The sequence below is a fragment of the Phyllostomus hastatus genome, unplaced genomic scaffold (assembly GCF_019186645.2).
Source record: "Phyllostomus hastatus isolate PE091 unplaced genomic scaffold, TTU_PhHast_1.1 phas_scaffold_261, whole genome shotgun sequence".
Taxonomy (NCBI): domain Eukaryota; kingdom Metazoa; phylum Chordata; class Mammalia; order Chiroptera; family Phyllostomidae; genus Phyllostomus; species Phyllostomus hastatus.
The window spans coordinates 2,592-71,047 of record NW_025334021.1 but is presented as its reverse complement, the minus strand read 5'-3'; the positions used below and the strand labels follow the sequence as shown (position 1 = coordinate 71,047).

At 54.6% G+C, this 68,456-nt stretch overlaps 5 protein-coding genes across 11 annotated transcripts; 2 read left to right on the top strand and 3 right to left on the bottom strand.

Moving 5' to 3' along the window:
• Positions 1-12,753: 12,753 nt before the first annotated feature.
• On the top strand, positions 12,754-28,773 carry TTYH1 (tweety family member 1). Of its 3 annotated transcripts, XM_045817427.1 has the most exons (14): positions 12,754-12,945; positions 15,966-16,144; positions 17,977-18,088; positions 18,874-19,094; positions 21,309-21,404; positions 22,722-22,794; positions 23,006-23,081; positions 23,574-23,629; positions 23,792-23,884; positions 24,255-24,347; positions 27,170-27,312; positions 27,433-27,478; positions 27,651-27,731; positions 27,855-28,237. In XM_045817427.1, the coding sequence occupies exons 1-13, from the start codon at positions 12,820-12,822 to the stop codon at positions 27,687-27,689; spliced, it is 1,353 nt and encodes a 450-aa protein (XP_045673383.1). In that variant the 5' UTR covers positions 12,754-12,819; the 3' UTR covers positions 27,690-27,731; positions 27,855-28,237. The 3 variants fall into 3 exon arrangements, with proteins under 3 accessions (XP_045673383.1, XP_045673382.1, XP_045673384.1); XM_045817426.1 differs by lacking the exon at positions 27,433-27,478 and having other exon boundaries at positions 27,855-28,771; XM_045817428.1 differs by lacking the exons at positions 12,754-12,945; positions 15,966-16,144; positions 27,433-27,478 and adding an exon at positions 17,768-17,840 and having other exon boundaries at positions 27,855-28,773.
• A 2,682-nt stretch (positions 28,774-31,455) lies between these two features.
• Positions 31,456-43,558, top strand: LENG8 (leukocyte receptor cluster member 8). 5 transcript variants are annotated; one of them, XM_045817412.1, is made up of 16 exons: positions 31,459-32,468; positions 34,052-34,144; positions 34,811-34,985; positions 35,306-35,407; positions 36,138-36,248; positions 36,964-37,234; positions 37,415-37,556; positions 37,758-37,946; positions 38,221-38,499; positions 38,573-38,713; positions 38,828-39,113; positions 39,511-39,612; positions 39,701-39,769; positions 39,865-39,994; positions 40,072-40,279; positions 42,287-43,558. In XM_045817412.1, the coding sequence occupies exons 2-16, from the start codon at positions 34,107-34,109 to the stop codon at positions 42,447-42,449; spliced, it is 2,406 nt and encodes an 801-aa protein (XP_045673368.1). In that variant the 5' UTR covers positions 31,459-32,468; positions 34,052-34,106; the 3' UTR covers positions 42,450-43,558. The 5 variants fall into 5 exon arrangements, with proteins under 5 accessions (XP_045673367.1, XP_045673371.1, XP_045673369.1 ...); XM_045817414.1 differs by having other exon boundaries at positions 31,461-32,468; positions 36,982-37,234; XM_045817411.1 differs by having other exon boundaries at positions 31,456-32,468; positions 40,072-42,428.
• Positions 43,278-46,039, bottom strand: LENG9 (leukocyte receptor cluster member 9). Its single transcript, XM_045817416.1, has one exon. It carries the CDS (start codon positions 45,201-45,203, stop codon positions 43,644-43,646), a length of 1,560 nt encoding a protein of 519 aa, XP_045673372.1. The 5' UTR covers positions 45,204-46,039; the 3' UTR covers positions 43,278-43,643.
• A 21-nt stretch (positions 46,040-46,060) lies between these two features.
• CDC42EP5 (CDC42 effector protein 5) lies at positions 46,061-50,866 on the bottom strand. The gene is made up of 3 exons (XM_045817417.1): positions 50,606-50,866; positions 50,254-50,392; positions 46,061-46,596 (listed from the first exon to the last, which is right to left on the bottom strand). Exon 3 carries the CDS (start codon positions 46,594-46,596, stop codon positions 46,135-46,137), a length of 462 nt encoding a protein of 153 aa, XP_045673373.1. The 5' UTR covers positions 50,254-50,392; positions 50,606-50,866; the 3' UTR covers positions 46,061-46,134.
• A 4,355-nt stretch (positions 50,867-55,221) lies between these two features.
• LOC123804991 (40S ribosomal protein S26-like) lies at positions 55,222-55,521 on the bottom strand. The gene has a single exon (XM_045817441.1). It carries the CDS (start codon positions 55,519-55,521, stop codon positions 55,222-55,224), a length of 300 nt encoding a protein of 99 aa, XP_045673397.1.
• Between the last annotated feature and the right edge of the window lie 12,935 nt (positions 55,522-68,456).

Genomic DNA, 68,456 nt, shown 5'->3' with positions numbered 1-68,456 from the left:
GTGAACATGGACGTACAAATATCTCTTCGAGACTCTGCTTTCAGTTCTCAGGGGTCTATACCTAGTAGTGGGATTGCTGGATCACATGGTAGTTCCTCTTTTTGAGGAACCGACATACTGTTTTCCACAGTGGATACACATTTCATATTCACACCAACAGTGCATAAGGCTTCCAATCCCTCCACATCTTCACCAAGACTCATTATTTTCTGGGGGGAGTCATATTTTTAAAAAAGTTTTTATTTTAATCATTGTTCAAGTACATTTTTCTGTCCTTTACTCCCATTCCAGCCCACCCACCCATCCCTCCCCACCTCCCTCCCACTTCCACCCCCCCCAACATTGTTTTTTTTTTTTTTAATAGTGGCCATCTGCCCTGGTTGGTAAAGCTCAGTTGTGGGAGCATCATCCCATGGACCCAGGTTCACAAACCTGTGAAAAGTCACAGGTTCGATTCCCAGTCAGGGCATGTACAAGAAGGCAACCGATCAATGTGTATTTCTCTATTGCATCGATGTTTCTCCCTCCCTCCCTCTCTCACTCACTCCTCTCCTTCCTTTCTCTCTAAAAGCAATGAAAAGATGTCCTCAGGTAAGAATAATTTTTTTTTAATTTTTCAAAAAAAATAGTGGCCATCGTCATGGGTGTGAGATGGTTTTTATCCACTTTTTAAGCTTGTTTTAAAATATCGAAATGCTGGATGAGAGTTCTCTCCTGAGCTCACCCTGCAGCCTTTGGTGGCCTCCCTATGTTGTGATGGTTTTGAGGTGGGTGGGGGTGGATTTGCATGCCGCCTCCATCCAGACTTCTGCTGTAACTGGATCACCACCACTCTTGGGAGATGGGGACAATGACACTTTGTGTCTCTTGTGCTTCAAGGAGGGGCCAAAATCCAGGAGACAGGCCAGGTTTCTTTGGGAACAGCATCATCTCATGGCATTCAGACCCATGAATTTCAGTTCAAGAATTCTGTGAATGCTGTGCAGACTCGAGCAAGCTGGGCCTTTCACAGCCCAAGTGGATGAGGAATAAAGGAGCCTCAACACTTTGGGTTGGTGTGTGGGGGTGGGGGTGTTTGCAGGTGGGGTGCTGAAAAGCTGATAGAGCATGTCAGATAAAACATTAACAGCAACAATTACACTTAGCATTTATTCAGCATGTGTCAGGCCCTGGTCTGGTGCATTGCCCTGTATGCCAAAATGTTGCAGGTTCTGTCTGCAGTCAGGATGCATATGGGAGGCAACCAATCTCTCTCTCTCTCTCTCTCTCTCTCTCTCTCTCTCTCTCATCAATAAATATGTCTTTGAGTGAGGGTTTATTTTTTAAAAAAGCATTTTGCCCTGGCTGGTGTAGCTCATTGCATTGGCCTGCAAACCAAAGGGTCACCAGTTCGATTCCCAGTCAGGGCACATGCCTGGGTTGCAGGCCAGGTCCCCAGTTGGGGGTGCCTGAGAGGCAACCACACATTGATGTTTCTCTCCCTCTCTTTCTCTTTCCCTTCCCCCTCTCTAAAAATTAATAAATAAAATCTCTTTTAAAACATTTTAAAAGAATACTTTAAATAAAAATAATACTAATAAATAAACAAAGAAGCATTTTTCAGGTCTGTGCTAGATTTATGACAATTTTAATTTAATTTTTTTCAAAATCACCTTTTATGACCAAAATGATGATTATTCAGATTGGACAAGGAAACTGGGGCTCAGAGGGGAAATATCCCAGGGACAAGGTCACACATCAGCTTTCAGGGGATGGGACCTATTAGAGATTATGATAAGCAGAGACACAGGGTCCCCCAAAGATGTCCACTTCTTAAGTCCCAGGACTTGTAAATATGTCACGTAGCAGAGGGAGGAGTTATTAAAACTGCAGATGGAATTAAAGCTGATAACCAAGTGACCTTGAGACATGGAGATAGATGATTCTGGATTAACCAGGTAGGCTCAATGTCCTCACAAGGATCCTCACGAGTGAAAGAGGGAGGCAGGAGGGTCAGAGTGAGACCTGAAGGTGGACAATGAGGCCACCAGCCAAGGAATGTGGGTGACTCTGGAAGCCGGGACAGGCTGGGGACGGATTCTCCTCCAGAGCCTCCAGAAGGAATGAAGTCCTGCCAACACCTTTTTTGTTAAAGATTTTTAATTATTCATTTTTAGAGAGGGAAGGGAGGGAGAGAGAGAGAGAGAAACACCAATATGAGGTTGCTGGGGGCCATGGCCTGCAACCCAGGCATGTGCCCTGACTGGAAATCGAACCTGCGATGCTTTGGTTCACAGCCTGCGCTCAATCCACTGAGCTATGCCAGCCAGGGCCCTGCCGACACCTTGATCCTAGCCTGCTGAGACCCATGTCTGACTTCTTGCTTCTAGAACTGTAAGACAACATGTCTGTGCCAATGTAAGCCTCTAAGTCTGTGCAAATTTGTTACAGCAGCCACAGGAAATTAATACAGGTGTCTGCAGTGATGTAATGGAGGTCACTGAAATTGAACATGGCTGGGACCTTTTTCTCTGACAATCTGAATGCGGAAAGTGGCAACAAATTGATGATTGAACCATGGTTTTCATGCTGGAGGAGCTGAGAGAGGGCCCCTTAGAGGGAGGCTAATCAGAGAGGCGGGGACAATCAGATGCTCCCTGAGGCAGTATCTGTGTTGATGGATCTTTGATCTTTACAGGCTGTGTCAATCAACTAGGGCTGCCCTAACAAAGGACCACAGATGAGGTGGCTTCAATCACAGATGTGTATTGTCTCATGGCTGGATGTCCAAGGTCAAGGTGTCCCTGGAGGCTGGACGTCCAAGATCAAGGAGTCATCAGGGCAGGTTCCTCCTGACACCTCTCTCCTTAACTTGCACACGGTCTTTTTCTCCCTGTGTCCTCACATGGTTGTCCCCCTCTGCCCACACACAGAGAGGTGACTGCTGTCTCTCCCTCTTCCTCTAAGGACACCAGTCCTATCGGATCAGGGCCCCATCTTTGTAACCTCATGTAACCCTATCTCCTCCTCATTTCCAGCTCTTCTTAATGTTAAAAGAGCTCATTTTACTGTTTTCACATTTGTTGCTATTTGGAAACAGTGGCGTGACCACACACTGACCTTCATGAACCCAATTCCTTTTGTATAAACAAGGAAGTTTGGTGTTGGTAAGTTTATCTAAAGGACATGACTGCTACCCTGACTGGTGTGGCTCAGTGGATTGAGCATAGGCCTGCAAACCAAAGGGTCGCTGGTTCAATTCCCAGTCAGGGCACATGTAGGGGGTGTGGAAGAGGCAATCACACATTGATGTTTCTCTCCTTCTCTTTCTCCCTCCTTTCCCCTCCCTCTAAAAATAAATAAATAAAATATTTTTAAAAATAAGAGCCCTGGCTGCTGTGGCTCAGTGGATTGAGCATGGGCATGTGAACCAAAAGGTCACAGGTTCGATTCCCAGTCAGGGCACATGCCTGGGTTTTGGGCCAGGTCCCCAGTGGGGGGCACATGAAAGACAACCACACAGTGATGTTTCTCCCCCTTTCTTTCTCTTTCCCTTCCCCTCTCTCTAAAAATAAATAAATCGTTAAAAAATAATAAAATTAAAAAATAAATTGTCTTTAAAAAAAGGACATTACTGCTTTGCCGGAGCTTGCTTGCTTTCTTTCTTTCTTTCTTTCTTTCTTTTTGCAATACACTGATAATGTACCACAGAATTGTACACTTGAAACCTATGTAATTTTATTAACCAATGTCATTCCAATAAAAAAATTAAAAAGAAAAAAATTAAAATAAATATTTCTTATTTTGTGATTACATTGAGGTGTTCAAGTTTCTTGTGCTAGCCTAATGGCTTTCAGAAGTTCAATGTAATTTTTAATTTAACTTACTTTTAAAACAGATTTATTGAGGTATAATAAATATATGTATATTGTAAAGATTTTATTTATTTCTTTTTAGAGAGCGGGAAGGGAAGGAGAAAGAGAGGGAGAGAAACATCCATGTGTGGTTGCCTCTCATGCACCCCCCCACTGAGGACCTGGCCCACAACCCAGGCATGTGCCCTTACTGAGAATCGAACCCACGACCCTTTGGCTCGCAGGCCAGCACTGAATCCGCTGAGCCACACCAGCCAAGGCTAATAAATACATATTTTTAACCTAAACGTGCTAGTGTACCATTTAATGAGCTTGGACCCATGCAGTAACCTTTGTAAATCACCTGCGTGCATTGTCCCCTTTGTTCTTCGCGACCGCCTATTTCAGTCACTTTTGTCTTCATGCTACAGATGGGGAGGTGGAGGCTCCCTGAGGAGAAAGTTTGTGGTCACCCACGGTCATCTGGCCCTGTTCCGACGGCACCGGGGCAGAGACCACTCACCTGGGACTGCGGAGAATTAACTGTATCTTGCGCGCCCTCTAGTGGCCCCCATGGAGAAAGTCTCTTCTAAGTCGAAGGGAAAAAAATGCTTTTTCATCCGACAAATTGATTTCTGCATTCGGTAACTATTTACTGATTTTCTACTGTGTACCAGGCAGGGCTTGAGGCCCTTGAGACCCATCAGTGGGCAAAACAGACAAATATCTCTGCCCTCGAGGTGCTTCTATTTTTGCAGAGAGAAATAGTATGCCGTCAACATAATAGGTTCACCTTCACTAGAAAGATGAGTCCTCACAGTAGGGGAGGGGGGAGGCGCCATCCCGTCAGCTCAGACACCCTCAGCAATCCTCGCCTGAAGATATGCTCACTGATTTGAGAGAGAGAGAGAGAGAGAGAGAGAGAGAGAGAGAGAGAGAGATAGCCATCGGTTGTCTCTGTATGCACCTGACCAAGATCAAACCTGCAATCTAAGTCTGTGCTCTGACTGGGAATTGAACCCACAACCTCTTGGTGCAGAGGTTAATGCTCCAGCCAACTGAACCACCCAGCCAGGGCATCTCCCTTGTAAGAGTCTGGACTGCTCTAGATCTGACCCTGCCCAACCCCCAGATGCCTTTCCCAGAGGTCTCCCAAGGCTCCTCACACTCAGAATTCCCAGGGGGCTCTGTTGAAAGTGGTGTTTGTGGGGGACCCCCCTCCCCACCCCATGGTGCAGCATGCAACCTCCACAGCTGTGCAGGGACCCAACATTCTTCCTCTGTGCTCCCACCGAGATCCAAGTTGGCTGCATCCTCACTGTGGGTGATAAACATCTTAACTTCTCTTCTCCCAACAGCCTAGCAGCTCTCTGAGGACAAGATGCAGTCAGAATTCCATCTCTGTCCCTGGTACCCAGAAGAGGGACTGAGATACTGGAGGCCTCACTAACACTACTGAATAAATCAAACAAATTGGGTAATTAAGAGTGGGTTTCGGTAAAAGGCCAGCTAGTCATGTCAGGCGGCTAGGAATTGGCCCGTAATTATGCAGAGTCCCTGAAGGGTGTAACATCACTGGAACCCGCTAAGGGACCATGTAATAGCCTTAGGAGCCTGACAGAAAATTGCACCAAGAGCTGTCAGAACCAGCTGGGTGATTGTAGTAGAGTCCCTGATCCTGCAGGATAATTACTGTGGAATCAGGCAATCAGCGGGAATAATAGAAGGGTCCCAAATGCAGCTATCAGGAAATGTCTGGAGACATTCTTTTACACCACCACCCCCCACCTCTCTTTCTCTCTCTCCCATGTGTAGTCAACTGCAGGCCAGGAAGAGAGGGTGCACCCCCCGCCCCCGCATCTGTGAGTATAGCAAACCACTTCCTTCCTGATTTGTTGGCCTCGCTGTTCCTGGATAATGATAAAGCCTGTATTTTAAATCATCTTGGGCGCCTCTGTAGCACTGAGCTGGAGCTCTGTGAGAGAAAAGGGAGTGGGTCCCTAAAGTTTGAAAGTATGGGGGGTGGAGAGCTGGGCAGCTGTCACAGCACACACACACAGACACACACACACAGAGGACAGGAGCAGGTCTGACACTGTGGGAGCTTGTCTGGCAGCAAGAACCCTCCCCTCAGGGGAGTGCCTGGAGGAGAAGGCCCTGGGGTGCATCGTGGGGAGGGTCACGGCAGGACAGCAAGAGCAGGAGCAGGTGTGAGTCACAAGGCAGGGCCCTACAATTGAAAACTCCCGCTTCAGAGGCTTGGCACCAGGTATTTCTCCCTCCTCTCAGGCTTGCTGCAGGTATACCCGGACCTGCGGGCCATCCATGGCCATGCCAGACTGGAAGGCATGCCCATTGCCTCCGCAGATGTCAGCCAGGAGGCATGAGAGGGAGGGAGAAGAGAAGGTAAAAGCTGGACCTGGTGGCCAGGCTACTTCCAGTGGGAAAGGAAAAAAGAGACCACTATGTGAAGAACAGATGGGATGGTGTCTGGTGGAGAGACACCCACCATCTCCCAGAGCACCCACTCACATCCACGTCACCATGCAAGCCACAGATGCCGAACACCCCCTCTCGCACTGAATGATGCTTGCTGCACCCTTATCAGTAGAGTGCCCTGGTCTGCCTGCCCACAGAAAAGATCACTGCAGACACCCAACCGCAGAATTGCCCCTGCTTCCTGACAACACCCCAGCGCAGATGAGCCCTCTTCCTTCACTGAGTTCAAAAGGACCAAAAAAAATCCAGTTCCTACGCTAGCTTCTCACTCCCCTTGAACTCATCTGCTCGGGCTTTCATGAGCAGCTACCACAGACCAGGTGCCTTGAGCAACAGAAATGGACTGTCTCGTGGTTCTGGAGGGTGGGAGTCTGCCATGAAGGTGTCGGCAAGGTTGGCTCCTCCTGAGGTCTCTCTCCTTGGTTTTTTGGTGGCTATCTCCTCCCTGTGTCCTCACATGGTCATCCCTCTGTGTGTGTCTGTGTCCCAATCCCCTCTTCTTGTAAGTCCTATTGGACTAGAGCCCATGCTAATGATGTCCTTTAAACTTAATTATATCTTTAAATGCCCTACCTCCACATATACAGTCACTTCTAAGGGCCTGGGAGTTAGGAGTTCTACATATGAATTTGGGGAGACACAGTGCACCCCCTTCCTTGGTGTGTTACCTCCCATCCCGTGAGGTAAAGTCTCTCTCACTGCAATGAGCAATAACCCCAACTTGCGTGGACTGAAGGAGGAAAGCAGGAATTCTTGGTGGACTGGGAGAAAGGGGAGGGGGATCCCCAGGGATTTTCATGATATGAGATGTCAGTGGCACACCTGGCTGGGCAGTGGCCAGAACAACACAGCACCAGGGATATGAGTCTCTATCTCCATTCCCTTTGCCCTTGGAGAGTGGTGAGAGTGGACCCCACACCCACATGCCATGCCCTCTCCTCCTTGGGTCTGTGGGGTCTCAGCTCAAACACCCCTCCACCCACCCCATGCCCCAAGAAAGGAAGTGGCTTTGAACTGGACGCCAGATGGATGTTTGGATACTAACTTGGGCTGGACTCCTGACTCCCTTAAAATCCAGGCAGTTGGAAAAACCTCAACGTGGAAAGAAAATGTGGAAGATCTACTCCTGATATAGCCCAGGGGAAGGGAAAGGGGACTCAAGACAGATGGTATGAGACAGAATAAAACGGTTTCCTGTTCGCACCAGTCAGCTCACACTTTTTTTTTATTCTATCATTTTTTTATTTTGAATTTCTTTTTTTAGGTAATTTTTTTAAAATCTTAGAATAGTTTTAAATGGACAGAAAAGTCGTAAGGATAGTACAGAGTTTCCCCTGCTGCTAACATCTGACATTACCACGGTGCTTTGGTGGCAACTCCTGAGCCAGTGTGGGCAGGTCATTGCTAAGGAAAGTCCTCATTTCACTCGGGTCTCAGTGTTTCCCGATGTCCTTCTGTTTCAGGATCTCGACCCAGGAGACCACATTGTACACCAGTGGGTGTTGGGTGTTACTTATCCCTGTCGATGTCCACCTGGAACCCTCGACTGATGCTGTCGGTCAGGTTTCTCCCTGCTGCCCCCACCCCCCACAACTGTCAGGCCATTCTCTTTAACGATGTTAATTCTTCCCACCCGTGAACACATATGAGCTTCCACTTATTTGTATCTTCTCGTTTCTTTCTCCAGGGTCTTATGATTTTCCAAGTACAGGTCTTTTACATCCTTGGTCAAATTTATTCCTAGGTGGGGTTTTTGATTTTGTTGTTTTTTTTTGGGGGGGGGCTTTTTGATGCAATTGTAAATGGCATTTTCTTTTCTGAGAGTTCATTATTGGTATATAGAAATGCAATTGAATTTTGGATATTTATTTTGTATCCTGCTACTTTATGGATTTTATGGTCAGTTCTAGTAGTTGGGTTTGTGTGTGTGTGTGTGTGTGTGTGTGTGTGTGTGTATGTGGAATCCTTAGGGTTCTCTACATACAGTATCATGCCACCTGTAAATAATGAACATTTTACCTCTCCTTTCCAATTTGGGTGCCTTTAATTTCTTCTTCTTGTCTGATTGCTATGACTAGGACTTCCCCACTGTGGTGATCCACCAATATGTCGAATAAGAGTGGTGAAAGCAGACATCCCCATCTTGTTCCTGATCTTAAGGGAAAGGTTTTTAGTTTTTGCCCCTTGAGCATGCTGTTCTGTAGTCAGGAATTACTCTCCATGTCCTCAAGGGAAGAATATTCATGTGAATTATTTGGAATTCTTCTGCATCGGAGAGTTGTCTGTTCTCTCCCATTTATTACTTTATTCAGTCAATTATATGTATCATTTTGGAGCTGTGGATATATTTCTTTATATTTGGTTTACAATCCAATACTACTTGATCTATTTCATTTCTCTAAATATACTCTGCCCCTTCTCTCAACATTTTACTATGAAAAATTTTGAACATACAAAAACATTAAAAGAATATTACAGTGAAAAAGGACAAATAATCTAATTATAAAATCAGCAAAGGACCTGAATAGACACTTCTCCAAAGATGACACACTGATGGCCAGCAGACAAATGTAAAGATGCTCAATGTCAGTAATCCTCAGACAGATGCAAATTCAAACCACAATGATATGTCACACCTGCCAGAATGATTATCATCAGCAAATCAACCAATGACAAGAGCTGGCGAGGATGTGGAGAAAAGGGAACCCATGTGCACTGTGGGTGGGAATGCAGACTGGTGCAGTCCCTGTGGAAAACAGTATGGAGGTTCCTCAAAAAATTAAAAATAGAACTGCCTTTTGACTCAGCAATTCCACTCCTAGGGATTTATCCAAAGGAATTGAAATCATTATCTCGAAGAGATTTCTACAACCCATGTTCATCGCAGCATTATTCACAATAGCCAAAGTATGAAAACAACCTAAGTGTCTGCCCATAGATGAATAAATAAAGAAAATGAGATATTCACACACAATAGGAAATATTACTTGGTCATAAAAAGTAGGAACTCCTGCCATTTTCAACAACACGGATGGAACTAGAGGCTACTATGTTAAAGTGAAATAAGTTCTAGAGAAAAAGACAAATACTGTATGATTTTACTTACATGTAAAATAAAAAAAAAAAACACAACATAAAATTAGAGAACAGATTCCTAGTTACCAGGCATGGAGAATAGTAGATGGAGTTGATCAAAATGGCACAAGCTTCCAGTTATAAGATGAATGAGTTCTGGGGACTAGAGTTAAGAATACTGTACCACAGTGAGCCCTGGCTGGTGTAGCTCACTGGATTGAGCACCAGCCTGCAAACCAAAGGGTCCCCAGTTTGATTCCCAGTCAGGGCACATGCCTAGGTTGCAGGCCAGGTCCCCAGTGGCGGGTGTGTGAGAGGCAACCACACATTGATGTTTCTCTCCCTCTCTTTCTCCCACCCTTCTCTTCTCTCTAAAAATAAATAAATACAATTTTAAAAAAAAGGAAAAAAGAATACTGTATTGTGTACTTGAAAGTTGCTAAGAGAGTAGATTTTGCAAGTCCTCACCACAGACATGTGAAAAGGTAACTATGTGAGGTAATATGCATGTTAACTTTCTGTGGCAATCATTTTGCAATATATACATGCATCCAATCATCACTTTGTATACCTTAAACTTACACAGTGTTACATATAGTTGTATCTCAATAAAGCTGAAAAAAATAGAATATTATAGGAATACCTAGGTCCCCAACACCTAGACTCTACCACTTATATTTTGCTTTATTACATATGTACCTTTCTGTCAATCCATCTTATATTATTTTTAAAAGATTCTATTTATTAGTTTTAGAGAGAGGGGGAGGGGGGGAGAGGGAGAGAAACATCGATGTGTGGTTGCTTCTCACGCACCTCCTACTGGGGACCTGGCCTGCAACCTAGGCATGTGCCCTGACTGGGAATTGAACTAGTGACCCTTTGGTTCCCAGACCAGCATTCAATCCACTGAGCTACACCAGCCAGGGCTTATGTTATTTTTGAAGGAAACTATAGACACCACTATACTTCCCCACCCCCAATCTTAAGCATGCATACCATTAACTGGGAGTTCTTATTTTTCTTTTGAGGTAAAATTTGTCATAAAATGCACAAATCTTAAGTGTACTATAAATGCAGACCCCTGGACAGCCAAAACCTGTATCAAGATACAGAACAATGCCATCACCCAAAAAGTTCCCTCAACCCCTTTCCTACTCAGCTCTGTCCCCACCTTCTCAGTTATAACCACAGTTCTGATGACTCTGCCATCATCAATTCATGTTTTATGCTCTAGAACATTATCTCAATCTACTCATAGTATATGCACTCACAACCACTTAGGGAAATCTGAATTAAAGTCACAGGAACCCATGCTGAGCCCTGGAGCCAGGACCTGCCCCATTTTCTGTCAAGAGAGGCTGGTCAGGGAGCCTTCCTGGAGGAGGTGGCATTGCTGCCTCTCCCTGGCTTTCCTCCCACCTCCCTGGCTGCTCCTTCTCAGCCTTTCTGGGCTCCCCCCATCCTCCATTTGCCCATCCACACTATGCTGCTCAGCGTCTGGCTAGACCAGAGCTTACAAACCAGCCAGCTCCAACCCACGGACAGGTTTTATTTGGCCCACACAGTATTTTTTTAATTTGAATTAGTTTTAACATTTAAGAGCTGAGGGATTTTGCTTTTAAAAATATCCAGATTTCTGTCTTCTCTTGGAAATGTAGAACATCTGGCGATGCTGCATCCCTCTCCCCATATGGCATTGGCTGCTCTGAGCCACCCCCCACTGGGGGGTTCTCAGGCACCCAAGCCGTGAATTAACACCTGTCAAGTTTCAGATGGTATTGGAATGGTGTTCAGATAAAACTCCTAGAAATAAATGCTCGAAGACCACCCTGGAATAACCATCTGTCTTCCCCAGCAGAAACAGACAGAGGGAACAAGGACAGGAGAAGGGCAAGCCAGCACACTTCCACAAGATAACATCTCAGGTCTCCCGTACCTGAGGAAGGATGCCTTGGGCTTAGTCAATGCAGGATAAAGCAATTCTCTAAAGACACCAGAATGCAGGCATCTGGGACCCAAACCCTGTGTGAGAGCGACAAAGAGCTGGGCACGAGAGAAAGAGCCAGAGCGAAGCAGAGAGAAACAAAGAGGGAGATTCAATCCACGGAGACCTTTTTCTGAGGGGAGTAAAACAGAGTGGGGTGTGTATGAGTGTGTGTGAGGGGGCAGCTATAGTTACTCTTCTTGTCTCCATCATCACCATCACTATCCTCATGATCACCATCACCATCATCATCATCACCATTACCATCATCATCATCACCATCACCATCATCATCAGGACCATCACCAATATCATATCACCACCACCACAATCACCATAATTTCTCTCTCTAGTAATGGCATGGGCGATGAGCCCATCCCTTTCGCACCAATCTGGGACAAAACACTGGAATGAGACAAGTGGAGTGCTCACTGCCCCTTCTTCCTCCCACCCATCTCCTGCCCCCCAAGAGACGCCTGGTGTGGGGACCACAAGTCGCAAAGTCTAGCCCTGCTCCATGGGGCTGGGAAGATCCCTGGGGCAGATTCCTGGGGACCTTATTTTATCTCCAGCTATGACTGCCTGGGTGGTGACATCCAAGTGAGCAGGTCCCCTTCGAGGGTCTCTACCTCCCCTGGTATCAGTGTGGCACCAGTGGGTTCCTGAGATACTCAACATAGGCAGTGCCTGTAAGCTGTAAAGTGTGGAGGCGAGGCACAGGGAGATCCTTAAGTGCATGGAGCAATCCTTTGGAGGGATCCTTAGGAAGACACAATGCGGGGGGTCTTCTGGTGGGAGGGGTCTTACACAGAAGCGAGGGGTCCTCACCAGGGTATGCAGGGGTATTCTGGAGCGGCCTGTACACTCAGAGGAAAGTTGGTGTTTAGAAGCTGTGTCCTTACACAGTTTTTTTTGGGTTTTTTTGTGTTTTTTTTTTTTTTAGGCAGGAGAGGCTTTTACCCCAAAGGAGGCGTACTTTACAGGTGAGAGCGCGCTGACACAGGGAATTGAGGATTTGTTGTTGTTGCTGATCAGACTGCCATTATTTGTAAAAAGCTGTGCAGATACTAGCGACCTTTGCCCGGACGTGAGGGTTGTACGGTGACCTAACAGCATGAGCGGCCATCTAGGGACGAGGATGAGCGGTACCTGCGCGCGCGCGCCGCAGGTGGGAGCGGTCACGGAGCAGCAGGCACGCTGGGGGCCCACCCGCCACGACGCAGTCCCCACTGCCGCCGCCAGGGGCAGCACCACGCCCGCCCGGCCCGCGCCTCCCGCCTCCACCCCCCCAATCTCCGCCCCCCGCCCCCTTCCTCCCCCCCGCTGCGCTCCCCAGAGCCCAGCCAGACCCCGCTCCGCCCGCGCCCCGCTCTCTCACCGAGGCTCCCGCAGCCCCGGCGTCCGCCCCGCGCGCCCTCCCCCGGGGCCATGGGGGAGCCCCCGGGCTACCGACCCTCGGCCTGGGTGCATCTGCTACATCAGCTGCCCCGCGCCGACTTCCAGCTCCGTCCGGTGCCCAGCGGCTTCGCGCCCCAAGAGCAGGAATACCAGCAGGTGGGAGCGGGCGCGGGGGCTGGGGGCCAGTGGTTCTGGGTCCCGCGAGAGAAGGGCGCTGGGTGACAGACCCCTGCGTTCTCTGAGGGTGAGGGCCGGGCCCCGACTTTGGGGTGTCTGAAGGAGGAGGCACGCGGGGCTCCCATTCCTGGAGGTTCCCCTGGGACGGGCGCTGGGGGGACCAAACACCTCGCCGCTTAAATGAGAGAGGACTAGTGGCCTGGACCCCTGAGTCCCCGAGGAGGGAAGAGAATGGGGGTCCTTGCATCTCAGGGTCTCTGAGAACTGCCTGGAAGACTAGCGCTCAGGGTCACCAGTGGGGACTAGGCGTCCTAAAAGATGACCCTTCCCTCATAGGATGGACAGTCCACTGAAGGTGGGGCGCCAGAGAGAGGAGCTGATCAGGGGTGGAGAGGAGAAAGGCTGGAGGTGCCCGGGTTCTGGTTCTGGGACAGGGCTGAGACCTGAGCCGGGGAAGGGGGTGAGGGGATTCGGGCCAGGGCAGGGAACATGAGATGAAGGTGTTGGAAGAGGAGGCTTGCAGCCCCTCTCAGGACAGAAGGGGCGGTCAGGGTGCTGGAGGGGCCGGGGTGGGGAGATGGGGGTGAGGTTCGGCTTGGGGAGCTGAGGACAGACACGGTCCCAAGGGTGGGGTGGGGTGGCGTGGGAAACTTACTGAACCCCCGGTCTCTGGGGAAGGGGGCCCGGCCTGGGCCAGCTCCAAGAGGGGCCAAAGAACTGTCCTCTGACCCAGTTAAATTGAAGTCCTTGACTTTGAGCTTAATGAGCAAAGCTTGGTTGAGCCTCGGATGGGGTGGGGGGACTGGGTGTCCTGGTGGGGCCCAGGATGGGTCCTGGGCCCTGCCTGTAGGGTCTAGACCCCTTGGATCTGTCCTGGGGAGCCGCTGCGACCAGGGCTGGGAACTGGAGAGCTTAGCACAAGGGGGGGGGGTCCCAGAAACGCGGAGAGGGGGATGTGTGCTGTATTCTGAGCTATTTGGGTCACGGCTGTGCCAGCCTGAGCAGCTCCTCCCTGCCTCCCGCACGCGCCCGCTCCCCACCAAAGGGGACTGCAGCCCCTGTCCCACAGCCCCTGTTACACAACCACCACCTCCAACGCCGTCCGATGCCTGCTCACGGCCAAAGAGACTGTCCCACGCAGGTGCCCACACAGCCACTCACGTCCCAGACCCCGTGACTGCCTGGGGCACTTGGGCAGGCTAAACCCCCCCCCAACAATTACAGCCAGGGTGACAGCACAGAGACCAGAGGGCACAGAGTCACACACCCCAGGAGGGGACGTTGCCCTCCAGGAGGTCACCACAGTGGGCACAGCTGGGAAATGATCAGGGCTCTGGTGACCCTGAGCTGGGGACACAACACACACACACTCATATACACACCTATATTCACACTCACACTCACTCATTTGTACACACACTCCTACATACACACACACATTTTCATGCTCACATGTATACACCCTCACACTCACATAGACACATATACATTCACATGCATACATGGAAATACACACACATATTCTCACACACATATTCACAGACCACTCACACACTCCTACAGACACATACACACCCATACTCACATGTACGCATATATAAACACATATATACTCATATACACACACCTTCACATATACACACACCTTCACGTATACACACGCATTCTTGCACTCAGTCACACACATACACACACATGCTCACATACACATTTGCACACTCATGCTCCCATTGATACATGACACCCACCCACACTCACACACTTACTCTTTTTCTCTCTCTCTCACACACACCACCTGAGAGACCCACTGAGATGAAGGGAATTGTGCCAGAAACACAGAGATGCCCCCATGTCACTCTCTCACACTTGCAGATACAGGTGCTCTCATAGAGACACACATATACTCACACGTGCATGCACACACACACACTTAGGTGTATTATCCCATGACAGACAAACTCAGTCAGAGATAACACATCTGTCACACAGCCAGAAACACAAACACTCCACAAACTCGTCACACGCTCACACACAGCACTGTGAGCACAAACACAGAGACACTGGTTTAGGGGAAACAGCATGAGTAAGTCCAGAAGTCTGATTCTGTCCCTGATGTTGTCCCTACCATGCTGTGTGGCTCCAGGTGAAGCCCCGCCCCACTCTGAGCATCTATGGAGATGACAAGACTGTAATGCCTCCCCTGTAAAGTCCTGCGTCATGGAGAAACCCCACCCCCCGCTTCTAATCACAGACACACTTTCCCTCCCTCCCTCCCTCCATCCTTCCACCCTTTGGGTCTCTCTCCATCTCTGTCTCTGTCTACCTCTCCTGTCTTTGAGTCTCTACTTCCCATCTCTCTCTGAGCCTGCCGCCCTCCTGCCCCCTGCTCTGTCTTCACTCTCTCAGTCTCCATCTCTGAGTCTTACACTCTCTCTCTCTCCCTCTGCGAGGCTGTCACACCCCCTCCCCATGAGTCCCTGGGTGACAGACTCACACTGTGGTGGGTGTGCAGAGCTCAGCAGCAGGGGACAGAGAGTGAGCAGCGAGTGGGGTGGACCAGCAGGGAGGAGGGGAGAAGCCCGCCACCCCCAGCCTCACACACATCTCCAGGAAGAGGAGCCCCCATCCACTCCCAGATCCCGCTGTTCTGGGTTTCAGTCCTGAGAGATGCTCCATCCGACTACCTGGTTGAGGAGAAACCTGAGACTCAGAGAGGGGCAGGGCCCTGCCGAACACCAAACAGCCGTGGGTGGGCCAAGTAGAACTAGAACCCAAAACTTGGGCCTCCCATTGACCCAGTTCCAAATCACAGAGTCCCAGCCTCCAGCCTGGGGGGCTGGGGACCCCATCTCTCCCCACAAACCTGTTATCCCAGGGTGGACTTGGCCCCCAGTCTGGAGGGATGTCTCCCTCCACCGCTGAGACCCTGGGTGCCACCCTCCAGCGGAGCTGAGATGGAGCCCGAGCCCCTCTGAGGCCCCATGTCCTCCCTTCCCCAGGCCCTGTTGCTGGTGGCAGCCTTGGCCGGCCTGGGTCTGGGCCTCAGCCTCATTCTCATTGCTGCCTACCTCATCCGAGTCTGCTGCTGCCGGCCCCCCGAGCCCCCCGGCACCAAGAGCCCCCCACCCGGGGGAGGCTGTGTCACCTGGAGCTGCATCGCTGCTCTTCTCGTCGGCTGGTAATGGGGCCCCAGGGTGGGTGGGGGAGTGGGGACAGGGTTCCCCAAGCTCTGTCAGGCTTCCTGTAGTGTCCTAGAATCCCACTTCAGCCACAAGCAAAGTTGTCCCCATTTGATGGATGGAGAAACTGAGGTTCAAGACACTTGACTTTCCCAGGGCAGCTGCCCTGGCAGGACAGGGTTGGGGTGAAGAGCTGGGCAGTGAGACTGCCTCGGTTTGGTGCTCTGCCACTGAATGGCTGTGCCACCTGGGGAAGCAATATAGTGCCCCTCCCCTCAGTTGCCACATCTCTAAAATGGGTATTACGTTAACACTCACCTCCTAGTGATAAGGTTGAATGAGAGGTTAAATACAGGGCCCAGCTCACATCTGTACTCCCAGTAAATTCATGAATTCATTCATTCATTCAACAACCACTCCTTGAGTACCTACTATGTGCCAGAGAATAGTGACCAAGCCTGGCTGGTCACTGCCCTCAGGGCGCAGAGGTTCTGGTCTGGGAGACAGACAATAACTCTGGTCTTGCTCACCCGATGTAACCCTGCTGGACTCAGGGATGTCACTCCAAGTTTTGAAAAAGGAAGATTCAGGGGAACCAGCCAGGCCACGTGGTCCAAGCAGCAGAGTGGGGATTCAGGGCCTCGAACCCCTGGGAGCTTCTGGGACACCCCCAGGGGCGGAGGAGGGGAGCGTTTTGCACACCAAAACCAAGGGCCAGCTTCCAGCACAGCCCTCCCGGCAGCCCCCCAACCCCCACCCATGCACACACACTAGGACAGGGCAGCTGTCCTATCGCACAGATTAGGGCCCCGAGAGACCTGCCTGGACCGGGGGAGTGGCCCGGAAGCCGGCACTCCCACCCGCGACCGTGGCCACTCCATCACCTCCTGGCGCAGTGTATGTGCTTGGGGGTGTTTGTGGAGGCGGCGGCTGAGCGGCCTGCGTCCAAGATGCTTCCTCTCGAGGCCCTCCTGAGTGGGGGTGGACGGGGCAGGCGGACAAAGGCCCGGTGGGGGAGAGACACGGCCGGCCCCCGCGGCCAGGGAACAAGAGCGGCTTTGTGGAACTGTGGACAATGGGCGGGGGCGCGCGCGGGCGTCGGGTCCCAGGGCTGGGGGCGGGAGCCTGCGCGGCGGCTGGGAACTGGGAGGGCGTCCCGCTCCCTCCTTCGCTGTCTGGCCCCGACCCCTCCGCGGAGGGACACACTGGAGTGGGGGGTAAGGGCCATTCAGGCCCCACAATGGAGCTCTGTGTGCTGGCCGCGGAGGGGCGGGGGCGCCCACAATCCCTTGCTTGGCTCCCAGCTGGCCAGAAGCTTGGGTCCCGCGGGTGAGGGGGGGGGGGTGGCCGGGAGCTCCAGGCTCAGGTCCCCCAGGAGATGGTGGCTGGGAGCCTGAACTCCTGGGAAACCCCAGGGTGTGGGGGGGGGGGGACGGCTGGACTGGAAGGGACAGGTGCTGAGGACCCTGGATACTTAGGAAAGGGTGGAGGAGACGCAGCTGTCATGGGTGTGGGGAACACTGGCCATCCTGGGGCTGGGCGGGGCAGGGGTTCCGCTCCGGTGAGGCGCGAGTTAAATCTGGGGTACCCTCCCCTCTCCACTCCACCTACCATTAGCATCACAATGACGTCCCTCGGCCGGGGGAGTGAGGCCTTCCCGTTACCGTGGCAACCGGTGGGGGCTAGCCTGGAGAGGTTCTTTTCCCACGATGGGCTCGCCCAATAGGGTGGGGGCAGGGTGGGAGGCGGGAATGGGTGTGTGAGGGGGTGGGGGACGGCGGCCCCCGGGGTCCCAGGACCCGTTGTGATTCCCTGTCCCTCCTTCTCACAGCGCGGGCATTGGCATCGGTTTCTATGGCAACAGCGAGACCAGTGATGGGGTGGCCCAGCTCAGCTCCGCACTGGTGCACGCCAACCACACGCTCAGCGCCATTGACCACCTGGTGAGGGGCCGGCAGGCAGCGGCCAGATCCCACCCCATCACCTCCACACTGGTTCCCCACATTCCGGGGCCAAGGGCCCCCATTCCAGGGAAACGGAATCCAAACTCCAGAGCCAAGACTTGAGACCTAAAATTTAGGACCCCAGGCTCAGAATTTAAGATTCAGACTGTACCACCAACCCCCCAACCCTGAATGCAAATCCAAGCCTCACATGAGACTCTCTCCAAACCACACTCCAGATCTGGGACTTGGGGCTCAAACCCAGACCCCACACACACCCCCAGCCACAGCCCTGGACTTTAACTTAGAGCCGGAACTAGATGGAGAGCAAACACCAGTGACCCTCCCCTGCCCCGAGACCTGATGCTTGGCCCCAGTGCAAACTTGGTCTCAGTGTCAAGATCCCAGGGCCCAGACCAGAGGCCTCATCCCCAGCCCCAGCTTGAACTCAGACCTCAGAATTCATGTCCTGGGCAGGCCCTGGACCATGGAACACAGACAAGACCCCAGACTCAGAAAGTCAGATGTGAACGAACAGTCAGACCCAGGACCCCAGACTGAATCCTCCAGCTGGGGTTGGTTCAAGCCACTGACCACGCAGAGCTCCCGACGGAGGCCACAGGAGGGGACCAGAGAGCCCCCTCTATCCCTGCCTTGGTCACAGATACCCAAGCCCCAGATATCAGACACCTGCTGTTGCTCCTTCCTATTTCACAACCCCATCCCCTGCCCCTGGGCCCCATGGGAATGCCCTCCCCTGACCCCAGACCCACCCCTGCACCCAGGTGCTAGAGATGGTGGAGAGGCTGGAGGAGGCGGTGAGGACAGAGCTGACCACCCTGGAGGAGGTGCTGACACAGCGTACAGAGCTGGTGGCTGCCACCCGGGGGGCTCGGCGGCAGGCAGAGGTTGTGGCCCAGCAGCTCCAGGGGCTGGCCTTCTGGCAGGGGGTGCCCCTGAGCCCTCTGCAGGTGGCCGAAGATGTGTCCTTTGTGGAGGAATACAGGTGGGTGACCAAACTTCTTACTCTGTGGCAGGGGTTTTCAGCCTGGGGGGTTGTGCCCCATGGGCATTGGGTGACATCTGAGTTGAGACACAATTGGTCGTCACAACTGGGCACCTGGTGGGTGGAGGCCAGGGATGCTGCTTTACACCCTGCAGTTCTGAGGATGGTCCTCACAGCAAGGAGGGTCTGTTCTGTCAGCAGTAACCAGGCTGAGAACCCCTGCTGTCCAGAGCTGGACCAAGTGGTGCCCACCCTCACACCAGCTACTCATCCATTACACAGTCCCCCCATTTATTCATTCATTCATTCATCCATTCCTTGACTCCCACATTCATTAATTCACTCTTGTACTTCCTCATTTCTGGATAACCTGTTAAGGAGTTCACTCCCTCAGCCGTCCATTTGACACCTGTGTCCATTCAACAAAGTCTTATTTAGCACCTTTTGGTGAGAGAGACTGGCAACCCACATGGCTAGGGGCATGCGCTCTGAAGCCAGATGGCCAGTCTGTAACCACACGACCTTAACCCATTCCTCTCCAGCTCCGTGCCTCCATGTCCCCATCTGTGAAATGGGAATAAAGGATAGCGCCCCTCCCCCGCTTATTAGATTGTTGAGGTTCCAGTGAGTTGGCATCTGTCAAGTGACTAGCACGCATTATACAGGTGTTTGTAAAATGTAGGTTTTTATAACATACAGCAAGGAACAAAGCAGAGAGGGACTCCTGCCAAGGGTAATAAATGAAGCAGAGAGGGATTTCCGCTGTTTTCCAGAGGGGGGACCAGTTATTGAATGTCCTGATGCACTGGGTGGACAGAGCTTTGGAGAACATTAAGGGGTGGGGGGTGGCGTGCGCTGTGGACAGAAGCTGACAGCTTGAGTGGGGGGTCCGGAAGGCCACACTGAGAAGGTGCCATGTGAAGGAGGGGACAGAACAAGTTAGACAGACTTCTGGGACAGCCACCGTGATGAAGTCCTCGTTACTTCATCCACTAAGAGTTATTTCTCTCACTCATCCAAAAAGACACCCTCTGAGGGCCCGGCCCAGGTGAGGGGGCAGAGATGGGAGACTTGAGGTAGACAGGGCTGAAGCAGGCCCTAAGGGATGCCTCACAGGGTCTCAGACACACCTGAGTCACAGCAAGTCCAGGTTCTCCGTGGTGGGCAAGACCAGGGACCACACAGGCTGGCCTCCACCCCTCCCAGGTTGGCTGCGGTCACCCTGCAGACCACGCCAAGGTGAGGCGGACCCACCAGCAACAGGAAAAAGCCCTGGAGTGCCTGGCACTTTCCAGTCCCTCAAACAACGGGGCCAGCTTCCTCGAAGGAAGTCGGCCTGGACGGGGGGAGGCTTTGCTGGCAGAGTTTGCTGAGGTTTAACAGCAGATGTTCACGGCCAGTGCTTAGAGCAGGACTGGCCACCTGCCCAAAGCTGGTGGCATGAGCTGGCAGTGGGCATTTGCAAAGCAAAGGCCTGGAGGCCACCTGGGACCACTCAGGGACCCCAGCTCCTGCACAGCAACATGGGGCCCCTGGAGCATGCTATTTATGGAGCACTGATGACATGGCCAGCCTGTGCTGTGGCCTCACATACACTCTCCTCTCCGGAGTACATTGTTTATTGGCTGGTACTGAATCACTAATTAACACTTAAAGTTCCCTTACTCATATTCAAGCTGGGATTTAAGTGTGTCCACGTGCCTGTGCCCTCACTCATCAGCCTCACAGCAGCCTCCGGAAGCAGGTGCTGCTGTTTACCACCCCCGTAACAGGTGGAGAAACTGAGGCACAAGAGGCAGAGTTACTGAGACTAAGTTATACAGGGCTAAAGAGTGGAGACTCAGGCAGCCTGCCTGCAGATCCACCGCACCCTTAGGTCGTACAACATGGTGCTGGGTGCTCCTCTCTGCAGGTAGGGCGGGGGGCTGGGCTCTGAGGTCAGATCACATGTGCAAGGTCACAGGTCACAGAGCTGGTGCTTGGTCCAGTCAGTATGGTCCCAGCTGCTCTGACCCTGGGACCTGTGCTCTTTATAGAAGGCGAGGGTGGCCCGCCTCCCAGTACACTCATTTCACAGATGAGCTGGGCTGTGGCCTGAGGTCAGACCTGGTGACAGGGATTGGTGTCCAGGTAGACTCTGGGGCCTGAGCTCTGGAAGGCTGGATTTGCTGCTTGACCTTCACCCCCCTGCTGTCCCCTCCGCCCCCTCCCCAGGTGGCTGGCCTACGTCCTCCTGCTGCTCCTGGAGCTGCTGGTCTGCCTCTTCACCCTGCTGGGCCTGGCGAAGCAGAGCAAGTGGCTGGTGATTGTGTGAGTCTGGGCTCCCTCAGCAGGCTCCTGTCACAGCGCAGGGGCCTGAGTGCCACCCCACAGCATTCTTGAGAAAGGGGCCACGGGTCCCCCCTGGGCTCCCATGGAGTCATTTCTTTGTCCCATGGACCCCCATGCCCTCTACAGAACGTCGCCCCAGGCTGGGCCTCCTTGCAGTGGGAAGTGCGGGAAATCCTAGCTTGCCTATGGAATGATGCTGCTGCCGAGGATGGCAGTGAGCACTGACATCCGAGGAGGGCCATGTCAGGAGGGCCGACTCCTTCAACCGTCACCACAACCTGCGAAGGAGGTGTCTGCCAGGAGCCAGTCGGGCAGATGAGGGACCAGAGGCAGGAGGCGACCATGTCTGAGGCTGCTTGGCCATGACGTGGCACTGGGGCTCCTTCCACACACCCCATGTTCTTCTGGAACCCTCCCACCGATCCCGCTGGGAGGCGCTTTCCTTCCATTTAACCGAGGGGGAGATTGGGGCACAGAGTGGTCGGGCCACTTGCCCAGGGCTGCCCAGCCAGGAAGTGCTGGTGCCAGAGTCAACTCAGGCCAGCCTGTCCCATTGGGAGGAGCCCTGGCCTCCTCCCTGTCCCTGGGGTGGTGGTTGGGGGATGCGATGGCACTGGTGCTGCCCATTGTCATCCCCCCACTCCTTCTGGGATGACAGGTCCTGTTGTCCCACCCACCCATGCCCCCTGGCCCCCCCAGAGGCTTGGAGATGACGAAACATGGCCCCAGCTGGTCTGAGCCATGGTCGGGCCCAGGGACCTTGGTTTGCCCCCACCCCCACCAACCAGTTGCCTTTCTTGCTTGCTGCCCACCCTCCTGTCCTAGCCCTACAAACCCCATCCCCAGGGAAAAACCAGGAGGCAATTTCAGCCCTGGAGCTGCACTCCTGGAAGGAGGAGCCTGGGTGAGCAGGTGGCTAACCAAGAGAGAACCTGAGAGTGTGCTTGGCAAAAACAGGGTTCTGAGGAATTCAAATCTGGGACATGGGGCCCAGCGCTGGGCAGTGGCCCCCCCAGAGTCCCAGAGAAGATGAGGCAGAGTGGGCTGAGTCCTGCCAGCCCAGGGCCCTTCTCACTGTCCACCCCTGCCCCTCAACTCCACCCGGGGCAGGGACCAGATGTTCAATTTGATGTCAGCAACCACAGGTCCATGCCCCGCTCCAATGTCTCTGCCCCTAATTCTGACCCTCTGGGTTCCAGAGGTTGGGGGTAGAGCTGTGATGGGACCTGGGGTGGGGGAAGGGAAGAGGCAAAGTGGAAAGATTCAGAACCTCAAGTCCAGTCCCTGCCCCCACAGGATGACTGTGATGAGTCTTGTGGTTCTCGTCCTGAGCTGGGGCTCCCTGGGCCTGGAGGCAGCTACAGCTGTGGTGAGTGCAGGGCCCTGGGGCAGGTGTGGGGCTGGTGCCTTTGGTCCTGAGAGAAAGGACATGGGGGCCTGGGTCACAGGTTCTAGGTCCTGAAGGGGCTGGGGGCCTGGGCTCCTGGGTCTGAGGGAGGAGGCTGGGGGCACTGAGTCCGTGGGAGTGTGTCATTGGGACAGTTTATGGTCTGAGCCCCCTTTCCCTCTGCCTCTCTCAGGGCCTCAGTGACTTCTGCTCCAGTCCAGACATCTACGTCCTGAACCTGACCCAGGAGGAGACTGGGCTTGGCTCAGGTGAGCCCACTGGTCTAGGGCACACAGGCCTCTGTGCTCAGTTCTGCCTGGGGTGGGGTGGGAGTGCCCAGAGGCGGCCAGGCTGCCCTGTCCCTGAAGCTCTCAGCACCTCCTGGGTGGGCTGAAAAAGACAGGGGGGTAAAGATGATGGGCTCCAGAGAGGGGGCGAGGCCTGAGGGATGGAGGGTTTGGCCACTTGGGGCAACTGGGGGCAGCACAATGTAGTCAAGCAGACCACCTCAGAAGCAGGGGGTCCCAGAGAGTGTGGAGACCAGCGTGTTTTGGGGCTGTGGCCAGAGCAGAAGCTTCTCCCGGCTGGGCGACTGGCCAGTCTCAGAATGCCAGGCCACTGGGACCACAGGCGTGTCCTGAGCTGGGGAGAGCCCCTGGCTCTGAGGGTGGAAAGACAGGGCCCTGCCCCCAACGCCTCCCCTGCCTCCCAACGGAGGCCCACCCCGGCTCACGACCTCTCCTTTTCCCCCACCCCCGTAGACATCCTGAACTATTATTTCCTCTGCAACCAGGCCGTCTCCAACCCCTTTCAACAGGTTAGGGCTGCGGGCCAGGGAACGGGGTGGGGGAGGGCGGGGCTGGAGCCTGGACTTAGGGGTCCTGAGGGAGGAGCAAGGAGCCCCCAGTTCTGTGTCCTGAGAGAGGAGTGGGCTGGGGGCATGGGCCATTGGGTACTCCTCGTGCCCTGTGTCCTGCAGAGGCTGACGCTGTCCCAGCGAGCTCTGGCCAACATCCACTCCCAGCTGCAGGGCCTGGAGCGAGAAGCTGTGCCCCAGTTCCCTTCCGCACAGGTCGGCGGACCCCCTACACCCCAGCTCCCAGGGCAAGGGCCGGGACAGACCAGTGGTGTGGGCGGAGCCCACGGAATGAGCGAGTCTTTGGGCGTGGCCATAGAAATTAAGGGGTGTGGTCTTGGGATGTGGGCGGGCCTGGGAAAGAGAGGGTCGACGGGCGTGGCCTTGGGACAGGTATGGGTGGGGCTGTGGTGGGCCGTGGTCCTGAAGTGTGGGCGGGGCCAGGAAGAGGGGTGGGTGGTCCTGAGCAGAGCCAAAATAAGGGGGTGTGGTCCGTCTGTGTGGGCGGGGCCTGAAGAGATGGGCGGGGCCCCGCAACCAACTGACGGAAGGAGTCGGTGGGATAACCACACCGCTCTTACCGCAGAAACCTCTGCTGTCTTTGGAGGAGACGTTAAATGTGACTGAAGGAAACTTCCACCAGCTGGTGGCCCTACTGCACTGTCGAAGCTTGCACAAGGTGACTCCTGGCCCTCCCCAAATTATCCTCACGGGGAGACTCCGATTAGACCCTGAAGGTCCTTCTTCTCCTCGAACCCTGCCGTTCTTTTTCCCATTGTCCCCAAGACAATGTCTCCAAGACTACCTCTTCTCTTCTCCTCCTCCTCGTCCCTCCTTCCCTCCCAAAGGCTGTGCTTCTTAGTCAATTCCGGAGCGAGACTGCCTGGGTTCCAGTCCTAGCTCCTGACCTCAGGCAAGTCCCTGTGCCTCAGTTTCCTCACTTATAAAACCAGGATTCGGGGGTGAATACCTGTGAAGCCCTCGTGGAGTGCGTGCTGTCATCGTCTGAGGCAGGGGTGGGCAGGACACCCAGGAGAAAGAGAGCCCGGTGTCCCGCAGACTCCTTCCAGTCTGGGCTCCGACCTGGGCTGCGTGGCCCCTGGCAGGCATGTGTCCCTGAAGCTCGGTTTCCTTCCCTGTGAAATGAGGGAGAGGGGACCTGCTTTACTGGGTGGTTGTGAGGGCTCAGGAGAAAATCAGCCTTCCCCCTGTGCATGCGTGGGCTTTACTAACTGTGGGCTCTGGGGTCTCAGCGAGCCCTCGCTAGTAATGCTGTCGGGAAGGAACAGCTGTTATTGTCTGTCTTACAGACTTGGGTTGTAAGGTCCACAGGGCTGGATCGCCCTGCTGGCCCATACACGGGGTCCTCACCTCTCTCATTCTCCTAGCCCCCACAGCCGGGCAGTCACCCAGCCTTGTCCCTTCTGCTTCCTGACTGTCCTCATCCACTGTCTGACACCCTCTCCCCAGCCCCCCAACCCCAAGAGCCTGCTGCAGTTCAGGCCTGAGGACACACACCTCCTTTCCTTCCCTGTCTGTGCCCAGATGGGCTCTTGATTAGGCTGCCAGATTCTGCAGATGACGAGTATCTTTTTACTCTAATTGTGTCCCAGCCACACTGGGGAGACACCTGTACTAGGTTTTTGTTGCTATGGGGCATCTGAAATTCAAATCTAACTGGGTGTCCTGTGTCGGACCTGGCAACCTGACCCCCAGAGGGACCCGTCAGTCCCACAGGACGAGTCTGAGCTGCTCCTTGCCATGTTCAGATCCCATCCATGGCTCCCACTGCCCCCGAATTTCTGAAACTGGCACTCTAACGATGGGGCATGGGGGCAGCACTGAGTCAATAGTCAGAGCTGCTGAATACCAGAGCTGAGAAAGGTGGGATGTGCTGGAAGGCCACGCCGCTCTTTATTCAAATAGCCCTCACATTTCTCTGTGGTCCAGATGGACAGTGGGCTGGAGTACAGCCCGGGGGTCCTCATGAGGGAGGAAAGGGAGGGAGGAGGAGGGCGACTCAGACTCCCTGTGGTCCACTCATGCATCATCATGAGAGCCTGTTTCCCCATCTGGACTTCAGGGTCCCCTGTATTAAAATCAGGATGTGGGAGCTCAGGGACGACATGGCAGGAAGGTGGGCTCTGAAGCCTGACAGACCTGGGGCCAGTCCCAGCTCTGCCCCTTCCAGGCTGTGTGAGTCTGGACCAGCAGCTTGCCCATTCTGCCATTGCAGAAGTCAGCAGCGTGAGCTCTGCCTTTGTACAGCTGTTAGGGGAATGAAACGACATCGTGGGTGTCTGATCTTGTCGCCGCAGAACCCCAATGCCCTGACGGGCACCTCCCTTGGGCTTCACTGGCTCAGTACCAGGCACCCCATCCTGACCCCCCCCCATGCAGGGGCTCAAGCCAGAAACCCAGGAAATCCCTTTTTCTCTTGTCCTCACTTCCCACAACTATGTTTCAGCCCTCCCTCTGAAACCCCTCCGGAGTCTGAGTGCCAGGGACACATCCCCACTGCTGCAACCCTGGTTCTCACTCAGTTCACCTCCCGCCCCACAGCCAGAGACTCCTCCCTGTCCCCACCCCCCTCACTTCCTGTCCCCATCAGCTCTCCCAGCAACAGCCAACAGCTGGGTCAGCCTTTTAAACACAATCCGATCAAGGTCTTCCTCCACCTTAAACCCACCAGGGATTCCCCTGCACGCAGCAGATTAACAGTCTCTGCTTCTCGGGCGGGACCTGCACAGGGACTGTGTGGTTGGCCCTGCCTGGTCTGCAGTCTTGCCCCTTGCGTCCCTTCCTCAGAGATGTCACAGCAGCCTGCATCCTGTCTCAGCGCTCCAGACCTCCCCTGGGCCCAGCTCCTTCCTGCTGGTGCCATCTGGGCTGTGGGGCCCCAAGACTGCCTCTCTTGGCAGCTGCAGCGAGGGGGGGGGGGCAGAAGCTGGTTACTGAAGTCTCCCAGAACCTGCAGTGGGGCAGGCTCAGGGCAGGCCCCTGGCCAGTCCTCACTAATAAATACATGATGGCCAAGCAGTCAGTAAAGGGGGGTCCTGATGATTTCCAGGGATAACAGCTGGATTTACCAAGTGTGTGTGATGTACAAGGTGCAATTCCAACACAGGGGGTCTTCTAAGTGTTATCCTAGGTGTTGTCCAAGACCAGCGGTTTTGCCCAGGGAACACTGGGCAATGTGTGGGGATATGTCTGGTTGTCACAGCTGAGGAGGTGCTACTGGCATCTGCTGGGTGGGGGATGGGGTGGGGGGGTTCTCAGTGACCCATGGGAGGCTGAGATTTGAGGTCATACCTGTGGGTGTAATAATGACAGTGACCACAGCACCTACTGTGTGCTGAGCATGTGTGACAGTGAGGAAACTGAGGCACAGAGAGGCTGAGTGACTTGCCCAGCATTGCACAGCCGGGAGGACAGTCTGAGTGGTGCACAGGACATACAGGGAGGGGACACCACCCACTGATGCCCTCCCCACCCACCCAGGATTATGGCGCAGCCCTGCGCGGCCTATGTGAAGACGCCCTGGAAGGCCTGCTCTTCCTGCTGCTCTTCTCCCTCCTGTCGGCGGGAGCCCTGGCCACCACCCTCTGCAGCCTGCCTCGCGCCTGGGCCCTGTTCCCACCCAGGTCAGGAGGGGAGAGAGGAGGGGGGAGGGGAAGCTGGCAGGGGTGGTGGCCACTGAGGGACCAGCCTCCTGATGGATTCCCCCATCCTGCTTCTCTGCCACTGCCCCCATTGCACCCCAGTGACGACTATGATGACACAGACGATGACGACCCTTTCAACCCTCAGGTACTGGATCCCTGAGTCTGAGGGAGGAGGAGCTAGGGTCCTGGACTCCTGGGTTGGAGGGAGGAGGGGCTGGAGGCCTGGACTCCTGGGTTCGAGGGAGGAGGCTGAGGGGCCCACATGACTGAGCCAGACTCCCATGTCATGCCCTCCTCTGACTCCAAATCCCCCACAGGAATCCAAGCGCTTTGTGCAGTGGCAGTCATCTATCTGAGCCCCTTCTCCACGTCCGACGGGAGCCAGCCCCTCCTCCCCGGTGAGTTGCCAAAGTAACACCCCAGCTCTCCAAGATGGCCTCTGCCCTCCTCCTCTCCCAGTCTGGGCATTGTGGTGGCCTTCCCCCCAGCATCCGGTGCCCTGTTTCTGTCTCCCTCTGCAGTTCCTTCCCTGGCGGCCAGAGAAGACCCCACTAACCCAACCTCACTGGGCTCCCACCACTAACACCACCCCTGGCCACGGACACCCCAAACAGGACTGCCTTCCTGCCCTGTCCTCTCTCTCTGTGCCCTTTGCCCTGAGAGAGGGCTGATGGTGGGACAGGGGCAGGCCAGGGCCCCCGGGCTGGCCGGAGAGGGGACGCCCTTCTCCTTGGCCACCAGGGCCATCCTTGAAGAGACATGTGTGCCCTCCCACCCACCATGCACTGGTGGGCTCAGGGTCCCTGATCTCACCTTGTGGCACTAACTTGGGAATGGGTTGATTTGAAATAAAAGGGAAGACTTTATTTTACAAGCAGCTGGGTCCTTCCTATTTCTCCCCTCCTCAATCTGGCCTCCTGGTTGGAGGGGAGCTCCCTTCCACTCAGAAGGTGGGGGCAGGGGGGGTCTCCCTTCCGCTGGGCCTCCAGGCTGCCCAGTGTTTCTGCTCCTGCCTGGGCTGTGCAGTGGTTCCAAAGGAATTGCTACTGAAAAACAAACAAACAAACAAACAAACATTTCCTCCTGATTCTAAAAGCAGTACATGTGTCCTGAACAGGAGAACAGTCACCCCTGGGATGGAAGAGGCAACCTAGAAACAGATCCCGGTATGTGTAGATAGGACAGAAGACAGATTTCAAGTCAGGGTGGAAAGGACTGGATGATTTTACATCATTGCTAACACCGTGGGTAAGATCTCCATCTGGAAGAAGACACTCTGTAGACAAGATGGGTGAAAGATGTCAGGGTAGGCAAGGAGATAGAAGTATTTCAAGAGGAAGGAGAACCTTGTATATTGTATACCATGCTTAGAGGCAGTGAGCGTCCTAAAGCCAGAAAGGAAAAGGTCATCTAGTGTGTAAATAGTGGGATGAAAAATAATACCATAAAGGGGCAAATTGATAGTCTGGAGAAAATCGTGTTGTTCTTTTAAGAAATACTACATATGGCAAAGAAATATATAACTCTTACTACATAAATATAATCTACAAAGCTTCCACAGAGGAAAAGGCTAACTAACTTAAAAACAAGCAACTAGCCCTGGCTGGTGTGGCTCAGTGGATTGAGTGCCAGCCTACGAACCAAAGGGTCACTGGTTCGATTCCCAGTTAGGGCATATGCCTGGGTTTCAGGCCATGTCCCCAGTAGGAGGCATGTGAGAGGCAACCACACATTGATGCTTCTCTCCCTCTCTTTCCTTCTCCCTTTCCACTCTAAAATTAAATAAATAAAATCTTTAAAAAAAAAAACAAGCAACTAAGTTGAACACCCAATGAAGTGAAAATCCCAACACCAGTAAACAGATGAAAAGACATTGAAACCGTGATAATTAAGAACTGTAATTGAAACACATTTCTCCTCCCCACCACCCAGTTCTCATAAAATTAAAATTAAAGGAGTGCTAACATCCTGTGCTGGCGAGGAAGCGAAGGACCAGAGCACTTAGACATGCTGCTCCCGAGACTGTGAATTGCAATCCTATGAAAACTATAATTTCAGGTGAGATAAAATCAAAACCGTCCAGATCCTGTGCACTGGATGTCCTGCTTTTGGGAATCCATTTATGAAAACAAGGCAGAGGCATCTAAGGACGTATATTTAGGGCTGTTTGCTGCAACCATACTTTGATTGGCTAAACTCTGGAAACTAAGATCCACAGAGAAAACAAATCCATTTAGTCACTATCTGGCAGGGCTCCCAGAAACTGTTGGCTCTCTCTCTCTGACAGCTGCTGGCTAGGTTTGGGATTTCCGGGATGGGGGGTGGGGGAGAGGGGGTGGAACCTGAGAGAGATTTGAGGTGGGCCAGACAGACAATGGCAGTGGAGTGGACAAATGCAGATGAGGCCGTGGTTAAGGGATGTGGGCAGTCCCTTGAGCTGTGGGACCAAGGTTGCTTCATCTCCTGGACAGCTTCCCAGTCCCTCCTCTCAATTCTGAAATCAAAGGGCTGCTAGACAGCCCAGAGGACCTCCCTTAATTCACTTGGCTGCAGAGCCTGACCCACCCTGGCACCTGGTCCCTTACAGACAATTTCCTGCCTGGGAGGAATGTTCACCTACTTCCCACAGAAACCCTGATGGAGTTACTTCCAAGTGTCATGCAGGGTACAGAGGGTGCTGTGTACTGTGTGGACTATATACCTTCTTGCCTCTTGAACCTGAAAGACCCCAGATCCCAAAACACATACACAGCCCCAGGGGATTCAGGTCAGAGCTCGTTGGTCCAAAGGCCCACATGCCTTGCAGGACTACTCTGTGCTCCCTAATCATTTCCATCTTGCGAACTGCAAGGAATGGAATGTTTGAAGTAGCTCTTGGCATCTGGGAAGAGAAATCCACTACCATTTCCAGCCCAGACCTCTGGGGGCCACCTGTGTTGACTTTCTTCTCAAGACTGAGCCCTGTCCTGTACCCTGCCCCGCCCCCGCAGGGGCCAGCCCTGCTGCTTTTGGGGCTGCTTTGCTCTCCAACACTGCCTTCTAGTGACGCAGACCAGGTACAGGAGCTGATCTTTGTGTTGATTATTGATGTTGGTTGGATGCTTACAAACTACCATGAGATTCAGACTGCCTGATTTCCTGCCAAGGAGCCTGCCAGTGATCTTCACTCAAGAAGCTTTAACCAAGAACAAAGGACACTTGCTTAATTTAGCCTTTACAAAAGGTAGAATCTTTTTTTTATTTTATTTTAACATGACACATACGAGCAGTTTCACTGCCAACCAAGATGGAAGAACAGGGACGGCTCTCCTTCCTGAAACAACCCAAAAGCCAGACAGAACACGTGAAGCAATAAAGGTGCTCAGGACTCTGGATGTCAGGAAAGGAAGGAGAGAGATCATAGGGAGATGGAAAACACAGCTGAGGCCTGAAGTGGACACAGCCTGGCCATCTGTTTCCTACCACAGGGCAGGAGAGGGGAACTGAGGCACAGCACCCCCCACGGGCCTCCCTGAAAACTGCTCTAGATGTCTTACCTCTTAAAAAAAATGCTCAAACCAAAAAGAGGAAAGGGGGAGCAAAAGATGGACAGCTGCTTTGTCTGTGGAGCAGCCCACTCCCTGCTTCACTAATAAACTCTCTTTCACTTTAAACTCCAAAAAAAAAAAATAGACAAATAGAAATCCAATAGTAAGTTGATAGGTTTAAATGTAACCACACCAAAAATCAAGTTAAAGAACAGTCACAAACACTGCTTTCAAAAGACAGAGATTGCACGCTTGGGTAAAAAGAAAGGCCCAACTAGATGGTGTCTACGAGAACCCACCTTAAACACAGGGGAAGAAAATAAAACTAAAGGAGTACTAAACACGCGGTGGTACCCTGGATTGGACGAAAAGCCAGTAGTGGGGAAAAAGGGTGAAATTCCAATAAAGTCTGCCGTTTAGATAGTAGTAATAATGTGCTAACATTGGTTTCTCAGTTTCAACAAATGTATTACAATAACGCGAGGTGGCAGCATTAGGGGACACTGGGTGGAGGATATTCAAAACTCTGAATACACTCTGCAACTTTTTTTGTAAATCTAAAAGTACTCTAAAAGTTTAATTTAAAAAAAATACAAGGGAGTGGGGGTAGGTGGAGGTGGAAGAGGGTATGGGGAGGAGGGAGGGCGAAAATGGTGATGGAAAAAATTAAAAGGATGAAAAAGGTCAAGCATGTTAACAGAAACAATGTAATACATGGTATCAACAGGAAAGTTATAGTAGAAAGTGGGGAGAGGGGAGCCGCCTTTAAATACTGCTCCACCACCTACTATTCCTACCGTGATCGGTCCCCCATGGACTGGATAATTTTATCCGAGTTCTGGAAGGAAACATACGCACCCTCGCAAAGCTTCGTTACAAGAAGTTTTAAAAAGAGACTGTTTACACAGACAGTCCGAATTCCTCAGACTGACATCAGTGGCCTTGCAGGACCTGCCTCGCAGGACCTGCCTCATCACTCCAGGACCTGTGTTCCGCCGCCGTCCCCACTCCCTCCATCCCCCCTTAAGCGGCCCTTTTTCGCGCCTCCGAGCGTTCGCACTGGCTGTTCCCCGGACCAGATGTGCCGCTCCCGTTTCCTTTACTAAGGAACCTTCCATTTCCGATGGGCATCGTTTCATCCCCTTTGAGTTCGTCAGTCTCTCCCCCAGGCTTCGACATCCTTGGACAGCGGGCAGTCTTACAAGTCCCACCACCCTAGTTTATATTTAGGAATTGTAATAATGCACCCACTAACGCAGCCAAAGCGCGGCAGCGCGGCGGGGGAGGGGGGGAGGGGCGCGCGGCGCTCCGCTCGGCTGCCAAGTCCCCTCCGGGACACCGTCCCCACCTGGTCTTCTGGCTCGCCTAGAGCGTCCACCCGGTAATTGCGTAAGCGAAGGGGGGGGCGGGCTCAAGTCAGGTTCGCGGCATCCATTGGCTGTGCAGGGTCGACGGAGGCGGGACGAGGCTCCGCGTGACGTCAGAGCGCCGCAGTCGGAACGACGAAGCCCAAGGAAGACAAGAGTCAGCTGGCTCGCGAGCAATCCTGGGGCCGTGCGGATATTTCCTTGGCCCACTGCTGCCGAGTCCCGGGGACGAAAGGACGAGGTGGGTGTGGGGAGCGGCGGGCGGGTGGGCACGGCGTCTCCTCTCGGTCTTAACGCCCCGCGGGCTTCAAGGCCTTGGTGGCTGTCACCCCAACGGACGCTGCCCGCGAGCGTCGACAGGGTGTGGCGGTCAAGGGCGGCACTGCGCCTGCGCACGTGGGGTGGGGCCCGGCCGCGCACCCTCTGGTGTGTGGGGTCTATTTCTGCTCCCCGCCCGTCCCTTGGAATTTCCGGGCTCCCCCCAGCGCCCCTCCCGTATCTCCCGTTGACAGGGCAGTTCCACGGGGTCGACAGCGTTGTCCCAGGAGACGGGAGGCCCTTGGCGCCGTCTTCCCGGGAACATGGTGCGCACGCGCGGCGCGGCCTGGGAGGTGGCACCGGGGCCAGGTGCGGGTAACCGGAATGGCCTTTCCTCCACCAGGCTGTGCCTTCCCCGGGCCTGCCCGACGGCCAGGTGCCTTTGCCTTTTACACTTTCCAGGGCCGTCACTCCGGGCACCTCCAGGCCTTACCCCAGTCTCCTTTCCATGTCGCCTCCCCGTCAGTACTCTGCGCCTGAACTCTTACTTGCTCTTCCCTTCCCTCGGCCCCCGACACTGTTCTCTTCCATCCAAGACGTTGTCTAGGGTTTTTCCCAGCTCCAGACCTTCATTTGTATCTCTAACGCACAAGAAGGTTTGTCGGGTTCTCTATCAGGACTGGCTTTTGAGCTTACGCATACTTGTCATCCCTTCAAGTTTAGTCCCCCCCATTTTTGCCTCCAAGACACCTGTTCACTTTCTGGTGCCCCTCCTCACTCCACTCTTAACTTGGGAAAATTGAGGCTTCCCTAAAGCTCCCACTGCAGACCCGCAGGGAGGCGGTTGCCTCCTCTCTCCCGGGCCCAATCCTCCCTCGGTGCACTTCCCTACACTTTCCCTGCCTTAGGGAACCTCTCTGCAGTTGTTCTCTTGGAGCTTTCTAGGAAGCCATTTCCTCACTTTGTTCTCCTTCTGCACTCCCAACTTCTCTTTGTTTCTAGGAGTAATTTGCAGAAATCCCCCTTTTCTAGGTTGTTTTTTTTTCCTGCGTTCTCCCAGGTTCTTTGTCCAAGGCTTCCTCAGACCTTATTCAGATACCCTTCCCTGTATTTACAGAGTTCTCCCTGCCATAAGGGTTCACCCAGACTTGCTCATTAGAGCATCCTTGCTCTCCTGCTGTTTCTCAGGGAGTCATAGACTCCTTACTCTGGACTGAGGTCGTCACCCCACTCTCTGACCTGCCTGAGTGTTCCCTTGAATCCTTCCCTTTCATGTGGGTTTCAGATCCTCCTAGTTCCCTCTGGGAAATCCCTTCAGACTTTCCTCTTTTCAGGCCCTTCGTTTTCCACCCAGGGCATTGCAGGCAGGCCAGGTCTTCCCCTCACATGGTGGCCCTTCTATCCCACACCCAGAATGCTCTTCAGATTCTTCCCCCAGGGACTCCTCCTCTCAGACCTCTCTCTTCTGTCTGGCTTCCCATGAGTTTATCTGCTTCTCTTTTCCACTTTGTGGTGTGTTTTTTTTGCTGCTTCTGGAGTCTCCCTAATTTCTTCATTTTCTCACAGACAGTGAAAAAGCAGTCTGGCTCCCGAGGCCCCCCCCCTACACCCCAAGGTCCAGATGGCGGCCAATGTGGGTGATCAGCGCAGCACAGACTGGTTAGTGGGACAAAGGGACAAAGGTGGGAGATGGGGGGGGGGGACAAGAGGAAGCATGCCCCAGTGGGGGGGGAGTGATGCAACAGTGGGTGGGGGTGGGGCCCACTGGCCTCAGAGTGCAGGGCCCACTTGGTTCCGGTGGGGAGATGGTCAGGCCTTCTGAGCCTCCACGATTCGCAGCACAGCACTTGTTTTACAGAATTGTGGTATTTCATTCAGTGAACTGTGGTTGGGAAACAACCCTCCAAAACGTACTACTCGGCCGTTTATCTTTTTGCTAATTCCTGATTTTTTTCAAAGCTGTGATTACAACCCACTGAGTGGGGTGGTGTCAGACAGAACTCATTAGTTCATAGAACATTTAGACCTGCTAGGCACCAGGTCCTATGTTAGGTTCTGCAGGTAGTGGTAATTGTTTTGTTTGCTTGACTATTTAACAACTGCTTGTGTGCCCGGCACCTGCGAAAGCCCTGTAGGTAGGTGCTCCCATCAGTTCCACACAAAACCAAAACAGAAACTGGGTGTCAGCATGCCAGAGGTGGGAGATTCAGGCTGCAGTAGACAGCGAGAGGGAGACCAGGGCTCCCAGCCCAGCAGTGGCCTTTCCTGCCTTGCCCTGTGGTGCAGTTGGGGAGCGCAGGCTGACTCGATGTGCGCTCTCCACAGGTCCTCTCAGTACAGCATGGTGGCTGGGGCTGGCAGGGAGAACGGCATGGAGACGCCCATGCACGAGAACCCAGAGTGGGAGAAGGCCCGCCAGGCCCTGGCCAGTATCAGCAAGGCGGGAGCTGCCAGCACCTCCGCCAAGGCCAGCAGCAATGGGCCTGTGGCCAGTGCACAGGTAAGAAGGCCTCGTGGGCCTGGGCTCCCTGGCAGTGGGGGCGGTACTGCTGGGGGGTGGGGCACACTTGGTGTCCTCCCAGGTCGGAGGTCTCTGAAGATGCGGCAGGAGCCCTAGAGTGGGGGAAGCGTCTGGGGTGCCCTGTGTCCTCGTCCCTGAGGTGCCCGAGTCTGATGGAAGAGGCGGTGGCTCTCTGTGGAGAGACGTCCCCAGTTCTGCTCCGTGGCAGTTGATCAGGAGACAGTCAGTCCTGCCCTTTGGGGCCTGTGGGCCGAGGGTTCCCACTGCCCAGGCTGACGGCCATGGGCCTCTCCCCACAGTACGTGTCACAGGCGGAGGCCTCGGCCTTGCAGCAGCAGCAGTACTACCAGTGGTACCAGCAGTACAGCTATGCCTACCCCTACAGCTACTACTACCCCGTGGTAAGTGCATGCGGCACCCCAAGCCCCTGCCCCGTCCTCGTGGCCCACCGGGTCACAGCCTGGTTCTGAGGACCTGCGTTATTAAAAGGAGCACTTCATCCTCTACTCGGCCTCTTTTCTCAGCCTGTAACAGCATTTACTGCTTGACATATTACATGTCTGTCTACACCTGCGTGTATTTTGAGTGCCAACTTTATTTGGCCGTGGATTGTTACCCTTTTTTTTTTTTTTAATCCTCACCCAAGGACATTCCCATTGGTTTCCGAGAGAGGGGAAGGGAAGGAAAAAGAGAGGGAGAGAAACATTGATCGATTGCCTCTCATACACACCCCAACTGGGAATCTAACCCATAACCTAGGCATGTGCCCTGACCGGGAATCAAACCCATGACCCTTTGGTCTGAGAGATGGCACCCGACCAACTGAGCCACACCAGCCAGGGCGGGTGGCTTCATGTTTGCTCTGCTGTAGCACTTAGAAGAGCTGGCATGCAGCAGATATTTGTGAAACAGAAAAAAATCCTGGGAACCAGTAAAAGTGGGATATAGAGTTGATAGAAGGTTTTATTTTATTTAGTAACTTTCTCAACGTAAGGGAATTTGGTGCCTTTATGTGGTGGAGAGAAAAGGAAAGGGGGCAGCTGTGAGGGGAGGGTCAGGACGGTGTCGGCTGTTGAGCAGTAGGAGGAGGGGGAGCCAGCCTGCCGCTAACCCTTCTTTCTGCCTGTGCAGAGCATGTACCAGAGTTACGGCTCCCCCTCCCAGTACGGGATGGCCGGCTCCTACGGCTCAGCCACGCCCCAGCAGCCCTCGGCTCCCCAGCACCAAGGCACTCTCAACCAGGTAACGCCCCAGCCCATCTCCGCGCATGTTGGAGTTCGGGGTGCAGTTTTTGAGTGGCCTAGCAGCAGGGATGCCTATGTTAAGTTATTACCCCCCACCCCCACCCCCCTTCTCTCCTACCAAGCAAGTGCTGCTCTGCGAGTGAGGAGGGCAGGGCAGAGATTTTGAAACCGGATAGGCCTAGGGCTTGGTGAAGCTGGGGCCTGGCTGTTGGGGTGATGGTGGGAGCAGCCTGGAGTGTGGCAGCCTATCTTTTGTACCTCCCCTGCACGGGTGCTCACATGCACAGCCACACACATGACCTGGGCCTGCACCTACTGTGCACCTGGGCGGAGCACTACAGGGAGGCTGCGGATCTGGTTCGAATCCCAGCACCCCCTCTGGTGGTGTGACTACAAGTCAGGTGCCCAGGAGCTCACCCAGTTCAGAGTGGGAATGGTGATTGGGGCGTAGGGCTGATGCGAGTGTGTGTGATCACATGTGTCCTTGACTGGCACGGGACATGCACTCAGGACGTAACTGTGGGCGCGGGGGGGGGGGGGCGGTGGTGCTGCCACTTCACAGCTGGGGCCGTGGGAAAGCAGCTGTGTGTCTGAGCCTGAGTCTTCTCAGTGTGAAAGGGTGGTTAGCAGGGGAAAGTCACGGCAGAGTTGAGGGCTGAGTGATGTGATTGGGAACTGAGAGAGCAGCCCCGAGACTCTGCCCCTGTCCTCAGCGCCACTTCCTCCGGCAGCCCCCGGTCCCCGGCATGGACGACAGCATGTCCTACCAGGCCCCTCCCCAGCAGATGCCAGCAGCCCAGCCCCCTCAGCCTTCCAACCCGCAGCATGGGGCTCATGCTCTCAGCAGTGGCCCCCAGCCTGGGACGGCCCCAGCCACACAGCACAGCCAGGCGGGGCCTGCTTCGGGCCAGGCCTACGGGCCACACGCCTACCCCGAGCCCACCAAGCCCAAGAAGGGCCAGCAGTTGTGGAACCGCATGAAGCGTGAGTGGGCAGTGGTGCAGAGAAGCCAGGGTGTGGGGCTGGACCTCATGGCACCTGGGCAGGAGGCATGGGGGTGCTGGGATTGTCCCAAAGCCTTTGGGTGCCCACGTAGAGTTGGGCCTCCCATTCCCAGGGGCCTAGAGGCAGCCTAACCCCAGCTTTCACTGCCCACCCCCACAGCGGCCCCCGGGACTGGTGGCCTCAAGTTCAATATTCAGAAAAGGCCCTTCGCTGTCACCAGCCAGAACTTCAGCTCCACCTCGGAGGGCCAGCACAGCAGCTTTGGCCCCCAGCCCAACCCCGAGAAGGCCCAGAACCACAGGTGACAGCCCCTTGCCTCCGCACCTGGCATCCGTGTACCCCCACGCAGGCTCTGTACCCCAGGGTTTCCATGAGCATGAAAAGGGAGGGAGGAGAAATGGTGCGGCCAAGTGTGCATGTGCCTCGGCTCGTGGAGTGGTGGTGGGGTGGGCTTTGCCAGCCTGGGTGCCTCCCAGCTGAGCCCCACACCTGCCTCGAGCAGGGGCAGCCTGTCTGGGAAGCCGGACGACTGGCCGCAGGACATGAAGGAGTATGTGGAGCGCTGCTTCACAGCCTGCGAGTCGGAGGAGGACAAGGACCGCACGGAGAAGCTGCTCAAGGAGGTGCTGCAGGCCCGGCTCCAGGATGGCTCCGCCTACACCATCGACTGGAGCCGGGAGCCTCTGCCAGGGTGAGTCCAGCCTGGAGATGGGGGCGAGGGCTGCCTGGGTGCCGGGGTGGGGCCGGGAGGGCAGAACCGAGGGCTGTGGAGGCTGGTGGGTGTGCAGGGCTCAGTAGCTAAGAGCTCCCTGTGGATAGAGAAGCCTGGCATTTGCTTTCCACTTCTGCAGCAAGTTATCTGTCACTGGGTGCATGCCCTTCTTGTGTGAGGCGGTGTGTCCCCGGGGCAGGTGGCAGAGGAGGACACTGGGAGCATGGTTGGTGATGTCCTGCTCTGTCCTCAGGCTGACTCGGGAGCCTGTGGCGGAGAGTCCCAAGAAGAAGCGGTGGGAGGCCCCCAGCAGCCTTCACCCTCCTAGGGGGGCAGGCTCCACGACCAGGGGCGGGGGTGCCCAGTCACAGCGAGGGACACCAGGGGCTGGGGGTGCTGGCCGAGCGCGGGGCAGCAGCTTCGCCAAGTTTGGCAACCGCAATGTCTTCATGAAGGACCACAGCTCCTCCTCCAGCACGGACTCTCGTTCCCGCTCTTCCTCCCGGTCCCCGACCCGCCACTTCCGCCGAAGGTGCGCAGGCTTTGTGTGGGGGTGGGCCTGTGGGGGGCCAGCAGGGGCCTCACCTCCCTGCGTCTCCCCACAGTGACTCCCACTCGGACTCCGACAGTTCATACTCAGGGAACGAGTGTCAGCCTGTGGGCCGCAGGAACCCACCCCCCAAGGGCCGGGGAGGTCGGGGGGCCCACATGGATCGGGGCCGAGGCAGGGCACAGCGAGGGAAGAGGTGAGCCATCCAGAGGGTGACCAGGGAGGGGTGCCCTGCCCTCGGGCAGCGCTGGAGAGGCTGGGCGGTTTTGGCTGCCTGCCTCCTCCACCCACCCTCCTCCCTTCCCCCCAGGCACGACCTAGCTCCCACCAAGCGCAACCGAAAGAGGATGGCGGCTTTGGAGTGTGAAGACCCCGAGCGTGAGCTGAAGAAGCAGAAGCGGGCGGCCCGCTTCCAGCACGGGCACTCCCGCCGCCTGCGCCTCGAGCCCCTGGTGCTGCAGGTGGGCAGTCTGGAGAGCAGCGGGGCCGACCCAGACTGGCAGGAGCTGCAGATCGTGGGCACCTGCCCGGACATCACCAAACACTACCTGCGTCTCACCTGTGCCCCGGACCCATCCACTGTGCGCCCCGTGGCGGTAAGTGCTGGGGAGGGCAGGGGCGGGCAGGGGCATGTGGCTGGCCAGGTGGGCACTTGGAGCCCCGAGTCCCAGGTGCACAGCCTTGTCAGGAGACTTGCTGGGCTTTGGGGCCCCTGGGTCCTTCCTGAGATGGAGAGGAGGACCCCAGCATGCTCAGTGAGGCCCAGGGTCGAGGCAGGGAACATGCATCCCAGGGGCATGCAGGCCAGTGCTGATGTGGGGATTGAGCTTGGGAGCACTCACTCTCGCCGGCCCGTGGGCTCTTCCTCATGGCACTGAGCCGGTTTGGTGTCACAGCCCTCATCTCAGACACCGAGTTGGAGGACTTAACAGGGCTCGGCACGTCCCTGCTCTGCCTGCCTGTCACAGTGAGCCTCCGTGTGCCCCTTCCCAGGTCTTGAAGAAGTCCCTGTGCATGGTCAAGTCGCAGTGGAAGGAGAAGCAGGACTACGCCTTTGCCTGCGAGCAGATGAAGTCCATCCGGCAGGACCTGACGGTGAGGGGCTGGGGCCTGGGATGGGGGATGAGGGAGTGGGGGAGCTGCATCCCACCCTGCTCTGGCCTGACTCCGGCCTGCTCCCCAGGTGCAAGGCGTGCGCACCGAGTTCACAGTGGAAGTGTATGAGACGCACGCCCGAATCGCCTTGGAGAAGGTAAGTCAGCTGAGGGCTTCCCCTGGGCTCCCTTCCAGGCCTCACTTGGCCTCACTGTGCTCCTCTTCCTCCTCCTCCCGCACCTCGCTGACCAGGGTGACCACGAGGAGTTCAACCAGTGCCAGACGCAGCTCAAATCTCTGTACACGGAGAACCTGCCCGGCAACGTGGGCGAGTTCACCGCCTACCGGATCCTCTACTACATCTTCACCAAGAACTCCGGAGGTGAGAGGCGCAGCCACAGGACCGGGTGGCCCCAGCCCCCAAGGTCGGGCCCTGCTGATCTTTTGTCTTGGCCGCAGATATCACCACGGAGCTGGCCTACCTGACTCGGGAGCTGAAAACGGACCCCTGTGTGGCCCATGCCTTGGCACTGAGGGCAGCCTGGGCTCTGGGCAACTACCACCGCTTCTTCCGTCTCTATGGCCATGCGCCCTGTATGTCTGGCTACCTCATAGACAAGTTTGTGGACCGAGAGCGCAAGGCCGCCCTCAAGGCCATGATCAAAACGTATGTTCAGCTGAGCTCTCCCTTGCCCCTCCTCTCTTTTCCCTCCGCTCACTCCCAGTGGGCAGGCCTCTTGTCCCCATCCCCAGTGAGTCCAGGCCCCTCTGGCCTCCTGCCTGGTCCCCTCTCCCCTCCTCATCTTCCCCTCCTGTCCTTCCTGCTGTCCTCTGCATAGCCTGCCCTCTGTCCCAGCTCTCCTGCGCCTCCCTTCCTTGACCACGCTCTGTCTCGCTCCGGGTCCCTTCACCCCTGCTGTTCCTCCGCCGCCTCTCTCCCATGGCACTCCTGTCACTGAGCTCCTTCCTTAGCGACAAACCAGAAACACAGCCCCGCTCTTGGCAGCTTCTGGTCAGATGGGACAGGCCCTGTTCCTACTTGAGTCCTATTTTGAGTACAAAAAACGTTAGGGAAAAGGGCTGGCCCTGGGCGGTGATTACAGAGGGCGTGTCCTCCACTCCCCAGACATGGAGCGCGCCCACCGTGTGCTTTCCAGTGTGGGGACTGGTGGTGCTCAGGGCAGTGCGTCTCCCCTCACCCCGGGACCCAGGGCAGGCTCAGGAGGCATCTTCTGTTGTCACTGCTAGGGGGCGCTACTGGTTTGTGGTAGGTAGAAAGACTGGGGGTGCTCCTGGCCAGCCCACAGTGCACATGGCACCCCACAGCATGTACTCAGGCCCCACTGCCGGTCTTTCTGTGGATTCGAGCCCTGGTCAGGATCGGAGCACACAAGGGGCCTCAAATGCCATGTCTGTTAGCCTGGGAGCCACTGGGGTGCTTTGGAGCTGGGGAGGGGCGGGCAACCTGAAGGTCAGGGGCACACTTCAGGGGCTGCAGGAACAGAAGAGGACACAGGGCAGACAATGGAGGGGGAGGATGCGCAGGACCTGCTTACTGGCCAGCGGTGGGAAGGGCGGTGTGCCTGAGGTACTCCCGCTGCCCCTCTGCACCCAGCCTGTGCAGCTGGACAGGCCCCTGCGGGCAGCTCCCGGGCCTCTGTGCACTCCCGGGGTGTAGTAGCCAGGCCAGTGACTATGTCCTCATTAGTTCCCGTGTGCTCGGCCCTAGGTGGGGACCCAGCCTTGTGCCTTGTGGGAGGCCCCTGGCCTGTCACTAACCTCAGACTCCACTTTCCCACTCCTCAAGTGGACACTGCCTTTCCTTGGCAGACGTGGCCCTTCATCCCAGAGCCAGGTCCCTGCAGGGTGGCCTACAGGCAGCTCTGACGTGGGTGCAGCAGGCTCCTCTGTGCCCCGTGGGCAGCCAGGGCTGGGAAATGCATGGGCTTGGGGCAGGACCGGGTTGAGTCCTTTCTGTCACTTGCTTCCTAGGTGACACTGGCCAGGTGGCTCTGCCTCTGGGCCCACAGTTCCCTGGGTGTGTCTGTGAGGGTAGGTGACTCAGCTCTCAGGCAGAGAACTCGGTGTGTCAGTGTGGCCGCCTTAGAGCAGCTAGCTATTTCTGGGCACGTGCCAGGTGCTCAGTAAGGAGTGTCTGTTGTTGACAACCAGAGATTCCTGTTGGAAATGTGTAGTGAGTGTTGGCTGGCACCTGTGCCTGGGGTGTTCCTGAGGCACTTGCACCCAGATGTGGGGTCCCATGAGGGCTGGGCCCCCAGCGTAGCTGTCAGCCCTGCCATCCTATGCCTGTCCCCATGGGTTACTCCCTCTGCCTGGCCCCTGCCCCTTGGCCACAGTGGTCCTCTTCTGAGGGACTGCTCAGGCCCTGGAGCAGTGGAAGAGCCAGGTGGGTCCTTCCCTTCCCCCCTCCTTCCCGGCCCCCTTGCACAGGTAAGTGAGGGTCAAGGGGGGGGGCACAGCTGGGGTTGGGGCCATCAGCCTCATCCTCGGCTCCCCAAGCCCCAGAGGTGGGGAGGTGGGGGTGGGTGCCAGAGGTCAGCAGGTAATGTGCTAAGAAAACCCTTTGAGTGTCTGAAGGGGGGGCACCCACTCCCTGCTCGTGGGGGCCCCTGCCTGCTGCCCACCTCATCACATTCTCCTCTTGTCTCCGTAGCTTCCGCCCTGCGCTGCCTGTCTCCTACCTGCAGGCCGAGCTGGCCTTCGAGGGCGAGGCCGCCTGCCGGGCCTTCCTAGAGCCCCTGGGCCTGGCCTACACGGGCCCGGACAACGCCAGCATCGACTGCCGCCTCAGCCTGGCGCAGCTGTCCGCCTTCTGAGCTCCACGTGAAGGGGGCCAGGGGTGGGGGGGGCAGGGCTGCGGCCCCCATTGCCGCCTCTGCACGTTTTTTGAGCCATGGACTTGGGTTGTAAAATTGTGGGGAGTGGGCTCCAGGAAGAGCCACCATCCCTGCCCCCGTTTTCCTACCGGGGAGTCTGTACAGAGATTTTTTCTACATTTTTATTTTTTGTCTCAGAGGGATGGGTTAGGATGGGAGGAGGGGTGGGGCAGCAGAGGGCTGGGGGCTTGGTCTGTCCACTCTGCACCTCTACTAATGCTGTCTCAGTGTTTTTTCTCTCTCTCTCTCGAGCTTGTACTCCGGTACCAACCCGGCACCCTGGCCCATCCCATGCTAGGGGGCCAGTGGAAGAAGACAGGCCACTCTGCCTGTGCCCGCTGCGGCGGGGGCACCAGCACGCCGCCCGCCGCTCACCACTCATCGCCCGTGTGCCTACCTCACCACAGACTCTTGTTGCCCAGCCCTCTGGGGCCTCAGTGCTCGGGGCAAGGGGAGCCATAGAGACTGTGTCCTGCCTTTGGCTCCCACCCCAGAAACGCCGACACCATGCCACACCACGCCACCAGCAGATCCAAGCCGCCACCCTGCACTGAGGATGCCAGAGGCCATCGCGGGACCTCACCGGCCGGGCCGCCTCGTCTGCAGTTGTACTAAGTTGTCTCGTGTCCCTTCCTCCCTCCACCCCAGTGTTTCTCGTTTTTTTTCCCCTTTCCTCCCTCCTCCTCCTCCCTGCTCCCTGCTCCCTTGGTTCAGCACAGGTAAACGGTTCCCCCTCCCCACCTCCATGGATCACCAGCTCACGTCATGTTTCCTTCTTTTCTTTTTGTGTGTGTTTATTTAAGTTATTTTTTTTCCTCTTCCTCCCCTTTTCTTTTCGCCCTCCCCTCCCTCTTCTGCCATGTAACTGGAGGACGTGCAGTGAGTTGCAAACAGCTGGACTGTCAGGCTGCTTTTCTTCCAGATGTTCCTCCTCTGCCTCCCTTCCCTTTCCTTTCCCCTCCCCTTTCTCTCCTTCATTCTTTCCTTGGAGCACTGAGCACATTTGGAAGCTTGAGCAAAACCAAAATTAAAGAGAGAGAGAGAGAGAACGTGCTTTGTCTCTCCTGCTGGGACTGGATCTCCTCTGGTGTTCAGGGCTGAGGTCTACTTGTCAGCCTGAGGGGTCTGGGACGGTCACTGCAGGGGCACCTCAGCCAGGGGCTGGTAGGTGCCCCCTGCCCTCCCCATACAGCACAGCCAGAGCTGGCTCAGGAGCTGGCTCCCCAGCTCCTGCTCTGGGCTGAACCCAGGTGTGGGGAGGTGGTCCTGGGAGCCCTGGGGTACCTTGGCCAGCGTGAGGTGGGGGTGCAGGCCCCCGGGAGGCTGTAGCACTCTGAGCCCCTCGGCCTCCAGCCTCTGGTTCAGCACTTGGGCCATGTTTTCTAGGGAGGGGGAGGGCAGAGCACAGAGCACATGGGGGCCCAGGAGCACCAGCTGCCTGAACCTCAGCTGCGGGGGTGCCTGGAGTCCTGGGGCTGAGAGCGCATGCCTGAGTGCTCTGAGAGCGGCCGCAGTGTCCCCAGGGCCTGCCAGCCTCAGCAGGGCCAGCGTCAGGTGCAGAGTCTGAGGGGGCACCATGAAAGCAGCACAGGACGGCATCCTTCGGACCAGTTCTTCCTGGGCCTCAGCCACCCCTGCTTGCAACCCGGGGTCTGTCACCATGAGGGCCACAAAGTGCGTGGGGCGAAGCTGCCGAGGGGCCAGGGCCCTGGCCACTGTGGCCTCCCTGCTGTCTTTGGGCCAGGTCCCAGGGCCCCATTCCACTTGACACCTCTCCTGCGTCTGAGGGAGGTCTCCTGTGGGGGGCTGTTTCTCTCGGGTCCTGTCTTTGGCAGTCGGCTTCTGCACCTTTCTGGGCTCCATCCTTGGGGAAGCCTGGCTTCTGGCTCCAACCAGCTTCTGAGCATCCATAGACACCCCTGCCAGCACCAGGTCCCCCTCAGTGGGGCCCGTCCTGGCCGTCTCTCTGCATCCTCCTGCTGGGGCGGCGCCAGCATAGGGGGCCGCTACACAGTCCTGTGCCTCCCTGGCCCCAGACACGTCGACCTCATGCCTTTTCCGGGTCCTGTGTGCGTCGTCCTGCGCATCTCCATCCCTGAGTGAGTCCCTGCTGCTGTGTACATTTCCGGCCTCGTGCGCGTCCTCATCACCGAGCACATCTCCGGCCTCGTGTGCCTCTCCATCCTCAAGCACGTCCAGTGCATCCAGGATGGTGGGCCCACGGCCCTCCGCCGAGCCGGAGCCGAAGACGTGATCAGTACGCGAGGCGCGGTCCCACACGATGCGGCCACGGAAGCGGAAATAACGTACGCGGTGCTGCGGTACGGCCAGCGATCCGGGACCGAGTGCCGCCAGCGGCTCGTCCCAGCAGAAGGAGTTGAAGGGCTCCTCCAGCACTCCCAGGAAGCGGTCGGCGTAGCCCACCGAGAAGTCAGCAGGGTCTAGGCGCGGGTCCCAGCGGATGCGCTGGATGACGTCCGAGGCAGTGCGCAGCGGGGGCTTTTTGATCCCAGCCTCCGCCTCCGCCTCCGCCTCGCAGCTAGGCCGCGCAGGGGCCGTGGCCCCGGGGTGGGGCTGGCGACAGCGGGCGCCGAAGCGGCAGCGGCCCTCCAGGAAGAAGCGGCAGGCCTGTGGCGGAGGGGGCTCCGTGGTGGGGGCCTCGGGGGGCGACTCGGGCTCTCCTGCCTCCTCCATAGACACCAGGACGGTGAGCGGATTGTGGCGTTGCCAGCGGTCGCTCTGAGCACACCGTGGCCCGGGAAGCACGCCCACACACACTCAGGGACTGGGACTCTGACTTCCGGCCAAGTGCCTCGCCCTCCACAGTGTCCTGGGGAATCCTGTTCCTGCCCCCTCCACAGAGTAGGGTTTATGAGTGTGGTCCCACCCCCTGTCCAAAAGATTGACGCGTACAGCACCGCCCTCCCTGGGCTCCTAGCGAGCCTGGCTCCCATCCCAGCTAATCATTTACCAGTGCGGCTCCTTTGAGTCCTTAGTAAGTCTGACCCCGCCCCATCTAGTGATTTGCGTGTGAAGCCCCGCCTCTTTCCGGGCAGATGTCACTGGGCTGGTCCCGCCCCCGCCTTGCAATTTGCATGTGCTGCCACGCCCCTCTGGATTGCGCCCTCTTCAGACGCAGGGGACAACCAGACTTCTGAAGGCTCAATAGGAACTTCGTAGCTCAAACTTGACGCCCCTGCCGCCCTAGCATTCGAGCCAGCGCACCTTTGGGGGACAGGGGGCCCTCCTGCAAGGGACCACGCCTCTTCCCGGCAACTTTCCTGTGCGGCTCGCCAGGGTAAGGGAGTGAAGCAGGCCACCACCCCGCCCGCAGCGGTACTCAGTCAACAGGATGAATGAATAAGGCTGTGGAATTAGCCACGCCAGGACCCCGCCTCTGGGAGGGGCTCCGCCTGGCCATGCCCCGGGCTTTTCTGAAGGGCCCGCCTGTGCCACTCTACGCCCACCATCAGACGTGGTTGGTTCAGTCTCCTGGGGGACCAGAACTCCATCACTCCCCTTTCCCACCGTCCACAGTGAACAGACAGAACCGGGGCACAGACCTTGGCCGTTTATATATAAAGAAGTGGGGTGCAGGACGGCAAGGGCGCGGGGAACCCACAGCCTACAGGCCGATGACGTCATCCAGCTCGAGATCCGCGTCGGGGTGGCAGCGAGCCCTGGGGTGCTGAGGCCCGGACTCGGGGTCCCCGTCGGGCTTGGCGGCCGCGACCCCTGGGCGCTCCGCGTCCATGACGCCCAGCACTGCGTCCAGCATCGAGGGGCCCAGATCCAGGTGGAAGGACAACAGCGGGTCGGCGGGAGCAGGCGCGCGGAGAGCCGGCGGCTGCGGCTGCGGCACCGCGGGTGGGGGTGTGGAACGTGGGGCTCCTGCAGGCAGTGCCCGGGGCTCGGGGGGTGGCCCCCCACCGTGGCGACTTAGAAACGACGTGTCCCCGAAGGCGTCGCCACCGCGCCCCACGTGCAGCGTGTGCCGGAAATCTCCGAGAGGTGCGGAGATGGACAGGGTGCCACGCTCCGGTCGCTTCTTGGGCTGCGCGGGGCCCAGCTGCTTCAGCACCGGCATCTGCAGGGTAGGGGTGGGTCAGCGCGGCCTCCACTCAGAGTGGACCCCTATGCGTGCGGCACCTCAAGCCCTGGCTCTAGCCAGCCATTCCCAGGATGTCGCCTGCCCCACCCCAGTAGGGACAGGATGATGGCGGGAGAATTACTCCCATTTTACATGTGGGGAAACTGAGGCTCCCAGAGGCTTCAGCTACGTGATTCACGTCTCAGATTCAACTTTAGGTCTGCCCATGACCACCACGCTGTGCTGATTTTGTTATGAGCCAACAGTTGAGGTTCCTAGAGACCAAGGAATGAGCAGCAGCCCCCCCCCCCACAATGCTCCCCAAACGTGACAGAAACCCCAGCTCTTCACACATGCAAGTCCCTGAACACAGGGCTGACTTCATCCAATAGGGCAGCAGGCAAGGTGCCTTGGGCCCACACACACACTTCCTGAGGCCCCGGGGTGGGGTTGGGGGTCGGGGGAAATGCCGAAATGTTGGATCTATTTCTAAATGTCTGGACTGTATTTGTCTTTATACCAATGCAGCCCTAAAACACAATTTCTTCAAAATAAAGGGGCCTGCTTGAAGATTCTGACCAGGGAGACTGAGGGAGGGTCTGGGAGTCTGCCTGCAGGCCCAGCGGCTAATTAGAATTATTTAATGTTAAAACAGACAATGTAACATCTTACTTTTTGTAAGAGAGCAATAACAGGGCGCATCTGTCTGTGTTTAAAAATTGTCCGAATGGCATCCATGTGACGCAGCTTGTGAGCTGTAAGCTAGGTGACAGGGTTCACGTTACAGGGAAATGCCTGTGAACCTTTGCCCACATCCTGGAACCTGGCTGTTTTTGTGACACTTCTGGGAGGGCCTTTGGTGACCTTGCACCTTTGTGTCACCAGGCACTGTTATAAGGAACTATTTTCTTTCTATTTGAAATGAGGCCTCACCCTTCACCAGCTGTATAAACCCGGACATATGGCATGACCCCTCTTTGTCTCCTATCTGTAAAACGGATAAAAAGTCACTAGCTTCCTTGCTCAGAGAAAACTACCTGGAAAACTATATTTGTAAGGGTGCTGGCCAATGGGTAGTGCTAGTGTTATGGGGCAGGTGGGGGAGGGGGGGACGGGCATGTGTTCCCAAACAATCTCGGTGAGAGGAGATTGACCAAGACTTAGATCTGACCAAGTCCTCAGAGGAAGGCAAAGCTGCCAACATTGTTCTCTCTGTAACAAGCACCCTAGGAAATATGAGTGATACGGTGGAGAAAAAGTGAAGCCAGAAAAACTTAAAATCATCGTAGGTGGATGTGTTATGAGCACAGCCCTCTACCCTACACAAACACACACACACACATGCAAACACACACACATACACACACCATTTATGTCTCTGGGAAAACCAGTCTTGATTCACTAGTTCTGCAGTGTTTCTCAGCCTTCTCTGACCTCAACCTAGATGAATAAATATATTTTTATAGCAGCCCGAGCAAACAATCACCAGACCTCTCCCTCTGCCCTCTGCATAAGGCGGAAAAAAAATGTACAAAACAAGATTTACTGTTTTAACATGCTAGATGCCTGAATATTTTTTATTCTAATCTATTGTATTTATTTTTTAAATGCTGACCTCCATTCATGAATGAATCTCAACTCACAGTTTAAAATAAATCCTCTCTCAGGACCCATTATTATTATTCTGCTGAGAGTTAACAAATGAAAAGAGCCCAACTTGGAAAGCCAACTAACTGCTCAGGCCTGCATCTGCCCATTGCTGTGTGGCTTTGGGCAAGTGACTCAACCTTTCTGACCTCACCCCCTCCTCTGAAAATGGGATGATACTCACATGATCCTTCTTAGCCTCTTGGCCAGGATAGGTGAGATGTTGCCCATGATAGCCTAAGCACAGTGCCCAGCACACACAGCAAGTGCTCAATACCTGCTCAGTCCCACCTGATCCCAGACAAGGAAACGGACCTCAGAGAGAGTAGGCGATCTGCCCGAGGTTACACAGCCAGCTCTGTAGGACTCCAGAGTCACCACTACTCCCATCTTTGGCTCTCGCACAGGTGCCACACCCTGGGCAGCTCTCGGCCACAGCTTCTCCCTGCTCAGCCCTGGCTCACCCCCCTGTGGCCCTATCAGGTGACATCACCGACCTTTTCCAGCACCTGGCAGCACCTTAAGGTCTTGGTTTCTGATGTTAATCAAACACACCTGGCCTGCTATTGCTTTTCTGGAGGACCCTGAACCAGCTTCCTCATCTCTGAACTTCCGTGTACTCGCCGAAAACAGGAATCAGAATGCCTGCCTGCAGCCCTGCCTGACCCAGGTGGCTCAGTTGGTTGGGGCATCATGTCATACACCAAACGATTGCGGTTCGATCCCCGGTCAGGGCACATACCTAGGTTACAGGTTCCATCTTCAGCTGGGCAAATACGAGGGCGGCGGGGAGGGGCAACCAATCATTGTTTCTCTCTCAGATCCATGTTTCTCTCTCTCTCCCCACCCCTCTTTTCTCTCTAAAAACCAATGAATTAAAAAAAATGCCTGCATGCAAGAAGTGGTGGCAAAGCACTCTTGGGATGCTGATGTTTTATACCCCAAGCACTTATTCTGGGCCACACAGACAGGCGAACTCATGTAATCCTCCCATCAGCCCAAACAGCGGGGAGACCCGTGTCACCAGGTCTGTGTTCCAGCTGTGGTGGCTGAGGCACAGGGAGGAGGTGACTTGCCCTGGGTCACACAACAGCCATGTCGAGGGCTGGCTTTGGGCGCCAGCAGATGAACTCCAGCGTGTGAGGGTGACATCAGATCGCCATTGCCCTTGTACGATAGGATAGGATAGGATGGGCGGTGTGCGTCCCCACGGAAAAAATGATGTTTTGATTTGCTCTAAAGGCCTGGGGTTTCCTACACCCATCGACCATGTTTGTTTTGTTCTCTTTTCCCGTTTTCTTTCTTTCTTTTTTTTTTTTTTGTTTTCATTCCAGATGAGGACAATGATGGAAATGGCTTTTGTATAATTTTGTTTGTCGTGTTTTGGAGTGCCCCCTCTTCTACCAGATCTGAGGCTTTGGGGCCAGCCGCTCCACTTCTCCCAGCCTCTCGCCCTCTTACATAAAGGCTCTAACCTCCCTCCAGCAAAGCTGCGCGCTCCCTGCAGTGAGGTCACGATCTGAAAAAGCCCGTCACTCGGCCCAGGCTCCCACAGAAGGGCCGTTGTTTGTGACAAACGTGAAGCGGGCAGAGTGGCCGGAGCCAGGACTGGGACCCGCGTCGCCTGCCCCCGGGTACCCTGGGCTGCCGCCCGCTGCCCGCCCCCGGTCCGCCCCCTCCCCTTCCTGCGCGCTCCAGCTGCAAAGGCGAGTGGGGGGCGGGGGAGTCACAGCTGGCTCTCCCCTGTGTCCCCTCCCGGCCCCAGCCCCGCCAGGACGGAAATAACAACCCGCTCCAGATCCGGCCCGACTGGTTCCCGGCTCGGTGGAAGAGGCGGCGAGGCGGGGCAGCGGGACCCTGGCGGGAAAGACCCCGGCCCCGGCGGACTGCAGGGCGCGCTTCCTGCGGCCACGTGGCTGCCGCCCGGCTTCAGCCGCCGCCGTCTCTCTGGCCGTCGGTCCTGCTTCCCTCCGGACCTGACCCGGGGACCTCGACCACCTCACTTACCTCGGGGTCCTCGTAGAGCAGGCTCGGCGCGCTCCGGCTCGGCTCAAGCTGGGACGCCGCGTCCTGGGTTCGGAGCCCGCCTCGGCCTCCGGCTCCCAGGCCCGTGCCGTCTTCCTCCTTCCTCCGGGCCCGATCTCACCTGCCAAAGGAAGTGTCATACGGAACCTGGAAGGGGATCTAGACCCAGGCATCCGGGTCCACGGTGCCAGCTCCTCGGACCCCTCGCCTCTCAGGCCCCAGGAGTCCTGCTCCCAGCTCTTCCTCCCTCAGTCCGGAGTCAGGGGTCCCAGCCCCTCCCCGGCTCAGACCCAAAAGTCCGGGCTCCACCCTGTGGCGTCGGTCCCTTTTTTACCTGCACCGAACTGAAGTGTCAGCCCCTCTCGGGGGCCATGGTCGGAGCCCAAACGGGCGCGGAGTCGCCGCTCAGTCCAGCGCAGTCCGTCTGGGGCAGACAGGGTTAAGGCGCAGGCCCCGCCCAGCCTTCCTTATTCCCCACCAACCTTCCAAAAGTTTGCCTCTAGGATTTTTAAAGGACTAGAAAGCAGCGGTGGAAAGGCTGAGGCCCCCCTCCGGGCTGAGTGTGGGGGCGGGAGGAGGCCGGGACTGGGTGTGCTCGGGAGGACACGCAGAAGGGGGTGGGGGAGGCCCGGGGCGCGCCCCCAGCCCGGCCCCTCCCCCTGCCCAGCTTGGAATTTCCTGAAACTGGCTGTTTCAGAGAGTAATTTCTTCCAGATTGCAGCTGTTGGGGGAGTGTGTGTGGGGACTGAGGCGGGGGGGGTGGGTGGGGGGGGGGAGAGAGAGAGAGAGAGAGAGAGAGGGAGAGGGAGAGAGGGAGAGAGAGGTGTGATCTTCCACGGGCAGCGCTGACTCTGTCCTGGAGACTTTCCTGGCTGAACGTCCCTGCCCGAAACTGGTCACCCATGAACAGATTATTGCATCAGCCTTGAGAGCCTGTGCCTAGAGGTGACAAGAAGTAGGTCAGGAGGTTTGGGTGTTAACGAAGATCCCTCAGGGGCCAGTGTGAGGGAGGGCCTGACCTGGAGGGACCACAGAGTCCTGCGGAGAGGCTGGCTGGAGGGCGCCGAGGCAGAGCCCCGGGAGGAGGCGGGCTCAGTGGGAGAGGGAGGCCAGGGGGTCCCCGAGAAGGCTGACTCAGTTGTGAGCTGGGGGTGCAGTTGTGGGGTTTGAGAAAAAGAGAGTCGGGTTAACAGATAGCAAGGAGGTGTGGCTTGAACAAACGCAAAGGAAGAGTGGAAGTTTATAAAGCCGAGGAGAGGGGGAAGAATATTCAGAGCAGGTCGGAGGCCAGGTGGGGCAGAGGGCCCTTGAGGTGTGGGTGGAATCCCCTTTGCCTGGTTTGTCTGAGAAGACCAGCTCGAAAGCTGCGGGGAGCGGAGACTCCGTCCTGGAGGCTGTGTGGAACGGAATGACTCGGTCAGACCCGGGTGGTGGAAGGTTCCCTCCAGGGACGGGAGCGAGGTTGGGACTCGCAACCAGAGTAAAATTTAAGGTGGGGATGGAGGGTGGGGGTGGTCACCCAAAACGGAGTAACCGAGATAAATGATAGATTTAAATCACAGATTTGTGTTAACTAATTTTTATCGATGTTAACTTCACATAAAATAAAATTAACCATTGAAACATGGTATTTGTTTGGTGCATCCCCCGTGTTGTGCAACCACCATCTTTATCCAGTTCCAAAACATTTTCGGCGCCCCAAAAGGAAACTCCAAACCCATTAGCAGTCACTCCCCATCCTCTGCCCCCCCACAACCCCTGCCCCTGGTAGCTGTTAATCTGTTTTCTGTCTCTAAGGGATTGCTTGTTTTGGACACATCATATACATGGACTCATCTGATATGTGGTCTTTCGTGTCTGGCTTCTCTTCAAGGTTCATCCACATTGTAGCAGGTATCAGTGCTTTGTTCTTTTTATAGCTGAAAAATATTCCATTGTGTGGATAGACATTTTAAGATAAATAATATTTTAATGCAATATTTTATTTTTTTAAAGATTTTATTATTTATTGTTAGACAGAGGGGAAAGGAGGGAGAACCAGAGGGAGAGAAACATCAGTGTGTGGTTGCCTTGCACGCGCCCCCTCCTGGGGACCTGGCCCACAACCCAGGCGTGTGCCCTGACTGGGAATTGAATCAGTGACCCTTTGGTATGCAGTCCAACACTCAATCCATTGAGCTACACCAGCCAGGTTAATGCAGTATTTTTAAAAGGATTGCAAAACAATCCATAATGAACAAAATATCAGAACTTCAAATGAAGACAAGATCAGGGTTGTGATGGGAGCCTGAAGAAAAAGGAAAAGTCACTCACACCTTTACTTCTAAAAAAAATTGAATGTATTGGGTTAACACAGGTTAACAAAATTATACAGGTTTCAGGTACACAATTCCACAACACATCACCTGTACCCTGTATTATGTGCTCACCACACACCAAGTCAAGCCTCCTTCCATCACCATTTATCCCCCATACCCTCCTCCTTCACCTCCCCCCACCCTCTCCCCTCCCCTCCCCAGGCAATCGCCACACTGATGTTCGTGTCCATGAGCTTTTTTCTCTTTTTTCTTCCTGTTTTCTATTTTGCTCAATCCCTCCACCACCACCCCACGTAGCCCCCACATGGTTACTTTGTTGATATTTCATTTGATCCTGTTAAAGTATTGATACTTTGTCCCTTATGGATGTGCTATTCATTCTTTTTTGTTGCATTTACTCATTTGCTACATTACAATGTTGTGCATCATGGTGACTGAATCTTTGCTGCTCCCTTGATATTTTTTTAAAGATTTTTCATTTATTAGTTTTTAGAGAGAGGGGAAGGGAGGGAGAAAGAGAGGGAGAGAAACATCAATGTGTGGTTGCCTCTCATGTGCCCCCTACTGGGAACCTAGCCTGCAACCTAGTCATGTACCCTGACTGGGAATCAAACCAGCGACCCTTTGGTTTGCAGGTTGACACTCAATCCACTGAGCCCCACCAGCCAGGGGCCCTTGTTTGTTTGTTTTTTTGCCTCACCCTAGAACCCCAGAAAGGGGCCTGATTTAGGGCAAGGGCCCAGAAATGGAGAAGAAAGTACTGATGAAAGGGATATTCAGGAGGCAGGCTCACTTGGACTTGGGAACCAAAAGGTATGGGGGTTGTAAGAGAGATGAGAGAGAGAGAGAGAGAGAGAGAGAGAGAGGAGCCCTGGGCTGTACTATTCATTTTCCTTTGCTTCCATAACAGATGACCACAACCCATCCATGTTTATTATCTCAGTTTCTATAGGGCAGAGTCGAGGTGGCTCCTTCGGGTCCCTCTAAGCTGAAATCAGGATGTCGGCACCTTTACTTGGGGCTGTCCTCCTCCCAGCTCATTCAGGTGCTGGCTGAATTCAGTTATTGTAGCCGAGGGACTGAAGTCCTTGGTTCTTGCTGTTCATCAGTTAGGGCCAGTCTGCTCCAGAGGCTCCTCCAGCCAGAGAAGGTGCTCTGCTTTTAGGGCTCATGTGATCAGGTTGGGCCCACCTGGATCACAGGTGTATCAATCAGAGTTCTCCAGGGAAACAGAGCCAGGGGGACACATACATATATACACATATATATCCATATATATTAAGATATCTATCTAGTTAAAAATATATTTATATATTACCTATAAAAGATTAATTTTTATTGATTGCCAAGTAATAATAATACTATCCATATATATTTGTTGATGGATGTGTATTAATGTATTACTTGGTAATCAGTTATCTATATCTATGTAATGTACACACACATACATATATGATTTATATCAGGAATTGGGTTTTGAGATGCAGGGTGCCGGTGAGCTGCTCCATGGAGCACACTACAGAGTCTCAGGCAGGCAGGAGCCAATGCTGAATCTCCAGGCAGAGTTTCCTTTTCCTTAGGAAAACCTCCGTTTTGCTCTTCTTTCAGCTGATCAGAGGATGCCCATGCATTCTCAACAGTGACCTCCTTCACTCAGAGCCCACTGCTTGTCGGTGTAACCACATCGACAGAATGCCTCCACAGCAACACCTGGATTAGAGTTTGGCTGAACGACCAGGGGAATGTAGCCTGGCCAAGTAAACACACAGAATTAACCATCACACCAGCGTAACTTCCTTATCTTTGGGTTTGTAACTTGAATCACACTGGCAAAGTCCCTTTGCCAGGTGATGCAACATGTTCAGAGGTCCCAGGGACTCATACCTGGACATCCTCAGAGGTGCATTCTGTCTGTCATGTGGGCCTCACAGGGCAGGTCCGTGGTGGTGGTGTGGGGCCACCACCATTGTGGAGAGCAGGAAGAGCAAGAGTTTCAGAAATGCTGAAGTCACTGCCTGGGAGGGACCTGTGCAATTATTCCGGGTCCTGTGCTCAGGGGTTCCTGTACTTGGTCGAATAATCTGCTGTAACAATCCTGAAGGTACTAATAATTCTGAACAAGGGGAACAAGGGACCCCACATTTTCTTTTGCACCCCCCCCACCCTCCTTCCCTTCAGTAACCACCTTACCAGTGTCTGTGTCTATGAGTTTGTGTCTGTCTGTCCTATTGGCTCACTTGTTTTATGTCCCACAGGTCACTGAAATAATATGGTTCTGCTTTTTTCTGTCTTGTTTCACTTAGCATACTATTCTCATGACTCATCCATGTCATCACAGAAGGCAGTGTTTCATTTTCTCTTAGGGCTGAGGAGCATTCCATGATATATATGCACCACACCCTCTTTATCCAATCCCCTATCAAAGGACCCTTCAGCCATTTCCATATCTTGGCCACCGTGAGTAATGCTGCAAATGAACACAGGGGTGCATATATCTTTGCAAATAAATATTTTCTTTTTTTTTAAAGTACAATTTCCATTTCATTTTTTTCCAGAGAACTTTTCTTTGGTCCTTTAGGTCTCCTTACATGGGCTTTGGTGCAGGTCGTGGGGCAGCACCCACAGGTCTGAATCAGGGTGGATGTGTTTGGTCCTTCTGGGCTTCCTGAGAATGATTCCCGACCACTTTGCTGTGAATGGCACAGCTCACACAGTAATGCAGTTTCACATACAGCTTGGGAAGCACATAGGCGTTGAAGACACTCACTTCTGAAATGTCCCTGATGGCTGCAGCCTCTACTATGTTTTGAATGACAAACTTCTTAATGGCTTTATCCTTGGGCACGCATCGGGCACAGTTGGTGCAGCGAATAGGCTGCACATGGTCGTGGCCTTTCTTGGCACGACCATTGTTGCTTCTTTTCTTTGTCATCTTGGAAGCGAGGACTCCAAAGAGCACGAATAAATATTTTCAAAAATTTCAGGTAGATACCCAGCGAGGGATTGGTGGGTTCCATGGTAACTCTATTCTTAGTTTTTTGAGGAATCTCCCTACTGCTTTCCATAGTGGCTGTACCAGTTTACATTCCCACCAGCAGCGAATGAGGGTTCCTTTTTCTCCACAACTGTTCTTACCTGTCTTGTTGATAATAGCCGTTCTATCAGGTGTGAGGTGGTACCTCACTTTAGTAGCTATTTGCATTTCCCTAATAGCTAATACAGTTGAGCATCTTTTTTCTTTAAGTCTATTTGTCAGTCATTTTTAAGGTCCTTTTGGGAAAAGTGTCTGTTCATGTCTTCTTCCCATTGTATTTATTTAATGACTTTAATTTTTAGGTGACTTTGCTAACATGGGTATTAAGTGATACAGGTGAGATTTGAACTCAGGCAGGCTGCCCCTGACAGAGGGCAGGTGGAGGACACTACAGGGGGTATTTCCTGTCCATTGGGAGCAGGGATAGAAGGAATCTGTCCAACAGAACTTCCCGGAAGGATGGAAATAGTCTGTTATCTGCATTGTCCAGTACAGCAACCATATGTGTCTGCCAAGCATTTGAAATGTGGCTGAGAAACTGAAATTTAAATTTTATGAAATGTTAGAGGCTTAAAATGGAAGTAACCATTAGTGGTCTGGTACTGGGCAGCCCTTGTCCAGAGCACTAGAGGGGGTCCAGCATAGGGTTGGGGGCAGGTAGACTGCCTCTTGAAGGGGCAGGAGGGACAGTGGACTGACTGCAGCCTGGGCTGGTGGGTGTGGGTTTGTTCAGCTGGATGGAAGGGGATATGAGCCCAGGAGAACTTTAGGACCACATCTATTGAGCACTTGCTGTATACCAAGCCTTGTTTTAAGCATCTCTAACATATTATCTCATTTAATCCTCACATCAGCCTGTAAGGCAGGTGCTATTCTTCTGTCCATTGGGCAGATGAGGAAACAAGTCAGCATGGCAGGGCCTCACCGAAAGGTGACAAAGCATCAAAGGCCATACGCATGGCAGGGACCAGTACGTGAGGCTGTGGGCATTTCTCCTGAAGCTCAGGTTGCCTGTGGAGAAGGCCAGTGGGCTGGGGAGGTGACCCAGCATTGGAGTGTTGCAATCGGGAAAAATTTCCAACACACAAAAAGACTTTGAAAGAGCCCATCTAGGTTCAGAGGGGGGAAGGAGAGACACAGAGAGGGAACGATGTAGGCAGAAGACATAGACACACACACACACACACACACACACACACACACACAGATGTCTACACTCAGAGAGAAGAGCAGAAGCTCAAGAAAGATGGAGACACAATTACACACCCGCACAACCCAAACACAGGGAGGAAGAGACTGAAAGAAAAGACACACACAGCATGGGGTGGGAGGCAGTAGACAGTGTAATGTTGAGACAGGGTGGCATCAGAGCACCAACACCCAAACACAAAAACAGAGAGAACAGTGAGAGGCTCTGAGGACAGAGAGCCCCAGACCCCTGATAGTGAGAGGGGCAGAAAGTCAGAGGGCAAGAGGCCAGGAAATACAGAGAGACCGAGCATCAGACAGAGGAATGGAGACGTACCCATACAGAAGGAGGCTCAGAAACAAGAAACAGGGACAGAGTTAAAGATGCAGAAATATGGGGAAGGGGACAGAGAGAGAGAAAGAGAGGAGGAGGGGGAGAAGAAGGAGGAGAAGGAGGGGGGAGGAGGAGGAGGGGAAGGGGAACGGGAGAAGAGAAGAGAAGAGAAGAGAAGAGAAGAGAAGAGAAGAGAAGAGAAGAGAAGAGAAGGCTAGGGAGAGGGAGGGAAGGGGGAGAGAGAGAGAGGGAGGGAGAGAGAGAGAGAAGTGAAGAGTAAAGAAAAGAAGAGGAGATAAACACACACAGAGAGAGGAAAGCTAAAGAGAGAAAGTAGGGACTGTGCCAACAGAGGGAGCCCCAGGAGAAGCTGTCACACTAGCGAGTGGACTCAGCTTCAGCTGAGTTCTATCTCTGGAGCTCCCTGTGATGAGTCTCATCTCCTTCCTTCCAGCTGACTCGTCTGCCTGTGACCTTGTTTCCCTGCAGCTCACACCATTTGCAGTTCCCTCCTTCTCTGTCTGCCAACCCTACAAGGAAAAGTTCCCTGGAGCCTGTTGCAGGCTCTGTGAAGGAAACAGGTGTCTTGGTACACTGAGAAAAGCTGAGGAAATAAGGAACTCCAAGAAATAACTGCTGCAAACTCATGGCCGAAGTACTATAAGCCTTGGTCTTCCATCTGGGAGTAGTGGAGTCCCTGCCTTTGTTCTTCCTTCCTTGACACTGACCGTGGGCGGGTGGGATTATGACAAGAACTCATGCATTGGTGTCACACAGGCTTGGCTTTGAGTCCCAGCCCCATCAACTCTCACCCATGTGGCTTCAAGTGAGTTTCTCCACAGTGACCCTCACCATAATTCATACAAGCAGAGATCGTGACTGCATACAGTTTATCAGGCCATGTCTAGGCACTTAATGATTGAAATAATAATCATTAATAATATGATTATATGAATAATAATCATATAATAATATTAATAATATGAATGATAACTTGAATGATAATCATATAATAGTATGAAATAATAATGGTGACAGTGGTCATAATAGTAACAACATCTCACAGTCTTGAATGAGTGCTAACTGAATTCAGGTGCTTTACTTCACACATCTTATGTGTAAACTATTTGGATTCTCACGAAATCCCTACAAAGGAAGTCCTACCAGGATTTTCATTCTAGATGACACCCATATGCCTCCAGAGGCTTTCACTAAGTCACAGAGTCAACAAGAGGTTGCATTACAATGAGACCCAGGAGGCCTGGCTCCAGATCCTCTGAGAGCCAGAATATAATAATCTCTGATCATCAAACCTCCAAACATACATTCACAAGCAGATACCACTATTATTGCCATTTTACAGAAAAATAAAGTGAGCCTCCAAAAAATGAAATGATGTTCCCAAGGACAGAAAGCTAGCAAGAGGCAGATGTAGGTTTGAAAGCAGTTTGGTGTGACTTTGGTCTATATCTTAGTCATACCCAGTAGCCGGCCACCTAAACTTGGTCCAGGAAGACACATTTTGATCTCAACAGGGGAGAACTAACACTATGGGGCAGCCTAGAATGTCCCAGAGTTTGCAATTCTAAGTGTGAGGCCCATGTCCCAAACTGCTATCCTTATTCAGGATTCATGGAGTGTGAGGGGAGTCTGGACTAATGTTAGTTACTGCCGTCTCCTGATATTTTCATTTTCTTTTTTTATTTTTTAAAGAAGAATTTCAGGAAGTTGGTTTTTTTTTTTTTTTAGATTTTATTTGTTTATCTTGAGGGAGCAGGAAAGGGAAGGAAAAAGAAGGAGAGAAACATCAATGTGTGGTTGTCTCTTGAGGGCCCCCTACTGGGGACCTGGTCCACAACCCAGACATGTGCCCTAGACTGGGAACTGAACCAGCGACCCTTTTGTTCGCAGGCCCATGCTCAGTCCACTGAGCCACACCACCCAGGACTCCTAGCATTTTTCTAATTTACCCTCCTGCTCTGACTGAATATCTTTTATTTGACTCCCTCATGAGGACTATGTACAGGGGGCTCAGCTAATGAAAATGGCCCCGCAGACTCTGACCATGGTGCTGAAAGCACACTCGCGCAGAAAACTAACGATCAGCACCATGGACAGCAGGCGCAGGTTTTTGCCCCGCCCCCCAACCCCACCCCTCCTGGGGATAGGTCCAGATGGGCGAATTAGGGAAGGTGTCTAGACACAAGTCCAGAGGTACTGGGGACACCCAGAGAAGGAGCCAGAATTCTGTAGGACACAAGGAAGCTCAACACGTGGGTGAGGGTCAGCTTGACCACAGAATGCTGTTATATGGGGCAGACAAATTCTTTTCTACTTAACACTGGGGCAAACAGACAGGAAGCAAAAGTGGAAGCAGCCAGAACTTGGCTTGGTCACATGTTGTCTTCTCTGCACTCGCTGTGAGAGTACCTTGTGAGTGCAATAAGAATTCTGCCCTGGCTGGTGTGGCTCAGTGGATTGAGCACCAGCCTGCGAACCAAAGGGTCGCTGGTTCAATTCCCAGTCAGGGCACATGCCTGGGTTGCAGGCCAAGTGCCCACTAGGGGGAGCATGAGAGGCAACCACACATTGATGTTTCTTTCCTTCTTTCTCCTTCCCTTCCCCTCTGTCTAAAAATAAATACATAAACTATTGTTTATGTCCCTCCTCATGTCCCTCCATCCCAGATCCCTGCTGATTTCAGCCCACATGTTCTCACCTGTCCTTACGTGTTTCCATGTCCCTGCACGGTACCCTGTCCCTAATCTCAGCTCCATTGGCTTTCCCCTCCACAGCAGCTATTGGGCCTCCAGGGGGCTCTCTCTGCTGGCTATGACCTCTTCCTTCCTACAGGTGAATTTAGAAAACATAAATCTGATGAGTTAACTTCCTAGCTGAAACCCTCCGCTGGTTGAATTGAAGTTGTATCAGATCGCTTATCACTGTATTTCCTCTGGTTGTGTCTAGCCACATCCTGCCCTGCTGTGTCTGACTCCCTTATCACCAGACACGCTGAGTTTCTTTCAGTCTCTCAGACAGGCTGCACTCACCCTGCACTCAGTGCTGTCTCACACCCTGACTTCTCCGCCTCCAGCACCCTGGCTCCCCTGATCTGCTCAGCTGAGCAACTTCCTATGTGTTCATCACATCTCTGCCAGACTTCTGTTACCCAGATGGGGAAGGGTCTCCTTGTAGTACCCTCTCCTTATACCCCTGGGTACTCATCGCAGGTCTGTCAGGCATCAGGTTCTTTCTCCTCACTCTAGTTTAACACCCAGCATCACTGCATATGATACAGAGCATCTCCATAGCTTATTTCTCTCTCTCATAGCAAAGCAGTTTTCTGTGGAGTTTGGCAAGAGGCAGTGTGGCAGCCCTGGTGTGTCACCAGGGATGCAGGCTCCCTTCATTCTGTTCCACAACCTTAGTTCCTGGCCACCAGCACCTCTTGATGCAAGGTGGCTGCCAGGGCTCCAGCCATTGCATGTGTTTGCAAAGCAAGGCAGAAGTGGGAAAAGGTCCTTCAGGTTTAATTGCCACCTGGCAAGATAACTTACTGAGAATGTCACCTTTAGGGCCTCTTTCATCTCACTGTCACAGATGTGGTCTCACAGCTGCACAGAACTAACCCTGAAGCTGCCAGGTGCTGTGTTTTGTTCCATGAGGCACTGACCTTGGTTACAAAGTGATGCCATGGTTCAAATGAGGATGGAGAGTGCAGAGGCAGTGGAGGCAATACCAGTCTCTGCCTCATTGTCTCCTGTCCTCATGGGGAAGGAAAAGTTATTTCCTCATGATGTACCCTGAGATTCTGCTCTGCTTCTTCCCAGGAGCCCTTCCAAGACCCCCCATCAGGGCCAAGCCAGGCCCTGTGCTGCCCCGGGGACAGCCTGTGACCATCCTGTGCCGGGGCTCAGCTGGGGCTGATGTCTAGATCTGCCTGGAGCCTTGAAGATCTGCTTTTAGGGGTCAGGAAATTTTGTCTCAACATGGCTTGCCATGGGCAGAGACCAGATTCCTCATCCCCGCAGTGAGTGAAGATGCTGTCGGGCGTTGTTGCTGCTACTATTGCAAAGAGTCCAGCTGGTATGAGCCCGGTGAGCTGCTGGAGCTGAAGGTGACAGGTGAGGACGTCTCCACTCCACCCTCAGGTTTGTCCCAGGTCCCTGCACCCTGTCTTCACCCCTGTCCCCTGTCCCAGGCTCCCTGCCTCCTGTTGGCCCCCAGCCCTGTGGCTCCCCGACCCCCTGCACCCATGTCCTTGGCCTTCACACCTGGATACCATCTGGATGCTGCAATGGCCTGGATACTGAGCCCAGCATGGGACGAGCTGGAAACTGTCCCCACAGGACTGGGTGGGGAGTGGACTTCTAGATGCCAGGCAGGGACAGACCCCCTTCAAGGGGACATGTGTCCTTTCATTCAGGATAGTGTTAACTGTCCTTTTATCTGGGCCAGACATGGAAGGGCCCCAGGCCAAGTGTCCACCCATCTCTCTTTGTCCTGCTGTGACTCGGACATCCCACGGGTCAGTGCACATGTGCGGGGTGGCCCCAGTCTTTCAGGCCTGGGGGTGTGTTCCCCCATTTATTCTGATGCTGTGATCCCTCCCTGCCCTGGGATTTGTGGGAGACACAGTGACCTGACAGGGGGAGTCAGCCTCCAGGACCCTCTTATCCTGTGGCCAAGTGACATGTCTATCCCTCACCCCATCTCTCTATGAACTATGACCCTGGTCCATCCATTTGATAGGGACCATCAACTCCTTTGTGCTAATGTAAGGAGGGTGACAGGACATTCTGAGGGGTGTCCAGCCCCTCAGACACGTAGACACAGAGAATTCTATCCCACTGTCCTCACATGTTCCTGTCCCCTTTCCTGGGAGTCCAGGGGGCATCCTCTGTACTGAGAGGTGCAGGGAAAGACGCCAGGTGTGGATGCTGTGGGAGTAGCAGGGCCAGGCTGAGAGGCACAGACCGAGGAGGAACCTGGGCTCAGTGCTTCTCCTGACCCCTCACAGGAGCCCCTGGAGACCTCAGCCCCTCACCACCCAGAGCCCCTCCTGGGCTGGGGAGTGGTGTCCTCCGCCTGGGGCATCCTCTCCTGGGGGCTCTGCTTGGGAGTGGACAGTGGGGTGGCAGTGGGGAGGGGTCCTGTTTCTCCCTTGGTGGGTGAACACTCAGCAGGCAGGGAGATCTTGCATCCTCAACTGCAAGAGACCTGTTCAGCCTGAGGGGTGAGAGCCAGGAGGGGAGACTCTCCCTGGATCCCTGAGTAAGTCTGAGTTTACAGCTGTGCCCTGAGCTGGGGTCCTGTAGTTGACTGGTAGTGAAGCTGGCGGTGTAGCCCCAGGGGCCTAGAGGTGGGGAGGGCAGGGGCTGGGTGCTCCCAGGGAAAGGAGGGTCTGTGCAGGAGAGAAACATCAGTTCTTTCTCACTCCTAGGAAAATCCAGAGAATTCACATTCCCAGTCTCAGCAGTCACCCTTCCACCAACAGAAGTCCCCCTGGTACCCCCGGAAGTGGGCTCCCAGACAGGTAAGTCACCAAGGGAGAGTCCCCAGGAAGGGTGGGTGTTCAAAGAGACAAGTCCTGTCCAGTGGAGAAGAAGCTCCTCTTTCATAGGTTCTGGACTTGGCTGGTTCTTGTCCACTTGCCAGTGACCCTCTGTCCTCTGGTTCCAGGCCCCCCCTCCCAGAATTACACTGTGGTGAACTATGTCTGCATCGGCCTGGCTGGCGTGGTATTGCTGATCCTGGTGGTGATTCTGGCAGAGTCAGGGCACACCCAGCACAGGTGGCCCCACCCACCATAGGGATGGACACAAGGGAGATCCTGCCAGAGAGATTAGACCCTGAAGCCCCAAGAGGAGTCTTTCCCAGGGCCCCAAAGATTAAGCTGGAGCCCAGTAGATGCAATGCCACTCCCATGGTGCACTCTGAAGTGTGCCAGGGGCGGCTTCCCTGTGAGTCCCTCACTCTGTCCCTTAGAGCACAGAGGCCACGACACTCATGTTCTTCTGAGGCTCCCAGGATTTGCCTCCAGGCCCGACATGATCACTGACCAACCCCAGTTTCCCTAGGTCTCCCTTCTCTCCGGGTCCTAAGACAGGCCCCAGGGCCCCCCACCCTCTGCTGCCCTCGTCCTTAAGGCCTCCCGCCCGGTGTCAGAGGCTCCAGGCTCTCAGGTCTGGCCATTTCCGCTGTGTCCACACCTGACCCTGAGGCGGTCTCAGTGTCCGGGGTCTCCCTCCCATGTGACTGTCAAATGCTCCACTGGGATTTCCCACCTTTTGGCTGAATTTCCCCTAAAAACCCATCGAAGGCTTTCTTGCACATTCTGCCTCCACAGCCCCTCTCTTGCCCACAGCTCGTCCAGGAACACTGCCTGCTCCAGGACATTTGGTGCTTCTGTCACCTGCCCTCCTGCTCCCTCCTGCCCACTTTCCCACCTGGGGCAACACGAACAGACACATGTAAGGGACACTGCGGCTGCTGTGTTTGTCGTTGCACAGGTGAGTGTCAGCACAGGGCTTCTCTGGAGGGGAGGGGAGGGCAGGTGTTCTCACCTAGAAAGAAAAATGCTTCCCGAGAGTTGGGGTGACCACAGACCCCAGCTTCCCTGCAGCACATGGAGATGCTGTTGGCTGTGGCCACACCACCCTGAATCCTCAGGTTCACTTCCTGGGGTCTTCCCCAGGGCAGAGCCCATGGTCTGAGCCTTCTGTTTCTTGGAGGTGCTGGGTGACTGGGGCTCGGGAACATGGGGCCCTGGGCAGGTGGGGTTGAGGCCCAGGATCATAATGCACATGGTGCCAGGAGGGAGGGCACACTCCCAGAGCCCAGTGCTCTTCTCCTTGAGCAGCAGTGACCACAGGACAGGGTCACCCCTGGGTGGGAGCTCGAGATCTGGGGAGAGTAGCAGGTCTGTGCCCTTGGAGAGGCTGAGCCCCATCCCCTCCAGGAGGACATGACAGCAGGCCTTTCAGACACCTCCTCTTCTCTGTCTGACCTCACCTGGCTGACTCAGGACAATGAGGAAGTCCCTTCCCACTGACCCCAGCTCTTCCTGGGAGCCTGCCTGCCTGGTGCTGCAGCCCAGCAGCCCCTCTCTGGGCTGTGACCCTGAGAAGTCTCAGGTCTTTCCCTTCTGGTCCTGACTCTCCCTATCATGGACCTGGGTCCTCCCCTGTGAGGTCATAATCATGTGACTCCCTCTAGTGAGGGGCAGAGGCTAGGAGTCCACCTTCTCTCCACACAGTGCCTGTGATCTGTGCCACAGATGGACCTAAAGACACCCACAGCATCCAGTTAGAACTCCAGCCCCCAGACCCAACTGGTACTTTGCAAACACAACCTTCCATGAAGCTCCGCCCACCAACCTTTGGGCAACATGACTATTTCATTAGTGCATTTGCTTCTATAGACTTAGGGGCTTTTAATCTAGGAGTTACTAGAGTCAGCTAGGAGGCAGGTGTGTGCAGAGCACAGACAGCCCAGGGTCACAGGACACAGAGGGGCAGAGAGACAGGGGCATGGTGACTGAGCAGGGTGCCACCTGCCCTGGAGAGCATGGGAGGTGGTCACTGAGTGTCCTTCCAGTATGCCACTCTCCTCTCTCTGCCCGCCCCCACCAGTCATCACATGAAGGTTTCAAGAGAGTTGTATGGTTCCTTTCTTTGCATGTGGGAAACCAAAGTGTTTGCATAAAGAAACATGTGGTTGGGAACATTCAGCCCATGAGGACCAGATGACAAGCAAGTTTCCTGTCTGTACTCTGTCTATGTATACGTATCAGTGTATCTAAGTATCTATGTATCTATCTGTGTAATTATCCATCTATATATTTACTATGTATCTATGTAAGTATCTACAGATCTGTGTACCTATTTAAAAGTACCTATGTGTCTCTCTAAGTATCTAGGAATCTACCTGTCATGTAACTCTGTCCATCTCTAATTAATATTAGGTAAGTTTCATCTGCACACTGGCTCAGCCTGGTTATGAAATATCTCACCAGAAATGCCTTCCAGAAACCACGGCCTCTCTGGACACAAGCCGGGGAAGCTCGAGTTGAGTCTGGGAGGACCCAGACTGCCTCGCTGTGAGACCACGGAAATGAGCTCATGACATGCCCCTGCATACTTCCTGGGCTGCAGGGCCCTGTCTGCCCACCCACAGGACAAGGACAGCGAAGACGGTGAGAGGCTGGTGATGCACCCCAATCCCACCACCCTCCTGGGCCTCGGTGAGTGGAAACACAGCGGGGAGGACCCCAGGGACAGAGAGGGGGTGAGACACTGGGAAGGGTCCAGGCCCCCTGTCAGTCCAGCCTCTAGCCGGGGACATTCTGGGTCTTGAGAGGACAGTCAGCTAGGCAGACAATGACTTATTTGTGTCACCTGTGCCTAAGCCTCCAGTGGAGGGACCAGGGCCTCTAGCCTGTTCTGGACACTGAGATGGGGCAGGTCAGATACAGACAGGCCAGAGGGGGCTCTGTTTGGGAGGTAACCGGGAAGTTGTCTGGAACCTGCTGTAGAGGAAGGAAGCTGCCCCCTGGGAGTGATGTGGATGAGGGTGGTTTGGAGGTTACAGAGGAGACAAAGTCTTTCCCTGCAGCACACTGACCTTGACCCCTGTTTAAAGAAACTGAGCAATGGGTATTTTTCTTACTGGGTCTCTTCTTGCAGTGCTCTGTCTGGGCCAGGTGATCCAGAGGCAGGGAGGTGAGTTCTTTCTGCACAATCCCTAATCCCTCCCACCCCAAGGGCCACTCTAACAGGAATCCTGTGGGTTCTGGGAGGGACCAAACCCCAGTTACACCAGATAAATGTCCTTAATTCTCCCCTGATGGCTGCAAACACCCCTGGGACATCAGCACTGATGTCCAGACCCCTCAGAGCCAATATATGCAAAACTGGACCCCTGGTTCTCACCCACTCATACCTGACTCCTTATCACTCTGCTCCTGTTTTCTCAGTGAGGGTCATGAGTCCAGGACCAGGCAACATAGTTACCCTAGATTCCCTGTATGTCCCTCCTCATGTCCCTCCATCTCAGATCCCTGCTGATTTCCCTCCACGTGTCCTCACATGTCCTCACGTGTACCCACGTCCCTGCTGGGGACTGTGTCCCCAATCTGAGCTCCCTCACTCCCCCCTCCAGAGCAGCTACTGGGGTCTCCCGGGGACTCTCCCTGCCACTGTTGCGCTGTTCTGTCCTGCAGGTGAATTTAGAAAAAACAAATCTGATGATTTTACTTTCCAGCTAAAATCTTTAACTGGTGGAATTGAAGTCAAATCAGATCCCTTATCAATGTGTCTCCTCTGGCTGTGTCTACCTCTAGCCACATCCTGCCCTGCTGTGTCCGACTCCTTTATCACCAGACACGCTGGGTTTCTCTCAGTCTCTCAAACAGGCGGCACTCACCCTGCACTCAGTGCTGTCTCACACCCTGACTTTGCCTCCTCCAGCCCCCCAGCCCCCTGATCTGCTCAGCTGAGCAACTTCCTATGTGTTCATCACATCTCTGCCAGACTTCTGTTACCCAGATGAGGAAGGGTCTCCTTGTAATGCCCTCTCCTTATACCCCTGGGTACTCATCACAGGTCTGTCTGGCCTCAAGGCCTTTCTCAGCAATCTATTTGTCCCCCACATCCCTGCCTATAATAGAGAACATCTCTGTAGCTTATTTCTCTCTTTCGCAGAGATGCAGTCTCTGTGGAGTTTGGCAGGAGACAGTGTGGCAGCCCCAGTGTGTCACCAGGGATGCAGGCTCCCTTCATTCTGTTCCACAACCTTAGTTCCTGGCCACCAGCATGAAAGTCGCCTCTTGATGCAAGGTGGCTGCCAGGGCTCCAGCCATTGCATGTGTTTGCAAAGTGGGAAAAGGTCCTTCAGGTTTAATTGCCACCTGGCAAGATAACTTACTGAGAATGTCACCTTTAGGGCCTCTTTCATCTCACTGTCACAGACATGGTCACACAGCTGCACAGAACTAACCCCCAAAGCTGCCAGGTGTTGTGTTTTATCCCACAAGACACTGAGCCTGGTTGCAAAGTGATTCCCTGATTCCAATGAGGGTGGAGAATACAGAGGCAGTGGAGGCAGTGCCAGTCTCTGCCTCATTGTCCTCCTGTCCTCCCAGGGAGGGAAAGGCTCTTTCCCCCCCTGACAGACCCTGAGATCCGCTCTGCTTCCTCTCAGTCTTAATCCAGTCTAAGCCAATGTTTGTGACTCTCCGGGGACGGCCTACAGCTGTCATGTGCCAGGGTCCACCTGGGACTAAGTTCTTCGCTCTGCTAAAGAAGGATGGAAGATATGCATGCAGGAAACTGAGAGCCATGTCTCAACACGGCTCACAGGGACCGGAGTCCAGACTCCATATTCCTGCAGTGAGTGAAGACACTGCCAGTCATTACGCCTGCCTCCATCACCAAGGGTCCAGCTGGGTTGTGTTCTGTAAGCCCCTGAAGCCGAAGGTGACAGTGAAGGACATCTCCACCCTGTCCTCAGGTTTGCCCCAGGTCTTTGGACCCTGTCCCCTTCCATGTCCTCTGTCTCAGGTTGGTTCCCTGCTGTCCTGCTGAGCCCCCAGCCCTGTGGCTTCCCTGAGCCTCTGAACACATGTGCCTCGGCCTTCACGCCTGGCTCAGGGCCCTGAAGCCCACCTAGCACACGATGGCCTGGACACAGAGCATCAGGGTGGGCTGGGAGCCATCCCTGCAGGGCTGGGTGGGGAGTGGACTTCCAGACGCCAGGTGGGGAGAGACCTCCTTCAAGGAGACATGCGTCATTTCCTTCAGGAGGGCATTAAATTGTCTTTTTCACTGGGCCAGGCTCAGTGCCCCTATAGTGCAGTCACCCCTCCAGCTGGGCACAGCCAGGGAAGATCCGTGGGCTCCTGGGTCAGGACTGGACGCTGCTTTGTGGGACATTCTGGATGAGTCTGCCCCTGGCTTGGTGTGGGTCAGACCCTGAGACATCCTGGAGTCAGTGTCCACCAAGGACAATGAGAATGAGGGAGAAGGGGTGGAATCCTTCCTTTAAAACAGTATATATATTTTTATTTCTTTTATCTTTCTGCTGCTGTGGCTCAGACATCCCACAGATCAGTGCACATGACCAGGGGTGACCCCCATCTTCCAGGCCTGGGGAGTATCCACCCCGTTTATCTTGACCATGTGACCACTCACAACCTGTGGGATTGTAGGTGGCACAGTAGCCCTGATAGGTGGGGTCAGAGTCCAGAACCTAAGACCCAGTGTCCAGGTGAGGTGGCTCCCACCCACTCTCTCTTTTTACCTGTGGACCA

Coding starts and splice junctions, on each gene's coding strand:
- TTYH1 (XM_045817426.1), top strand. CDS start 12,820: ATGGGGGAGCCCCCGGGCTACCGACCCTCGGCCTGGGTGCATCTGCTA. Junction 16,145..17,976: donor GCTGCTCTTCTCGTCGGCTG/GTAATGGGGCCC, acceptor TCCTTCTCACAG/CGCGGGCATTGGCATCGGTT. Junction 19,095..21,308: donor TCCTTTGTGGAGGAATACAG/GTGGGTGACCAA, acceptor CCCCCTCCCCAG/GTGGCTGGCCTACGTCCTCC.
- LENG8 (XM_045817411.1), top strand. CDS start 34,107: ATGGCGGCCAATGTGGGTGATCAGCGCAGCACAGACTG. Junction 38,500..38,572: donor ACCCGCCACTTCCGCCGAAG/GTGCGCAGGCTT, acceptor GTCTCCCCACAG/TGACTCCCACTCGGACTCCG. Junction 38,714..38,827: donor AGGGCACAGCGAGGGAAGAG/GTGAGCCATCCA, acceptor CCTTCCCCCCAG/GCACGACCTAGCTCCCACCA.
- LENG9 (XM_045817416.1), bottom strand. CDS start 45,203: ATGGAGGAGGCAGGAGAGCCCGAGTCGCCCCCCGAGGCCCCCACCACG.
- CDC42EP5 (XM_045817417.1), bottom strand. CDS start 46,596: ATGCCGGTGCTGAAGCAGCTGGGCCCCGCGCAGCCCAAGAAGCGACCG.
- LOC123804991 (XM_045817441.1), bottom strand. CDS start 55,521: ATGACAAAGAAAAGAAGCAACAATGGTCGTGCCAAGAAAGGCCACGAC.